The sequence below is a fragment of the Oncorhynchus keta genome, chromosome 11, assembly GCF_023373465.1.
Source record: "Oncorhynchus keta strain PuntledgeMale-10-30-2019 chromosome 11, Oket_V2, whole genome shotgun sequence".
In the NCBI taxonomy this organism is placed as follows: Eukaryota; Metazoa; Chordata; class Actinopteri; order Salmoniformes; family Salmonidae; genus Oncorhynchus; species Oncorhynchus keta.
In genome coordinates this window covers 2,225,944-2,298,032 of record NC_068431.1, presented here as the reverse complement: position 1 = coordinate 2,298,032, position 72,089 = coordinate 2,225,944, and the positions used below count along the sequence as shown (strand labels likewise).

Below are 72,089 nucleotides of genomic sequence, written 5' to 3'. Positions count from 1 at the left end.
GATGGAGGGCTCTGTCCAGGTAGAGAGATGGAGGGCTCTGTCCAGGTAGAGAGATGGAGGGCTCTGCCCAGGTAGAGAGATGGAGGGCTCTGCCCAGGTAGAGAGATGGAGGGCTCTGACCAGGTAGAGAGATGGAGGGCTCTGACCAGGTAGAGAGATGGAGGGCTCTGACCAGGTAGAGAGATGGAGGGCTCTGACCAGGTAGAGAGATGGAGGGCTCTGACCAGGTAGAGATGGAGGGCTCTGACCAGGTAGAGAGATGGAGGGCTCTGTCCAGGTAGAGAGATGGAGGGCTCTGACCAGGTAGAGAGATGGAGGGCTCTGACTAGGTAGAGAGATGGAGGGCTCTGTCCAGGTGGAGAGATGGAGGGCTCTGACCAGGTAGAGAGATGGAGGGCTCTGACCAGGTAGAGAGATGGAGGGCTCTGACCAGGTAGAGAGATGGAGGGCTCTGACCAGGTAGAGAGACGGAGGGCTCTGACCAGGTAGAGAGATGGAGGGCTCTGTCCAGGTAGAGAGATGGAGGGCTCTGACCAGGTAGAGAGATGGAGGCCTCTGTCCAGGTGGAGAGATGGAGGGCTCTGACCAGGTAGAGAGATGGAGGGCTCTGTCCAGGTAGAGAGATGGAGGGCTCTGACCAGGTAGAGAGATGGAGGGCTCTGTCCAGGTAGAGAGATGGAGGGCTCTGTCCAGGTAGAGAGATGGAGGGCTCTGACCAGGGAGAGATGGAGGGCTCTGTCAAGGTGGAGAGATGGAGGGCTCTGACCAGGTAGAGAGATGGAGGGCTCTGACCAGGTAGAGAGATGGAGGGCTCTGTCCAGGTGGAGAGATGGAGGGCTCTGACCAGGTAGAGAGATGGAGGGCTCTGTCCAGGTGACCAGGAGAGATGGAGGGCTCTGACCAGGTAGAGAGATGGAGGGCTCTGTCCAGGTAGAGAGATGGAGGGCTCTGTCCAGGTAGAGAGATGGAGGGCTCTGACCAGGTAGAGAGATGGAGGGCTCTGACCAGGTGGAGAGATGGAGGCCTCTGACCAGGTAGAGAGATGGAGGGCTCTGTCCAGGTGGAGAGATGGAGGCCTCTGACGAGGTAGAGATGGAGGGCTCTGACCAGGTAGAGAGATGGAGGGCTCTGACCAGGTAGAGAGATGGAGGGCTCTGTCCAGGTAGAGAGATGGAGGGCTCTGACCAGGTAGAGAGATGGAGTGGATGGGAAGAGATGGAGGCCTCTGACCAGGTAGAGAGATGGAGGCCTCTGACCAGGTAGAGAGATGGAGGCCTCTGACCAGGTAGAGAGGTGGAGGGCTCTGACCAGGTAGAGAGATGGAGGGCTCTGACCAGGTAGAGAGATGGAGGGCTCTGTCCAGGTAGAGAGATGGAGGGCTCTGTCCAGGTGGAGAGATGGAGGGCTCTGTCCAGGTAGAGAGATGGAGTGGATGGGAAGAGATGGAGGCCTCTGACCAGGTAGAGAGATGGAGGCCTCTGACCAGGTAGAGATGGAGGCCTCTGACCAGGTAGAGGTGGAGGGCTCTGACCAGGTAGAGAGATGGAGGGCTCTGACCAGGTAGAGATGGAGGGCTCTGTCCAGGTAGAGAGATGGAGGGCTCTGTCCAGGTGGAGAGATGGAGGGCTCTGTCCAGGTAGAGAGATGGAGGGCTCTGTCCAGGTAGAGAGATGGAGGGCTCTGTCCAGGTGGAGAGATGGAGGGCTCTGACCAGGTAGAGAGATGGAGGGCTCTGTCCAGGTGGAGAGATGGAGGGCTCTGACCAGGTAGAGAGATGGAGGGCTCTGACCAGGTAGAGAGATGGAGGTCTCTGACCAGGTGGAGAGATGGAGGGCTCTGACCAGGGAGAGATGGAGGTCTCTGACCAGGTAGAGAGATGGAGGGCTCTGACCAGGTAGAGAGATGGAGGGCTCTGACCAGGTAGAGAGATGGAGGGCTCTGACCAGGTAGAGAGATGGAGGGCTCTGACCAGGTAGAGAGATGGAGGGCTCTGACCAGGTAGAGAGATGGAGGGCTCTGACCAGGTAGAGAGATGGAGGGCTCTGACCAGGTAGAGAGATGGAGGGCTCTGCCCAGGTAGAGATGGAGGGCTCTGTCCAGGTGGAGAGATGGAGGGCTCTGTCCAGGTAGAGAGATGGAGGGCTCTGTCCAGGTAGAGAGATGGAGGGCTCTGACCAGGTAGAGATGGAGGGCTCTGACCAGGTGGAGAGATGGAGGGCTCTGACCAGGTAGAGAGATGGAGGGCTCTGACCAGGTAGAGAGATGGAGGGCTCTGACCAGGTGGAGAGATGGAGGGCTCTGACCAGGTAGAGAGATGGAGGGCTCTGTCCAGGTAGAGAGATGGAGGGCTCTGACCAGGTGGAGAGATGGAGGGCTCTGACCAGGTAGAGAGATGGAGGGCTCTGACCAGGTAGAGAGATGGAGGCTCTGACCAGGTAGAGAGAGATGGAGGGCTCTGACCAGGATGGAGAGAGATGGAGGTCTCTGACCAGGTAGAGAGATGGAGGGCTCTGACCAGGTAGAGAGATGGAGGGCTCTGACCAGGGAGAGAGATGGAGGATGGAGGGCTCTCTGACCAGGTAGAGAGATGGAGGGCTCTGACCAGGTAGAGAGATGGAGGGCTCTGACCAGGTAGAGAGATGGAGGGCTCTGACCAGGTAGAGAGATGGAGGGCTCTGACCAGGTAGAGATGGAGGGCTCTGCCCAGGTAGAGAGATGGAGGGCTCTGTCCAGGTGGAGAGATGGAGGGCTCTGTCCAGGTAGAGAGATGGAGGGCTCTGTCCAGGTAGAGAGATGGAGGGCTCTGACCAGGTAGAGAGATGGAGGGCTCTGTCCAGGTGGAGAGATGGAGGGCTCTGACCAGGTAGAGAGATGGAGGGCTCTGACCAGGTAGAGAGATGGAGGGCTCTGTCCAGGTGGAGAGATGGAGGGCTCTGACCAGGTAGAGAGATGGAGGGCTCTGTCCAGGTAGAGAGATGGAGGGCTCTGACCAGGTAGAGAGATGGAGGGCTCTGTCCAGGTAGAGAGATGGAGGGCTCTGTCCAGGTAGAGAGATGGAGGGCTCTGACCAGGTAGAGAGATGGAGGGCTCTGACCAGGTAGAGAGATGGAGGCCTCTGACCAGGTAGAGAGATGGAGGGCTCTGTCCAGGTGGAGAGATGGAGGCCTCTGACCAGGTAGAGAGATGGAGGGCTCTGACCAGGTAGAGAGATGGAGGGCTCTGACCAGGTAGAGAGATGGAGGGCTCTGTCCAGGTAGAGAGATGGAGGGCTCTGACCAGGTAGAGAGATGGAGTGGATGGGAAGAGATGGAGGCCTCTGACCAGGTAGAGAGATGGAGGCCTCTGACCAGGTAGAGAGATGGAGGCCTCTGACCAGGTAGAGAGGTGGAGGGCTCTGACCAGGTAGAGAGATGGAGGGCTCTGACCAGGTAGAGAGATGGAGGGCTCTGTCCAGGTAGAGAGATGGAGGGCTCTGTCCAGGTGGAGAGATGGAGGGCTCTGTCCAGGTAGAGAGATGGAGGGCTCTGACCAGGTAGAGAGATGGAGGGCTCTGACCAGGTAGAGAGATGGAGGTCTCTGACCAGGTAGAGAGATGGAGGGCTCTGACCAGGGAGAGAGATGGAGGTCTCTGACCAGGTAGAGAGATGGAGGGCTCTGACCAGGTAGAGAGATGGAGGGCTCTGACCAGGTAGAGAGATGGAGGTCTCTGACCAGGTAGAGAGATGGAGGGCTCTGACCAGGTAGAGAGATGGAGGGCTCTGACCAGGTAGAGAGATGGAGGGCTCTGACCAGGTAGAGAGATGGAGGGCTCTGACCAGGTAGAGAGATGGAGGGCTCTGCCCAGGTAGAGAGATGGAGGGCTCTGTCCAGGTGGAGAGATGGAGGGCTCTGTCCAGGTAGAGAGATGGAGGGCTCTGTCCAGGTAGAGATGGAGGGCTCTGTCCAGGTAGAGAGATGGAGGGCTCTGTCCAGGTAGAGAGATGGAGGGCTCTGACCAGGTAGAGAGATGGAGGGCTCTGTCCAGGTGGAGAGATGGAGGGCTCTGACCAGGTAGAGAGATGGAGGGCTCTGTCCAGGTGGAGAGATGGAGGGCTCTGACCAGGTGGAGAGATGGAGGGCTCTGACCAGGTAGAGAGATGGAGGGCTCTGACCAGGTAGAGAGATGGAGGTCTCTGACCAGGTAGAGAGATGGAGGGCTCTGACCAGGAGAGAGATGGAGGTCTCTGACCAGGTAGAGAGATGGAGGGCTCTGACCAGGTAGAGAGATGGAGGGCTCTGACCAGGGAGAGAGATGGAGGTCTCTGACCAGGTAGAGAGATGGAGGGCTCTGACCAGGTAGAGATGGAGGGCTCTGACCAGGTAGAGAGATGGATGGAGGGCTCTGTCCAGGTGGAGAGATGGAGGGCTCTGACCACCAGGAGAGAGATGGAGGTCTCTGACCAGGTAGAGAGATGGAGGGCTCTGACCAGGTAGAGAGATGGAGGGCTCTGACCAGGAGAGAGATGAAGGGCTCTGACCAGGGAGAGATGGAGGTCTCTGACCAGGTAGAGAGATGGAGGGCTCTGACCAGGTAGAGAGATGGAGGGCTCTGACCAGGTAGAGAGATGGAGGGCTCTGACCAGGGAGAGAGATGGAGGTCTCTGACCAGGTAGAGAGATGGAGGGCTCTGACCAGGTAGAGAGATGGAGGGCTCTGACCAGGTAGAGATGGAGGGCTCTGACCAGGAGAGAGATGGAGGTCTCTGTCCAGGTAGAGATGGAGGGCTCTGACCAGGTAGAGAGATGGAGGGCTCTGACCAGGTAGAGAGATGGAGGCCTCTGACCAGGTAGAGAGATGGAGGGCTCTGACCAGGTAGAGAGATGGAGGGCTCTGACCAGGTAGAGAGATGGAGGGCTCTGACCAGGTAGAGAGATGGAGGGCTCTGACCAGGTAGAGAGATGGAGGGCTCTGTCCAGGTGGAGGGCTCTGACCAGAGATGGAGGGCTCTGACCAGGTAGAGAGATGGAGGGCTCTGCCCAGGTAGAGAGATGGAGGGCTCTGTCCAGGTAGAGAGATGGAGGGCTCTGTCCAGGTAGAGAGATGGAGGGCTCTGTCCAGGTAGAGAGATGGAGGGCTCTGACCAGGTAGAGAGATGGAGGGCTCTGTCCAGGTGGAGAGATGGAGGGCTCTGACCAGGTGGAGAGAGAGATGGATGGAGGGCTCTGTCCAGGTGGAGAGATGGAGGGCTCTGACCAGGTGGAGAGATGGAGGGCTCTGACCAGGTAGAGAGATGGAGGGCTCTGACCAGGACCAGGAGAGATGGAGGTCTCTGACCAGGTAGAGAGATGGAGGGCTCTGACCAGGAGAGAGATGGAGGTCTCTGACCAGGTAGAGAGATGGAGGGCTCTGACCAGGTAGAGAGATGGAGGGCTCTGACCAGGGAGAGAGATGGAGGTCTCTGACCAGGTAGAGAGATGGAGGGCTCTGACCAGGTAGAGAGATGGAGGGCTCTGACCAGGTAGAGAGATGGAGGGCTCTGTCCAGGTGGAGAGATGGAGGGCTCTGACCAGGAGAGAGATGGAGGTCTCTGACCAGGTAGAGAGATGGAGGGCTCTGACCAGGTAGAGAGATGGAGGGCTCTGACCAGGTAGAGAGATGGAGGGCTCTGACCAGGTAGAGAGATGGAGGGCTCTGACCAGGAGAGAGATGGAGGTCTCTGACCAGGTAGAGAGATGGAGGGCTCTGACCAGGTAGAGAGATGGAGGGCTCTGACCAGGTAGAGATGGAGGGCTCTGACCAGGGAGAGAGATGGAGGTCTCTGACCAGGTAGAGAGATGGAGGGCTCTGACCAGGTAGAGAGATGGAGGGCTCTGACCAGGTAGAGAGATGGAGGGCTCTGACCAGGGAGAGAGATGGAGGTCTCTGTCCAGGTAGATGGAGATGGAGGGCTCTGACCAGGTAGAGAGATGGAGGGCTCTGACCAGGTAGAGAGATGGAGGCCTCTGACCAGGTAGAGAGATGGAGGGCTCTGACCAGGTAGAGAGATGGAGGGCTCTGACCAGGTAGAGAGATGGAGGGCTCTGACCAGGTGGAGAGATGGAGGGCTCTGACCAGGTAGAGATGGAGGGCTCTGCTCCAGGTAGAGATGGAGGGCTCTGACCAGGTAGAGAGATGGAGGGCTCTGACCAGGTAGAGAGATGGAGGGCTCTGACCAGGTAGAGAGATGGAGGGCTCTGACCAGGTAGAGATGGAGGGCTCTGACCAGGTAGAGAGATGGAGGGCTCTGACCAGGTAGAGATGGAGGGCTCTGACCAGGTAGAGAGATGGAGTGCTCTGACCAGGTAGAGAGATGGAGGGCTCTGACCAGGGAGAGAGATGGAGGCCTCTGACCAGGTAGAGAGATGGAGGGCTCTGCCCAGGTAGAGAGATGGAGGGCTCTGTCCAGGTAGAGAGATGGAGGGCTCTGACCAGGTAGAGAGATGGAGGGCTCTGACCAGGTAGAGAGATGGAGGCCTCTGACCAGGTAGAGAGATGGAGGGCTCTGCCCAGGTAGAGAGATGGAGGGCTCTGTCCAGGTAGAGAGATGGAGGCCTCTGACCAGGTAGAGATGGAGGGCTCTGACCAGGTAGAGAGATGGAGGGCTCTGACCAGGTAGAGATGGAGGGCTCTGTCCAGGTAGAGAGATGGAGGGCTCTGTCCAGGTAGAGAGATGGAGGCCTCTGACCAGGTAGAGAGATGGAGGGCTCTGTCCAGGTAGAGAGATGGAGGGCTCTGACCAGGTAGAGATGGAGGGCTCTGTCCAGGTGGAGAGATGGAGGGCTCTGTCCAGGTGGAGAGATGGAGGGCTCTGTCCAGGTGGAGAGATGGAGGGCTCTGTGGAGGGCTCCAGGTAGAGAGATGGAGGGCTCTGACCAGGTAGAGAGATGGAGTGGATGGGAAGAGATGGAGGCCTCTGACCAGGTAGAGAGATGGAGGCCTCTGACCAGGTAGAGAGATGGAGGGCTCTGACCAGGTAGAGAGATGGAGGGCTCTGACCAGGTAGAGATGGAGGGCTCTGACCAGGTAGAGAGATGGAGGCCTCTGACCAGGTAGAGATGGAGGGCTCTGACCAGGTGGAGCTCTGACCAGGAGAGATGGAGGGCTCTGACCAGGTAGAGAGATGGAGGGCTCTGACCAGGTAGAGAGATGGAGGGCTCTGACCAGGTAGAGAGATGGAGGGCTCTGACCAGGTAGAGATGGAGGGCTCTGACCAGGTGGAGAGATGGAGGGCTCTGACCAGGTAGAGAGATGGAGGGCTCTGACCAGGTAGAGATGGAGGGCTCTGACCAGGTAGAGAGATGGAGGGCTCTGACCAGGTAGAGAGATGGAGGGCTCTGACCAGGTAGAGAGATGGAGGGCTCTGACCAGGTAGAGAGATGGAGGGCTCTGACCAGGTAGAGATGGAGGGCTCTGACCAGGTAGAGAGATGGAGGGCTCTGACCAGGTAGAGAGATGGAGGGCTCTGACCAGGTAGAGATGGAGGGCTCTGACCAGGTAGAGATGGAGGGCTCTGTCCAGGTAGAGAGATGGAGGGCTCTGACCAGGTAGAGAGATGGAGGGCTCTGTCCAGGTAGAGAGATGGAGGGCTCTGACCAGGTAGAGAGATGGAGGGCTCTGACCAGGTAGAGAGATGGAGGGCTCTGTCCAGGTAGAGAGATGGAGGGCTCTGACCAGGTAGAGAGATGGAGGGCTCTGTCCAGGTAGAGATGGAGGGCTCTGACCAGGTAGAGAGATGGAGGGCTCTGACCAGGTAGAGAGATGGAGGGCTCTGACCAGGTAGAGAGATGGAGGGCTCTGTCCAGGTAGAGAGATGGAGGGCTCTGACCAGGTAGAGAGATGGAGGGCTCTGACCAGGTAGAGAGAGATGGAGGGCTCTGTCCAGGTAGAGAGATGGAGGGCTCTGACCAGGTAGAGAGATGGAGGGCTCTGTCCAGGTAGAGAGATGGAGGGCTCTGTCCAGGTAGAGAGATGGAGGGCTCTGACCAGGTAGAGAGATGGAGGGCTCTGACCAGGTAGAGAGATGGAGGGCTCTGTCCAGGTAGAGAGATGGAGGGCTCTGACCAGTTAGAGAGATGGAGGGCTCTGACCAGGTAGAGAGATGGAGGGCTCTGTCCAGGTAGAGAGATGGAGGGCTCTGACCAGGTAGAGAGATGGAGGGCTCTGACCAGGTAGAGATGGAGGCTCTGCTCTGACCAGGTAGAGAGATGGAGGGCTCTGTCCAGGTAGAGAGATGGAGGGCTCTGACCAGGTAGAGAGATGGAGGGCTTTGACCAGGTAGAGAGATGGAGGCCTCTGACCAGGTAGAGAGATGGAGGGCTCTGACCAGGTAGAGATGGAGGCCTCTGACCAGGTAGAGATGGAGGCCTCTGACCAGGTAGAGAGATGGAGGCCTCTGACCAGGTAGAGAGATAGATGGGGCTCTGACCAGGTAGAGAGATGGAGGGCTCTGACCAGGTGGAGAGAGAGATGGAGGCCTCTGACCAGGTAGAGAGATGGAGGGCTCTGACCAGGTAGAGATGGAGGGCTCTGACCAGGTAGAGAGATGGAGCGCTCTGACCAGGTAGAGATGGAGGGCTCTGACCAGGTAGAGAGATGGAGAGGGCTCTGACCAGGTAGAGAGATGGAGGGCTCTGACCAGGTAGAGAGATGGAGGGCTCTGTCCAGGTAGAGATGGAGGGCTCTGACCAGGTAGAGATGGAGGGCTCTGACCAGGTAGAGAGATGGAGGGCTCTGTCCAGGTAGAGATGGAGGGCTCTGACCAGGTGGGGAGATGGAGGGCTCTGACCAGGTAGAGAGATGGAGGGCTCTGTCCAGGTAGAGATGGAGGGCTCTGACCAGGTAGAGATGGAGGGCTCTGACCAGGTAGAGATGGGATGGAGGGCTCTGACCAGGTAGAGATGGAGGCTCTGACCAGGTAGAGATGGAGGGCTCTGACCAGGTAGAGATGGAGGGCTCTGACCAGGTAGAGATGGAGGGCTCTGACCAGGTAGAGAGATGGAGGGCTCTGACCAGGTAGAGATGGAGGGCTCTGACCAGGTAGAGAGATGGAGGGCTCTGACCAGGTAGATGGAGATGGAGGGCTCTGACCAGGTAGAGAGATGGAGGGCTCTGACCAGGTAGAGATGGAAGGCTCTGACCAGGTAGAGATGGAGGGCTCTGACCAGGTAGAGAGATGGAGGGCTCTGACCAGGTAGAGAGATGGAGGGCTCTGACCAGGTAGAGAGATGGAGGGCTCTGACCAGGTAGAGAGATGGAGGGCTCTGACCAGGTAGAGAGATGGAGGGCTCTGACCAGGTAGAGATGGAGGGCTCTGACCAGGTAGGTAGAGATGGAGGGCTCTGACCAGGTAGAGAGATGGAGGGCTCTGACCAGGTAGAGAGATGGAGGGCTCTGACCAGGTAGAGAGATGGAGGGCTCTGACCAGGTAGAGAGATGGAGGGCTCTGACCAGGTGGAGAGATGGAGGGCTCTGACCAGGTAGAGATGGAGGGCTCTGACCAGGTAGAGATGGAGGGCTCTGATCAGGTAGAGAGATGGAGGGCTCTGACCAGGTAGAGATGGAGGGCTCTGACCAGGTAGAGATGGAGGGCTCTGACCAGGTAGAGAGATGGAGGGCTCTGACCAGGTAGAGAGATGGAGGGCTCTGACCAGGTAGAGAGATGGAGGGCTCTGACCAGGTAGAGAGATGGATGGAGGGCTCTGACCAGGTAGAGAGATGGAGGGCTCTGACCAGGTAGAGAGATGGAGGGCTCTGTCCAGGTAGAGATGGAGGGCTCTGTCCAGGTAGAGATGGAGGGCTCTGACCAGGTGGGGAGATGGAGGGCTCTGACCAGGTAGAGATGGAGGGCTCTGTCCAGGTAGAGAGATGGAGGGCTCTGACCAGGTAGAGAGATGGAGGGCTCTGACCAGGTAGAGGATGGAGGGCTCTGACCAGGTAGAGATGGAGAGATGGAAGGCTCTGTGGAGGGCCAGGTAGAGAGATGGAGGGCTCTGACCAGGTAGAGAGATGGAGGGCTCTGACCAGGTAGAGAGATGGAGGGCTCTGACCAGGTAGAGAGATGGAGGGCTCTGACCAGGTAGAGAGATGGAGGGCTCTGACCAGGTAGAGAGATGGAGGGCTCTGACCAGGTAGAGAGATGGAGGGCTCTGACCAGGTAGAGAGATGGAGGGCTCTGACCAGGTAGAGATGGAGGGCTCTGACCAGGTAGAGAGATGGAGGGCTCTGACCAGGTGGAGAGATGGAGGGCTCTGACCAGGTAGAGAGATGGAGGGCTCTGACCAGGTAGAGATGGAGGGCTCTGACCAGGTAGAGAGATGGAGGGCTCTGACCAGGTAGAGAGATGGAGGGCTCTGACCAGGTAGAGAGATGGAGGGCTCTGACCAGGTAGAGATGGAGGGCTCTGACCAGGTGGAGAGATGGAGGGCTCTGACCAGGTAGAGATGGAGGGCTCTGACCAGGTAGAGAGATGGAGGGCTCTGATCAGGTAGAGAGATGGAGGGCTCTGACCAGGTAGAGAGATGGAGGGCTCTGACCAGGTAGAGAGATGGAGGGCTCTGACCAGGTAGAGAGATGGAGGGCTCTGACCAGGTAGAGAGATGGAGGGCTCTGACCAGGTAGAGAGATGGAGGGCTCTGTCCAGGTAGAGAGATGGAGGGCTCTGACCAGGTAGAGATGGAGGGCTCTGACCAGGTAGAGAGATGGAGGGCTCTGACCAGGTAGAGAGATGGAGGGCTCTGACCAGGTGACCAGGTAGAGATGGAGGGCTCTGACCAGGTAGAGAGATGGAGGGCTCTGACCAGGTAGAGAGATGGAGGGCTCTGACCAGGTAGAGAGATGGAGGGCTCTGACCAGGTAGAGAGATGGAGGGCTCTGTCCAGGTAGAGAGATGGAGGGCTCTGACCAGGTAGAGATTTGAGGGCTCTGACCAGGTAGAGATGGAGGGCTCTGACCAGGTAGAGAGATGGAGGGCTCTGACCAGGTAGAGATGGAGGGCTCTGACCAGGTAGAGAGATGGAGGGCTCTGACCAGGTAGAGAGATGGAGGGCTCTGACCAGGTAGAGATGGAGGGCTCTGACCAGGTAGAGAGATGGAGGGCTCTGACCAGGTAGAGAGATGGAGGGCTCTGACCAGGTAGAGATGGAGGGCTCTGACCAGGTAGAGAGATGGAGGGCTCTGACCAGGTGGAGAGATGGAGGGCTCTGACCAGGTAGAGAGATGGAGGGCTCTGACCAGGTAGAGAGATGGAGGGCTCTGACCAGGTAGAGAGATGGAGGGCTCTGACCAGGTAGAGAGATGGAGGGCTCTGACCAGGTAGAGAGATGGAGGGCTCTGACCAGGTAGAGAGACGGAGGGCTCTGACCAGGTAGAGAGACGGAGGGCTCTGACCAGGTAGAGAGATGGAGGGCTCTGACCAGGTAGAGAGATGGATGGGGCTCTGACCAGGTAGAGAGATGGAGGGCTCTGACCAGGTAGAGAGATGGAGGGCTCTGACCAGGTAGAGATGGAGGGCTCTGACCAGGTAGAGAGATGGAGGGCTCTGACCAGGTAGAGAGATGGAGGGCTCTGACCAGGTAGAGAGATGGAGGCCTCTGACCAGGTAGAGAGATGGAGGGCTCTGACCAGGTAGAGAGATGGAGGGCTCTGACCAGGTAGAGATGGAGGGCTCTGACCAGGTAGAGATGGAGGGCTCTGACCAGGTAGAGAGATGGAGGGCTCTGACCAGGTAGAGATGGAGGGCTCTGACCAGGTAGAGAGATGGAGGGCTCTGACCAGGTAGAGAGATGGAGGGCTCTGACCAGGTAGAGAGATGGAGGGCTCTGACCAGGTGGAGAGATGGAGGGCTCTGACCAGGTAGAGAGATGGATGGGCTCTGACCAGGTAGAGAGATGGAGGGCTCTGACCAGGTAGAGAGATGGAGGGCTCTGACCAGGTAGAGAGATGGAGGGCTCTGACCAGGTAGAGAGATGGAGGGCTCTGACCAGGTAGAGAGATGGAGGGCTCTGACCAGGTAGAGAGATGGAGGGCTCTGACCAGGACCAGGTAGAGAGATGGAGGGCTCTGACCAGGTAGAGAGATGGAGGGCTCTGACCAGGTAGAGATGGAGGGCTCTGACCAGGTAGAGATGGAGGGCTCTGACCAGGTAGAGAGATGGAGGCCTCTGACCAGGTACCAGGTAGAGAGAGAGATGGAGGGCTCTGACCAGGTAGAGAGATGGAGGGCTCTGACCAGGTAGAGAGATAGAGGGCTCTGTCCAGGTAGAGAGATGGAGGGCTCTGACCAGGTAGAGATGGAGGACTCTGACCAGGTAGAGATGGAGGGCTCTGTCCAGGTAGAGAGATGGAGGGCTCTGACCAGGTAGAGCGATGGAGGGCTCTGACCAGGTAGAGCGATGGAGGGCTCTGACCAGGTAGAGAGATGGAGGGCTCTGACCAGGTAGAGAGATGGAGGCCAATCACCATGTCCTTTGTTTTTATGTATTTCATAATTAGAAGGGATTGACTCACATCAGACGACAGTAAAATCATTCAGATCTCCTTTGAGAAGACTGACCAACCGTCAACATATTTAATCATCTGTCCCTCTCTCTGACCGGTATGCAAATTGGAAGGTGACTGGTCAAGAAGGTGACTGGTGGGGTTTTTGATGATGTATGCCTTGATGATCTTTTCAAGAGATTTAATCAAGACAAGAGATCAGAGCGACAGGTCTGTGATCATTTGATGCAGATGAGAGGTTTTGGGGACAGGTACAACAATAGTTTTTTTCCATAATGATGGAATTTCCAGTGTATCTAGAGACCTCTGAAAGAGAGAGCAGAAGACACCTCTCAGCTGAGTGGAATGTATCCAGAGACCTCTGAAAGAGAGAGCAGAAGACACCTCTCAGCTGAGTGGAATGTATCCAGAGACCTCTGAAAGAGAGAGCAGAAGACACCTCTCAGCTGAGTGGAATGTATCTAGAGACCTCTGAAAGAGAGAGCAGAAGACACCTCTCAGCTGAGTGGAATGTATCTAGAGACCTCTGAAAGAGAGAGCAGAAGACACCTCTCAGCTGAGTGGAATGTATCTAGAGACCTCTGAAAGAGAGAGCAGAAGACACCTCTCAGCTGAGTGGAATATATCCAGACACCTCTGAAAGAGAGAGCAGAAGACACCTCTCAGCTGAGTGGAATGTATCTAGAGACCTCTGAAAGAGAGAGCAGAAGACACCTCTCAGCTGAGTGGAATGTATCTAGAGACCTCTGAAAGAGAGAGCAGAAGACACCTCTCAGCTGAGTGGAATGTATCTAGAGACCACTGAAAGAGAGAGCAGAAGACACCTCTCAGCTGAGTGGAATGTATCTAGAGACCTCTGAAAGAGAGAGCAGAAGACACCTCTCAGCTGAGTTGAATGTATCTAGAGACCTCTGAAAGAGAGAGCAGAAGACACCTCTCAGCTGAGTGGAATGTATCTAGAGACCTCTGAAAGAGAGAGCAGAAGACACCTCTCAGCTGAGTGGAATGTATCCAGAGACCTCTGAAAGAGAGAGCAGAAGACACCTCTCAGCTGAGTGGAATGTATCCAGAGACCTCTGAAAGAGACAGCAGAAGACACCTCTCAGCTGAGTGGAATGTATCCAGAGACCTCTGAAAGAGACAGCAGAAGACACCTCTCAGCTGAGTGGAATGTATCCAGAGACCACTGAAAGAGAGAGCAGAAGACACCTCTCAGCTGAGTGGAATGTATCTAGAGACCTCTGAAAGAGAGAGAGCAGAAGACACCTCTCAGCTGAGTGGAATGTATCCAGAGACCACTGAAAGAGAGAGCAGAAGACACCTCTCAGCTGAGTGGAATGTATCCAGAGACCTCTGAAAGAGAGAGCAGAAGACACCTCTCAGCTGAGTGGAATGTATCCAGAGACCACTGAAAGAGAGAGCAGAAGACACCTCTCAGCTGAGTGGAATGTATCCAGAGACCACTGAAAGAGAGAGCAGAAGACACCTCTCAGCTGAGTGGAATGTATCCAGAGACCACTGAAAGAGAGAGCAGAAGACACCTCTCAGCTGAGTGGAATGTATCCAGAGACCTCTGAAAGAGAGCAGAAGACACCTCTCAGCTGAGTGGAATGTATCCAGAGACCACTGAAAGAGAGAGCAGAAGACACCTCTCAGCTGAGTGGAATGTATCCAGAGACCACTGAAAGAGAGAGCAGAAGACACCTCTCAGCTGAGTGGAATGTATCCAGACACCTCTGAAAGAGAGAGCAGAAGACACCTCTCAGCTGAGTGGAATGTATCCAGAGACCTCTGAAAGAGAGAGCAGAAGACACCTCTCAGCTGAGTGGAATGTATCCAGAGACCTCTGAAAGAGAGAGCAGAAGACACCTCTCAGCTGAGTGGAATGTATCTAGAGACCTCTGAAAGAGAGAGCAGAAGACACCTCTCAGCTGAGTGGAATGTATCCAGAGACCACTGAAAGAGAGAGCAGAAGACACCTCTCAGCTGAGTGGAATGTATCCAGAGACCACTGAAAGAGAGAGCAGAAGACACCTCTCAGCTGAGTGGAATGTATCCAGAGACCTCTGAAAGAGAGAGCAGAAGACACCTCTCAGCTGAGTGGAATGTATCCAGAGACCTCTGAAAGAGAGAGCAGAAGACACCTCTCAGCTGAGTGGAATGTATCCAGAGACCTCTGAAAGAGAGAGCAGAAGACACCTCTCAGCTGAGTGGAATGTATCCAGACACCTCTGAAAGAGAGAGCAGAAGACACCTCTCAGCTGAGTGGAATGTATCCAGAGACCACTGAAAGAGAGAGCAGAAGACACCTCTCAGCTGAGTGGAATGTATCCAGAGACCACTGAAAGAGAGAGCAGAAGACACCTCTCAGCTGAGTGGAATGTATCTAGAGACCACTGAAAGAGAGAGCAGAAGACACCTCTCAGCTGAGTGGAATATATCCAGAGACCACTGAAAGAGAGAGCAGAAGACACCTCTCAGCCCCTTTGAACAACGTCCAAATCGATGACCAGCACGCTCTTGGTTGCCATGACACCCTCCTCCAGACAGGCCAGGGGACCGGGGGCCGACCCCTGTTTTCAAAGCGGTGTGAAAAACTCATTTACTTCTTTGGTTGTAGAGAGGCCATCACCCTCTCGTCCAGGCAGGGATCGATAAGGGGGCGTTTGGCATATTCTTAATGCCCAACCAGGCAGACCGAGAGTCTCCCTGTGACATTATCTGTTGCACCTTATCCTTGTACTGACATCTCACCTCTTTCTGTACCTCTTTTCTTTTGAGTGGATTCTTGGAGGCTTGTTTCTTCTTATTGAGCACCACTTTCAATTCTTTGGTCACCCATGCTGTGGTTAAGAAATAACTTAACTTTGTTTGTTTGTTTTGGAGGGGGGAGGGAGATGTGGGGGGTCACCAAATCAATACAGCCAGATATTACGTTAGACAACTAGTTCAGGTCAGCTGATGATTCTTCAAATACATTCCAGGAGATACAATAAAATCATCCCTGCAATTTATCAATATTATATTTATCAATATTATATTTATCAATACTGTCATTGTTCCACACCTGTATTTGTTTTTCCACCACCTTTATTACACCCTGATCTGTTTCACCTGTCTTTGTGATTGTCTCCACCCCCTCCAGGTGTCCAGGTGTCACCCATCTTCCCCATTATCCCCTGTGTATTTATACCTGTATTCTCTGTTTGTCTATTGCCAGTTAGTTTTGGTCCTCAAACCTACCAGCGTTTTTCCCCTTTCTCCTATCTATATTCCTGTTTTCTAGTTTTCTCGGTTGTGTCCTTCCTGCCTGCCCTGACCCTGAGCTTGCCTGCCGCCCAGCACCTTTGCCTGCCTGTGTTCGAATTAATAAACTTTTGTTACTTCAACAGTGTCTGTACCTGGGTCTTACCTTCAAACATGATAGTACGAACTGGCAATGACTGACCCAGCACACTTGGACCAGCTGCGCAACGCCATCGCCTCGCAAGGAGCTGTCATTGGAAGGCACGAGGAGTTGATTTGTGGTTTGATGGAAGGGTTTCATGACGTGGCCAAATGTCCAAGCATTGGACACATTGCAGGAGCAAGTCCGTGGGTTGTCTACTAGGCAGCCTACTATGACGGTAGCTTCCCAACCCCTCAGTAACCCGGCTGGTAGCACCACCGTCACCCCGGTTTCCCGGGAACCCCGCTTACCTCTCCCAGAGCACTTCCTGTCGGGCGTTTCTCGCTCAGTTTTCCCTCATCATGGAGCTGCAGCCTTCCCACTATCTCTCGGACCACTCTAAGATAGCCGGGAAGGCCCTTGCTTGGGCTACGGCTGTTTTGGAACAATTCGGCCATATGCTTCAATCTGGAGGGATTCGTGGAGGATGTGACATTTATTTCCCGAGGCTCTGTTGTCCTGGAGAGAGGCTGCCCGGAAGTTACTCCAGCTTCAGGCAGTACTCCCTCAGTGTGGCAGACTATCGGGTGGAGGTCCTCACGCTAGCAGCGGAGGGTACCTGCAACTCGGAAACGCTGTTCGCCACGTTCCTGCACAGATTATCGGAGGAGGTAAAGGATGAGCTTGCAGCCCGAGAACTACCAATGGATCATCGCTTTAACCATCCAGATGGATGGTCGGCTACAGGAACTTAGGAGTCCGATTGCGGTCCCATTCGCTCACTTAAGGATCCCACCTTGCATCTGTCCCGGCGTCCCTGGCCCCGAGAGGATCCGAGCTTACCCGAGTCCCCCCAAGAGCCTCCGGAGACAGCCGATTCACTTCTTCCTCAGCCGAACACGTACACTAACTTGAGACCCAGAGTTGTCTGTATTGTGGTACCGGTCATTATGTGTCTACCTGTCCCTTCGAGAGATCGAGCTCATTCCTTGGAGTGATTACTCTGGTGAGTCTTAAAGAAAACATTTTGTCTCCCCTTTCTTGCCCCTCTCTCCGTGCCATCCTGCGGAGGGGCAACCAGTCCAAGTCTCTCCAAGTACTCATCGACTCGGGGGCCGACGTGAGTCTCATGGACGTTACCCTGGTGTCCGAGCTGGGTATCCACACTCAACCCCTCTCCATTCCCATGGGTGTTAGAGCGCTGGACGGGCGCTCTATAGGCCGGGTGACCCAGCAGACCACCCCCATCAACCTACGAGTGTCGGGGAACCACAGCGAGACGATCCAATTCCTGCTAGTTGAGTCTCCGCAGGTTCCCCCGGTATTAGAATTCTCTTGGCTCCAGCGACAAAATCCCTCTATTGACTGGGCTACTGGTGCCATCTTGGGATAGAACCTGTCCTGCCACACTCATTGCCTGAAGTCAGCTCTGCCTGCCCCGGGATGTCTTCCCGGGGGCTTGGAATTGGCCCCGGACCTCTCGGAGTACCGGGCCACTTCGCTTCCACAGCACCGGGCCACTTCGCTTCCACAGCACCGGGCCACTTCGCTTCCACAGCACCGGGCCACTTCGCTTCCACAGCACCGGGCCACTTCGCTTCCACAGCACCAACCTAGCCCCTCGGCTACACCCCCGGAAGTCAAAACTTTTCCCCGCTGCTCTAAGATCATTAGCCCCTCTGCTGTTTGTCCTCTGTTACCCTCCGTAAACTTCCTACCTTTCCTGTGTCTAGAATTAAACTCATGTCTCACAGTCTTTTGTCTCAGGTTCTTGAGTGAAGTTAAAAACGAGGGTCAGTTGCAAAGATGTCCCTGTTTGCTCTGTGATGGATAAACAACTGTCACAAAATGCTTGAGGAATTAACTGGGCAGGTAGAAGGAGCGTAGTAACCCTGACAGTAGCTCTATATCAGGAGTGCATATTTTTATTCCTGACAATCGTAGTCTTTACACCATCTATCATTTATCAGAACACAGACTCTGCCTTCGTGCTCCTTACCAGTAGCTTCACTGTCTCTGTCCATACGAGAGATAGTGAAGCTGTCAGGGGTGACTTCAGAGTCGGGTGTTGGAAGCTACATCCAACACATCCACAATACATCTTACCATGCACAGGGATGCTGGCCCATGTTGACTCCAATGCTTCCCACAGTTGTGTCAAGTTGTCTGGATGTCCTTTGGGTGGTGGACCATTCCTCAGGGATACTGGCCCATGTTGACTTCAATGCTTCATACAGTTGTGTCAAGTTGACTGGATGTTCTTTGGGTGGTGGACCATTCTTGAAACTCACAGGAAACTGTTGAGCATGACAAACCCCAGCAGATTACCCCTATAATGGTTATGTAGGCATTAGGTATTCATGTTTTAGAAAAGCTTCTTAGAGTAGGAGTTCCTTCTGATTGGCTCCAGGAGTTCGTTACCACCCAGAGTTCCTCCCTGTCAGGTCAGGGGTCGTTAGACCGCACAGTCCTCTTCATACTCACTGAAGAGTGAATTAAAGCACCGCCCTCGGTTTCATTGATGGCACCTTAGGCCTGTGTGAGAGAGAGAGAGAGAGAGAGAGACAGAGAGAGAGACAGAGAGAGAGATACTCAAGTAGAGCCAGATTCACAGTATTCAAAGCACAGTCGGGTCGTATCACCCCCCATTCAAGGCCGTTTTACTGCAAGGCAGCCTGGGTAGTGCCCAGTGGTTAAACCACACAGGGTCACACAACCCACCGTGAGAATATTGATTCGATAAAAACGTATTGATTACTTTACCTCAGGGGAAGAGAGAGATATAGGGGGGCGGAGGGAGAGAGACAGAGAAAGAAAGAGAGATGGGATGAATGACAACTTGCAAGTAGACAGATACTTGAGGGCACCGGAAAGTCTGTTAAAAAGTTGCAATTGTCTAAATAGAGATGACTAGAAGGATAATGGGTAATATTAGATTGTGTAGAAATGCAGGAAATTATCTTTAGATGCCCCCAGACCACCCCCAAGTCACCACCCCCAGACCACCTCCAGACCACCACCCCCAGACCACCTCCAGACCACCTCCAGACCACCTCCAGACCACCTACAGACCACCCCCAGACCACCCCCAGACCACCACCTCCAGACCACCCCCAGACCACCACCTCCAGACCACCCCTAGACCACCACCCCCAGACTACCACCTCCAGACCACCACCTCCAGACCACCTCCAGACCACCTCCAGACCACCTCCAGACCACCCCCAGACCACCTCCAGACCACCACCTCCAGACCACCTCCAGACCACCTCCAGACCACCCCCAGACCACCACCACCAGACCACCCCCAGACCACCTCCAGACCACCCCCAGACCACCACCTCCAGACCACCCCCAGACCACCTCCAGACCACCTCCAGACCACCCCCAGACCACCACCTCCAGACCACCACCTCCAGACCACCTCCAGACCACCACCTCCAGACCACCACCTCCAGACCACCTCCAGACCACCACCCCGAGACCACCTCCAGACCACCTCCAGACCACCTCCAGACCACCCCCAGACCACCTCCAGACCACCACCTCCAGACCACCCCCAGACCACCTCCAGACACCACCCCCAGACCACCTCCAGACCACCTCCAGACCACCCCCAGACCACCTCCAGACCACCACCTCCAGACCACCACCTCCAGACCACCTCCAGACCACCCCCAGACCACCTCCAGACCACCTCCAGACCACCTCCAGACCACCACCTCCAGACCACCACCTCCAGACCACCCCCAGACCACCTCCAGACCACCCCCAGACCACCTCCAGACCACCACCTCCAGACCACCACCTCCAGACCACCTCCAGACCACCACCAGACCACCTCCAGACCACCTCCAGACCACCCCCAGACCACCAACTCCAGACCACCACCTCCAGACCACCTCCAGACCACCCCCAGACCACCACCCCAGACCACCACCTCCAGACCACCCCTAGACCACCCCCAGACCACCACCCCCAGACTACCACCTCCAGACCACCCCCAGACTACCACCTCCAGACCACCACCTCCAGACCACCTCCAGACCACCACCTCCAGACAACCTCCAGACCACCTCCAGACCACCCCCAAGTCACCACCCCAGACCACCTCCAGACCACCTCCAGACCACCCCCAGACCACCTCCAGACCACCTCCAGACCACCTCCAGACCACCACCCCCAGACCACCTCCAGACCACCTCCAGACCACCACCTCCAGACCACCTCCAGACCACCTCCAGACCACCTCCAGACCACCCCCAGACCACCACCTCCAGACCACCACCTCCAGACCACCTCTAGACCACCCCCAGACCACCACCTCCAGACCACCTCCAGACCACCTCCAGACCACCTCCAGACCACCCCCAGGCCACCACCTCCAGACCACCACCTCCAGACCACCTCTAGACCACCCCCAGACCACCACCCCCAGACCACCCCCAGACCATCTCCAGACCACCTCCAGACCACCCCCAGACCACCACCTCCAGACCACCACCTCCAGACCACCTCCAGACCACCACCTCCAGACCACCACCTCCAGACCACCTCCAGACCACCACCCCCAGACCACCTCCAGACCACCTCCAGACCACCTCCAGACCACCACCCCCAGACCACCCCCAGACCACCACCTCCAGACCACCTCCAGACCACCCCCAGACCACCTCCAGACCACCACCCCCCAGACCACCTCCAGACCACCTCCAGACCACCCCCAGACCACCACCTCCAGACCACCTCCAGACCACCACCCCCAGACCACCACCCCAGACCACCTCTAGACCACCCCAGACCACCACCTCCAGACCACCACCTCCAGACCACCACCCCCAGACCACCCCAGACCACCTCTAGACCACCCCCAGACCACCTCCAGACCACCTCCAGACCACCTCTAGACCACCACCTCCAGACCACCACCTCCAGACCACCCCCAGACCACCCCCAGACCACCACCTCCAGACCACCACCTCCAGACCACCACCCCCAGACCACCACCCAGACCACCACCTCCAGACCACCACCCCAGACCACCACCAGACCACCACCCCAGACCACCACCTCCAGACCACCACCCCCAGACCACCACCTCCAGACCACCACCCCCAGACCACCCCAGACCACCACCCCCAGACCACCACCCCCAGACCACCACCTCCAGACCACCTCCAGACCACCCCCAGACCACCCCCAGACCACCACCTCCAGACCACCACCCCCAGACCACCCCCAGACCACCACCTCCAGACCACCTCCAGACCACCCCCAGACCATCACCTCAGAGACCACCACCTCCAGATCACCTCCAGACCACCACCTCCAGACCACCACCCCCAGACCACCCCCAGACCACCACCTCCAGACCACCTCCAGACCACCTCCAGACCACCCCCAGACTACCACCCCAGACCACCTCCAGACCACCTCCAGACCACCACCTCCAGACCACCACCTCCAGACCACCCCTCCAGACCACCTCCAGACCACCCCAGACCACCACCTCCAGACCACCACCCCAGACCACCCCTAGACCACCACCCCCAGACCACCACCTCCAGACCACCCCTAGACCACCACCCCCAGACCACCACCCCCAGACCACCACCTCCAGACCACCCCCAGACCATCACCTCCAGACCACCACCTCCAGATCACCTCCAGACCACCTCCAGACCACCACCTCCAGACCACCACCCCCAGACCACCCCTAGACCACCACCCCCAGACCACCACCTCCAGACCACCCCTAGACCACCACCCCCAGACCACCACCCCCAGACCACCACCTCCAGACCACCACCCCAGACCACCACCTCCAGACCACCTCCAGACCACCACCTCCAGACCACCTCCAGACCACCACCTCCAGACCACAACCTCCAGACCACCTCCAGACCACCTCCAGACCACCACCTCCAGACCACCTCCAGACCACCCCAGACCACCACCTCCAGACCACCCCCACACCACCCCCAGACCACCACCTCCAGACCACCACCTCCAGACCACCTCCAGACCACCCCCAGACCACCCCCAGACCACCTCCAGACCACCTCCAGACCACCCCAGACCACCTCCAGACCACCACCTCCAGACCACCACCCCCAGACCACCACCTCCAGACCACCTCCAGACTACCACCTCCAGACCACCCCCAGACCACCACCTCCAGATCACCCCTAGACCACCACCCCCAGACTACCACCCCCAGACCACCACCCCCAGACCACCTCCAGATCACCTCCAGACCACCACCTCCAGATCACCTCCAGACCACCACCTCCAGACCACCTCCAGACCACCTCCAGACCACCTCCAGACCACCTCCAGATCACCTCCAGACCATGTGGACATGATTGAGGGCAGAAGAGAATGGGGTGAGGACGCGAAAAGGTGTGTGGAGATGCATATAGAGTTGAATTCTGAAGTTTACATACACTCAGGTTGGAGTCATTAAAACTAGTTTACATACATTCAGGTTGGAGTCATTAAAACTAGTTTACATATACTCAGGTTGGAGTCATTAAAACAGTTTACATCCACTCAGGTTGGAGTCATTAAAACTAGTTTACATACATCAGTCATTAAAAGTAGTTTACATACACTCAGGTTCATTAAAACAGACCACATTAAAACTAGTTTACATATACCAGGAGTCATTAAAACTAGTTTTACATTCAGGTTCCAGTCATAAAACACCTCCAGTCATTAAAACTAGTTTACATGGACACTCAGGTTGGAGTCATTAAAACTAGTTTACATACACTCAGGTTGAGTTTACATACATTCAGGTTGGAGTCATTAAAACTAGTTTACATATACTCAGGTTGAGTCATTAAAACTAGTTTACATACACTCAGGTTGGAGTCATTAAAACTAGTTTACATACACTCAGGTTGGAGTCATTAAAACTAGTTTACATACACTCAGGTTGGAGTCAGTTTAAAACTAAAAGTTTACATACACTCAGGTTGGAGTCATTAAAACTAGTTTTACTCAGGTTGGAGTCATTAAAACTAGTTTACATACATAGTCATTAAAACATTCAGGTTGGAGTCATTAAAACTAGTTTACATACACTCAGGTTGGAGTAAAACTAGTTTACAACACAGGTTGGAGTCATTACAGTTTACACACTCAGGTTGGAGTCATTAAAACTAGTTTACATACACTCAGGTTGAGTCATTAAAACTAGTTTACAGTTTATACTCAGGTTGGAGTCATTAAAACTAGTTTACATACACTCAGGTTGGAGTCATTAAAACTAGTTTACATACACTCAGGTTGGAGTCATTAAAACTAGTTTACATACACTCAGGTTGGAGTCATTAAAACTAGTTTACATACATTCAGGTTGGAGTCATTAAAACTAGTTTACATACACTCAGGTTGGAGTCATTAAAACTAGTTTACATACACTCAGGTTGGAGTCATTAAAACTAGTTTACATACACTCAGGTTGGAGTCATTAAAACTTGTTTTTCAACCACTCCACACATTTCTTGTTAACAAACTATAGTTTTGGCAAGTCGGTTAGGACATCTACTTTGTGCATGACACAAGTCATTTTCCAACAATTGTTTACAGACAGATTATTTCACTTATAATTCACTGTGTCACAATTCCAGTGGGTCAGAAGTTTACATACAATAAGTTGACTGTGCAAACAACTTGGAAAATGACAGAAAATTATGTCATGGCTTTAGAAGCTTCTGATAGGCTAATTGACATCATTTGAGTCAATTGGAGGTGTACCTGTGGATGTATTTCAAGGCCTACCTTCAAACTCAGTACCTCTTTGCTTGACATCATGGGAAAATCAAAAGAAATCAGCCAAGACCTCAGGAAAACAATTGTAGACCTCCACAAGTCTGGTTAATCCTTGGGAGGAATTTCCAAACGCCTGAAGATACCACGTTCATCTGTACACACAATAGTATGCAAGTATAAACACCATGGGACCACGCAGCCGTCATACTGCTCAGGAAAGAGACGCGTTCTGTCTCCTAGAGATGAACATACTTTGGTGAGAAAAGTGCAAATCAATCCCAGAACAACAGCAAAGAACCTTGTGAAGATACTGGAGGAAACAGGTACAAAATATCTATATCCACAGTAAAACAAGTCCTACATCGACATAACCTGAAAGGCCACTCAGCAAGGAAGAAGCCACTGCTCCAAAACCACCGTAAAAAAGCCAGACTACGATTTGCAACTGCACATGGGGACAAAGATAGTACTTTTTGGAGAAATGTCCTCTGGTCTGAAGAAACTAAAATAGAACTGTTTGGCCATAATGACCATCGTTATGTTTGGAGAAAAAAGGGGGAGGCTTGCAAGCCGAAGAACACCATCCCAACCGTGAAGCACGGGGATGGCAGCATCATGTTGTGGGGGTGCTTTGCTGCAGGAGGGACTGGTGCCCTTCACCAAATAGATAGCATCATCAAACTATGTGTATATATTGAAGCAACATCTCAAGACATCAGTCAGGAAGTTAAAGCTTGATCACAAATGGTTCTTCCAAATGGAGAAACGACCCCAAGCATACTACCAAAGTTGTGGCTAAATGGCTTAAGGACAACAAAGTCAAGGTATTGGAGTGGCCATCACAAAGCCCTGACCTCAATCCTATAGAACATTTGTGGGCAGAACTGAAAAAGCGTGTGCGAGCAAAGAGGCCTACAAGCCTGACTCAGTTACACCAGCTCTGTCAGGAGGAATGGGCCAAAATTCACCCAACTTATTGTGAGAAGCTTGTGTAAGGCTACCCAAAATGTTTGATTCCAAGTTAAACAATTTAAAGGCAATGCTACCAAATACTAATTGAGTCTATGTAAACTTATGACCCACTGGGAATGTGATGAAAGAAATAAAAGCTGAAATAAATCATTCTCTCTACTATTATTCTGACATTTTACATTCTTAAAATAAAGTGGTTATCCTAACTGACCTAAGACAGGGGATTTTTATTAGGATTAAATGTCAGGAATTGTGAAAAACTGACTTTAAATGTATTTAACTAAGGTGCATGTAAACTTCCGAATTCAACTGTGTATATATATATATATATACATATCGTTTTTATTTGTTTTTAAGAATATATACAGATGGTTGAAAAGATCTAGTCAGTGGTAGGGTGGGGGCAGTGGTGTATATCCCAGATTTCAATGTTAGAGTACGCAAGCGGTTAACCTATTATGTATGCGGCCGAGTTGATTATAGAGAGGTGGAGGAGGTGAAACCACTCAGAGCGTGAATCTGTTCCGATTCGGCTGCAGTGTTGAGTAGTGTGAAGACTGGCAGGTCGGATAGGGGAGACTTGTTTGTGAAGAAGATGGCGCTACTAATGGGATGGGAGAGGATGGGAGAGGATGGGAGAGGTGGTAAGCTTTGGCTGGGTTCCCGTACACGTGGGTGTGGTGGGTAATGAGGAGGCCGATGTGGTGAGTGAGAAGAGAGGGGGGTAGATTTGCAGGTCCCACTGGGCCGCGGGGAAGAAGGATGATGTGGTGGGTAAGAGTGCAGTGAGAAGAGAGGGGTAGATATTACATTTTACATTAGATTTAAGTCATTTAGCAGACGCTCTTATCCAGAGCGACTTACAAATTGGTGCATACACCTTATGACATCCAGTGGAACAGCCACTTGCATCTAAATCTTTTTTTTTTGGGGGGGTGAGAAGGATTACTTACCCTTACTTACCCTATCCTAGGTATTCCTTGAAGAGGTGGGGTTTCAGGTGTCTCCGGAAGGTGGTGATTGACTCCGCTGTCCTGGCGTCGTGAGGGAGTTTGTTCCACCATTGGGGGGCCAGAGCAGCGAACAGTTTTGACTGGGCTGAGCGGGAACTGTACTTCCTCAGTGGTAGGGAGGCGAGTAGGCCAGAGGTGGATGAACGCAGTGCCCTTGTTTGGGTGTAGGGCCTGATCAGAGCCTGGAGGTACTGAGGTGCCGTTCCCCTCACAGCTCCGTAGGCAAGCACCATGGTCTTGTAGCGGATGCGAGCTTCAACTGGAAGCCAGTGGAGAGAGCGGAGGAGCGGGGTGACGTGAGAGAACTTGGGAAGGTTGAACACCAGACGGGCTGCGGCGTTCTGGATGAGTTGTAGGGGTTTAATGGCACAGGCAGGGAGCCCAGCCAACAGCGAGTTGCAGTAATCAAGACGGGAGATGACAAGTGCCTGGATTAGGACCTGCGCCGCTTCCTGTGTGAGGCAGGGTCGTACTTTGCGGATGTTGTAGAGCATGAACCTACAGGAACGGGACACCGCCTTGATGTTAGTTGAGAACGTCAGGGTGTTGTCCAGGATCACGCCAAGGTTCTTAGCGCTCTGGGAGGAGGACACAATGGAGTTGTCAACCGTGATGGCGAGATCATGGAACGGGCAGTCCTTCCCCGGGAGGAAGAGGAGCTCCGTCTTGCTGAGGTTCAGCTTGAGGTGGTGATCCGTCATCCACACTGATATGTCTGCCAGACATGCAGAGATGCGATTCGCCACCTGGTCATCAGAAGGGGAAAGGAGAAGATTAATTGTGTGTCGTCTGCATAGCAATGATAGGAGAGACCATGTGAGGTTATGACAGAGCCAAGTGACTTGGTGTATAGCGAGAATAAGAGAGGGCCTAGAACAGAGCCCTGGGGACACCAGTGGTGAGAGCGCGTGGTGAGGAGACAGATTCTCGCCACGCCACCTGGTAGGAGCGACCTGTCAGGTAGGACGCAATCCAGCGTGGGCCGCGCCGGAGATGCCCAACTCGGAGAGGGTGGAGAGGAGGATCTGATGGTTCACAGTGTCGAAGGCAGCCGATAGGTCTAGAAGGATGAGAGCAGAGGAGAGAGAGTTAGCTTTAGCAGTGCGGAGCGCCTCCGTGATACAGAGAAGAGCAGTCTCAGTTGAATGACTAGTCTTGAAACCTGACTGATTTGGATCAAGAAGGTCATTCTGAGAGAGATAGCGGTAGAGCTGGCCAAGGACGGCACGCTCAAGAGTTTTGGAGAGAAAAGAGAGAAGGGATACTGGTCTGTAGTTGTTGACATCGGAGGGATCGAGTGTAGGTTTTTTCAGAAGGGGTGCAACTCTCGCTCTCTTGAAGACGGGAGGGACGTAGCCAGCGGTCAGGGATGAGTTGATGAGCGAGGTGAGGTAAGGGAGAAGGTCTCCGGAAATGGTCTGGAGAAGAGAGGAGGGGATAGGGTCAAGCGGGCAGGTTGTTGGGCGGCCGGCCGTCACAAGACGCGAGATTTCATCTGGAGAGAGAGGGGAGAAAGAGGTCAGAGCATAGGGTAGGGCAGTGTGAGCAGAACCAGCGGTGTCGTTTGACTTAGCAAACGAGGATCGGATGTCGTCGACCTTCTTTTCAAAATGGTTGACGAAGTCATCTGCAGAGAGGGAGGAGGGGGGAGGATTCAGGAGGGAGGAGAAGGTGGCAAAGAGCTTCCTAGGGTTAGAGGCAGATGCTTGGAGTTTAGAATGGTAGAAAGTGGCTTTAGCAGCAGAGACAGAGGAGGAAAATGTAGAGAGGAGGGAGTGAAAGGATGCCAGGTCCGCAGGGAGGCGAGTTTTCCTCCATTTCCGCTCGGCTGCCCGGAGCCCTGTTCTGTGAGCTCGCAAGGAGTCGTCGAGCCACGGAGCGGGAGGGGAGGACCGAGCCGGCCTGGAGGATAGGGGACATAGGGAGTCAAAGGATGCAGTAAGGGAGGAGAGGAGGGTTGAGGAGGCAGAATCAGGAGATAGGTTGGAGAAAGTTTGAGCAGAGGGAAGAGATGATAGGATGGAAGAGGAGAGAGTAGCGGGGGAGAGAGAGCGAAGGTTGGGACGGCGCGATACCATCCGAGTAGGGGCAGTGTGGGAAGTGTTGGATGAGAGCGAGAGGGAAAAGGATACAAGGTAGTGGTCGGAGACTTGGAGGAGTTGCAATGAGGTTAGTGGAAGAACAGCATCTAGTAAAGATGAGGTCAAGCGTATTGCCTGCCTTGTGAGTAGGGGGAAGGTGAGAGGGTGAGGTCAAAAAGAGGAGAGGAGTGGAAAGAAGGAGGCAGAGAGGAATGAGTCAAAGGTAGACGTGGGGAGGTTAAAGTCGCCCAGAACTGTGAGAGGTGAGCCGTCCTCAGGAAAGGAGCTTATCAAGGCATCAAGCTCATTGATGAACTCTCCGAGGAACCTGGAGGGCGATAAATGATAAGGATGTTAAGCTTGAAAGGGCTGGTAACTGTGACAGCATGGAATTCAAAGGAGGCGATAGACAGATGGGTAAGGGGAAAAAGAGAAAGACCACTTGGGAGAGATGAGGATCCCGGTGCCACCACCCCGCTGACCAGAAGCTCTCGGGGTGTGCGAGAACACGTGGGCGGACGAGGAGAGAGCAGTAGGAGTAGCAGTGTTATCTGTGGTGATCCATGTTTCCGTCAGTGCCAAGAAGTCAAGGGACTGGAGGGAGGCATAGGCTGAGATGAACTCTGCCTTGTTGGCCGCAGATCGGCAGTTCCAGAGGCTACCGGAGACCTGGAACTCCACGTGGGTCGTACGCGCTGGGACCACCAGATTAGGGTGGTCGCGGCCACGCGGTGTGGAGCGTTTGTATGGTCTGTGCAGAGAGGAGAGAACAGGGATAGACAGACACATAGTTGACAGGCTACAGAAAAGGCTACGCTAATGCAAGGAGATTGGAATGACAAGTGGACTACACGTCACGAATGTTCAGAAAGTTAAGCTTACGTAGCAAGAATCTTATTGACTAAAATGATTAAAATGATACAGTACTGCTAAAGTAGGCTAGCTGGCAGTGGCTGCGTTGTTGACACTACACTAATCAAGTCGTTCCGTTGAGTGTAATAGTTTCTACAGTGCTACTATACGGGGGCTAGCTGGCTAGCTAGCAGTGTTGTTTACGTTACGTTGCGTTAAAAGAACGACAATAGCTGGCTAGCTAACCTAGGAAATTGCTCTAGACTACACAATTATCTTTGAAACAAAGACGGCTATGTAGCTAGCTACGATCAAACAAATCAAACCGTTGTACTGTAATGAAATGAAATGAAAATGTGACACTACCTGACCGGTGATTGAATTCGAAACAGTAGACGTTGGCTAGCTGTTAGCTGTTAGCTGTTGGCTAGCTAGCAGAGTCTCCTACGTTAAGGACGACAAATAGCTGGCTAGCGAACCTCAGTGAATTAAGATAATCACTCCAAGGCTACACACACTAAACTACACAATTATCTTGGAAACAAAGACAGCTATGTAGCTAGCTAACACTAGACTAATCAAGTCGTTCAGTTGAGTGAATAGCACTACAGTGATGCTAATCTGTGTGCGTTAGCTAGCGCTTGCTAGCTCCTGGGCGAATAGCAGTGAAGGCTACGTTAGGGCGTTAGGGCGACGAAATACGATAATTATGCAATTATCTCTGATACAAGGACAGCTATGTAGCTAGCTAAGAAGAATTGCTAAGATTAGACAAATCAACCGTTGTACTATAATGAAATGTAATGAAAAAGTTATACAACCTGCAGAGCGAAGTGCGAATGCGACCGCTCGCTTCAACCCGGAACCGGAAACCATATTCAGGTCCCGTTGGGCCGCATGACAGTCAAGTCATTGTACCAGGCAAAAGGTCTCGATCTTTGGCAAAGGTAGTGGAATGCTAGTAGTATTTTAAATGGTAGTGGAATGCTAGTAGTATTTTAAAAGGTAGTGGAATGCTAGTAGTATTTTAAAATGTAGTGGAATGCTAGTAGTATTTTAAAAGGTAGTGGAATGCTAGTAGTATTTTAAAATGTAGTGGAATGCTAGTAGTATTTTAAAAGGTAGTGGAATGCTAGTAGTATTTTAAAATGTAGTGGAATGCTAGTAGTATTTTAAAATGTAGTGGAATGCTTAGTAGTATTTTAAAATATAGTGGAATGCTAGTAGTATTATTATCGTGTGCTCTGGTCAGTAAAGGAAGAGGTGGGGAGTATGGAACGTAGAACACAGGAAGTTGTCCCTACTCTCTAACCACTAGTCTACCTGCCGCCCCTACACTCTAACCACTAGGCTACCTACCGCCCCTACACTCTAACCACTAGGCTACCTACCGCCCCTACACTCTAACCACTAGACTACCTGCCCCCTACACTCTAACCACTAGGCTACCTGCCCCCTACACTCTAACCACTAGGCTACCTACCGTCCCTACACTCTAACCACTAGGCTACCTGCCGTCCCTACACTCTAACCACTAGGCTACCTGCCACCCCTACACTCTAACCACTAGACTACCTAACCCCCTACACTCTAACCACTAGGCTACCTGCCGCCCCTACACTCTAACCACTAGGCTACCCTGCCGCCCCTACACTCTAACCACTAGACTACCTAACCCCCTACACTCTAACCACTAGGCTACCTGCCCCCTACACTCTAACCACTAGGCTACCTGCCGTCCCTACACTCTAACCACTAGGCTAACCTGCCGCCCCTACACTCTAACCACTAGGCTACCTAACCCCCTACACTCTAACCACTAGGCTACCTGCCCCCTACACTCTAACCACTAGGCTACCCTGCCATCCCTACACTCTAACCACTAGGCTACCCTGCTGCCCCTACACTCTAACCACTAGGCTACCTGCCGCCCCTACACTCTAACCACTAGACTACCTGCCGCCCCTACACTCTAACCACTAGGCTACCTGCCCCCTACACTCTAACCACTAGGCTACCTGCCCCCTACACTCTAACCACTAGGCTACCTGCCGCCCTACACTCTAACCACTAGGCTACCTGCCGCCCCTACACTCTAACCACTAGACTACCTGCCGCCCCTACACTCTAACCACTAGGCTACCTGCCCCCTACACTCTAACCACTAGGCTACCTGCCCCCTACACTCTAACCACTAGGCTACCCTGCCATCCCTACACTCTAACCACTAGGCTACCTGCCCCCTACACTCTAACCACTAGGCTACCTGCCGCCCCTGCACTCTAACCACTAGACTACCTGCCGCCCCTACACTCTAACCACTAGGCTACCTGCCCCCCTACACTCTAACCACTAGGCTACCTGCCCCCCTACACTCTAACCACTAGGCTACCCTGCCATCCCTACACTCTAACCACTAGGCTACCTGCCCCCTACACTCTAACCACTAGGCTACCTGCCGCCCCTACACTCTAACCACTAGACTACCTGCCGCCCCTACACTCTAACCACTAGGCTACCTGCCCCCTACACTCTAACCACTAGGCTACCTGCCCCCTACACTCTAACCACTAGGCTACCCTGCCATCCCTACACTCTAACCACTAGGCTACCTGCCCCCTACACTCTAACCACTAGGCTACCTGCCGCCCCTACACTCTAACCACTAGACTACCTGCCGCCCCTACACTCTAACCACTAGGCTACCTGCCCCCTACACTCTAACCACTAGGCTACCTGCCCCCTACACTCTAACCACTAGGCTACCCTGCCATCCCTACACTCTAACCACTAGGCTACCTGCCCCCTACACTCTAACCACTAGGCTACCTGCCGCCCCTACACTCTAACCACTAGACTACCTGCCGCCCCTACACTCTAACCACTAGGCTACCTGCCCCCTACACTCTAACCACTAGGCTACCTGCCCCCTACACTCTAACCACTAGGCTACCCTGCCATCCCTACACTCTAACCACTAGGCTACCTGCCCCCTACACTCTAACCACTAGGCTACCTGCCGCCCCTACACTCTAACCACTAGACTACCTGCCCCTACACTCTTTTTTTTTTTTTTTTCACCTTTATTTAACCAGGTAGGCTAGTTGAGAACAAGTTCTCATTTGCAACTGCGACCTGGCCAAGATAAAGCATAGCAGTGTGAACAGACAACACAGAGTTACACATGGAGTAAACAATTAGCAAGTCAATAACACAGTAGAAAAAAATGGGCAGTCTATATACAATGTGTGCAAAAGGCATGAGGAGGTAGGCGAATAATACAATTTTGCAGATTAACACTGGAGTGATAAATGATCAGATGGGCATGTACAGGTAGAGATATTGGTGTGCAAAAGAGCAGAAAAGTAAATAAATAAAAACAGTATAAAAACAGTATGGGAATGAGGTAGGTGAAAAGGGTGAGCTATTTACCTATAGACTATGTACAGCTGCAGCGATCGGTTAGCTGCTCGGATAGCTGATGTTTGAAGTTGGAGAGGGAGATAAAAGTCTCCAACTTCAGCGATTTTTGCAATTCGTTCCAGTCACAGGCAGCAGAGTACTGGAACGAAAGGCGGCCAAATGAGGTGTTGGCTTACTCTAACCACTAGGCTACCCTGCCGTCCCTACACTCTAACCACTAGGCTACCTGCCGCCCCTACACTCTAACCACTAGGCTACCCTGCCATCCCTACACTCTAACCACTAGGCTACCTGCCGCCCCTACACTCTAACCACTAGACTACCTGCCGCCCCTACACTCTAACCACTAGGCTACCTACCCCCTACACTCTAACCACTAGGCTACCTACCGCCCCTACACTCTAACCACTAGGCTACCTTCCACCCCTACACTCTAACCACTAGGCTACCTACCGCCCATACACTCTAACCACTAGGCTACCTGCCGTCCCTACACTCTAACCACTGGACTAGCTGCAGAATAGACCTAATATTATTGTCAGTTCTTCAAACAATACTATATTTTTTAGATAACACATTTATTTAGTTTCTTGCATGTTAAAAAACATTCTGTTTTTAAACTAGTGTTTCTGAGTACAGGGACTGGAACAGAATAATTCTTATTGAGCCTACTTTGCTTTACCTTGTGTTTATGGATTTTAGTTGAGAATCACATTAGATTGCACTTCACTGCCCTCAAGTGCTTATAGGTCCTACATTCCTATGTTTGAAAAAAATACCTCAGAATATGACAATTGCATGTTTTTTTCCACACAGAAATAAAATATATAATTTATATTTAACAAAGTTAATTCATTTATTTCCACAAACGAAACACAGTGTAGGTCTCGTGAGCAGTAGGTAGGTGGAGGCCTTCTACGCGGAACAGAAATGATGCTCGTCCTAAGTAGGCCGTGCACATTTAAATGTAACCCTTTCCTGTCCGTTCTTTAAATACGTCCCCCATGTTATGAAATCCACGGGGTTAATGTGAATGTATTCAACTCCAGGAAAAACATTCCAGGTACTGCTTTCAAGAGACACAACTATTATGATATGTCTGAATGTTTAACTGCAGGCTAATATTGGCTGTTGCTTGTGATCTTTGCGTTAGCTTTCCGATTTTGTTTAGTGATTTGCTTCAATATACTTTCGTTACTCACCGAAGTATAGATGTGACTCGTGATGACGGAACTTTTCTCCGTTTGTGTAAACTGTCGTCGTTTCTCCGAAATACGAAAGACACGACTTTTGAGTATTTTAACTACGAAATGCGTATCCAACCGAGGGGAATATAGACCAAACACAGACTTCTTTATCTTCTGGCCGGGGTTTAGAAACATATCAGTGAGAAATAATTACAAATCAATTACTACACACCTTTACAGGCACAGGGTTAGTGTTCCCCTACACACCATGTTACAGCGCTTGTTTACCAGTGAAGCTGGGGGGAAATTGATTGTTAATTATCGTGATATTGTTTTTGATTTATATATTGTTTTAGTAATATTGAAGTATTTTCTTTTGCGCAAGATCTGTCATGATGTGCTTGTGTGTTTTCATTACTGTGCAACGGAAACGGGTGTCTATTGCCCAAATTCAGTTAGGTCCACCTCCTGTTTGTTCCGTCTGCTAAACACGTGTATGTGACAAATACAATGACTTTGGTTCCTAGTAAATACACCCCTGATCTCTCAAGACAGCCTCTGTCTCTAATCCCATTAACCCCTCTATGCTCTATCCCCTACACCCTCCCAGACAGAGCTGCCTTAGGTAATGACCTCCCCTTCACCCCACGACCGGAGTCGTCGCCCCGGCGACCAGGACCAGGATGAGGAGGACCCAGTGGACCAGATGATCAGCAGGACAGGATGTGGGGAGCTGCACTACGCCGTACAGGAGTGCATGGCCGAGCACCAGGACTGGAGGAAGTGTCAGACTCAGGTCCAGACCTTTAAAGACTGTATGATGACCTTCCAGAAGGCCCGGAAGGAACAGCTGATGAAGCAGAGGTCGTCTACAGAGTCGGCCTAGAAGAGCATCGGGTGGTTTGGGCGTTTTCATATCTGGACTGATAACTGAGACATCCACGTTTTAGTTCTGCCGCTGACATTATAATTGGTTAACGTGTCTAAAACAGTCCTTCCCAAATGGTGGATCGCAACTGAGATTTTTTGGGCCGCAGCCCAAGACTGGGTCCGTGCTGACTGGGTCCGTGCTGACTGGGGGTCCGTGCTGACTCTGGGGGTCCGTGCTGACTGGTGGTTCACAAGATTACACATAAAGCACATAAAGACCACGTTAAATCACCGTCACACTGCTTAGAGCACAGACTGTTTGTCACAGTATTTGTTATGACCGCAGAACCTCTCAGACTGTTTGTCACAGTATTTGTTATGACCGCAGAACCTCTCAGACTGTTTGTCACAGTATTTGTTATGATTAATAACTGACGATTCTCTTCTCTAAATCAATCATGTGGTTTAGGGCTGTGTGTGTTGAAAAGCTACAACATTCACAGCTTATAATTGGTTAAAGGGTGGATGGGTGTGTGCTTGCCCTAGAGAGAGAGAGAGAGAGAGAGAGAGATTCAGTTTCTGTAGTGGCAGAGTTAAGAGGCAAATTGTAATGTGCTTCTAATCATTTTGACATTAAAAAAAGTACATGTCCCCATCGTTGGTTTTCTTCATCTTATTTTTATTTATTTGTACTTTCTTTTTTTTTCTTTTTTACTTCCATCACATTCAACCTCGTGTCGTTCAACACCGGGCCTTTTGTTTACAGTACCACATGTTACAGACTTTAGCCACCAGGTGGCAGTATAACCCCCAATGTTCTAAATTGAAGGACACTCATCAATCGAAGCCACAGTAAAATGAGACTAGGATTGAAAGGAGGGGGGGGGTGTAAATTAAATTAGATATATTTTCAGACTAGAAACTATTTACACACTTAAGTCATTTATTAATTTGTATTTTTTTTATTGTGACAGGTCAACTTCTTATTGTGTTCTGTTTCCCAGTGCTCCGTTTGTATAGTTTTCTGATGGCGTCCATGACCTCCTCTGTCCTCAGTGAGTATATGATGGGGTTCAACATAGAAGGCAAGGTCTGGGTCAATGAGTTGTTGATAATCCTGGCATTAGGATGTATGTAGCTGACTACTGCAGCTATGTTATTACCCACCATGGGCAGATAGAAGATGGCCACCAGAATTAGGTGAGAGGTGCATGTTCTCATGGCTTTACCCCTCTCCTCCCCTGTGGCGATCCTGATCAACGCGATGGCAATGCAGAAATACGTGAGGACTATCAGTACGATGGGGACACACATTACCACCAGGAAACACACCCAAGCCATGATGTTGTTGAGAGAGTTGTTGTTGCAGGACAGTGCATAGGTTGGGCCGTGGTCGCAGAAGAAGCTCTTTATCGCCAGAGAGCCACAGAAGGAGAGGCGAGTTATGAGGCTAACAGTGAAGGATATCAAAGCCAGTGTGAACAGCCACAGTATTACTAGGATCACCACCATGGCCGTTCTGGTCACAATAACATGGTACCTGAGAGAAGAAAAATTAAATAATATATGTCATTTGGCAGAAGCTTGTATCCGAAGCAACTTACAACAGTGATGGGTGGCCCCAGCGGGAATCGAGCTCACAACCCTGTCATTGCTAGCGCCAATGATGATAAAAATACGAATTTAAAAAATGAAGAAAGCTCTGTCTTTTGAACATTTATGCTTACCTGAGAGGAAAGACGATGGCAACGAACCTGTCGTAGGCCAGGGTGAGGAGAGAGAGAGACTGCATAGTCATGAAGACATAGACAAAGAACATGCTGCTGAGACAGGCCTCATAGGAGATGTACTGCTTCTCAAACAGAAAAGTCTCTATGAGCTTAGGGATGAGAGCCGTGCTCCCACACAGGTCTGTCACAGCCAGGTTGAAGACTACGACGTACCTAGGTTAAAGATGGGAGGGGTTAGGAAAATGTCCTATTCATGTGCGATGCTCAGGCTTTCGGAAGTAAACAGATTGATGAGACCAACGCTGTTGCTAAGATAGAATCACTGGTCCCTTTGTTTAGAAAATCAAATGCAAAGATGTATGTGATATTAGAATACTCTTGACCAAACCTTGTGTTGGAGCTAACAACATACTTGGCCGTGTGGAGGTTCCTGGCCAGGTAGATAACTGTCATGATGAAGGAGTTAGCCAGGACTGTCACGGCGTAGACCAGACCCAGGAACACATAGTAGTATTTGATGTGAGGGATGTTCTCAAAACCATTAATGTAGAAATATGACGGACGGACGAATGTGGCATTGGAAGAGACAAGGACTGACTGCTCGTGAGCCATGCTGCAGGAATCAGGATGGATGAACGGTTAAGATACACTCCTGGTCTGCTGTCTTAACTTGGTCTGTTTGCAGGAACGTGCAGAGAGAACAATGAAAGGTCTGTTTACAGGAACGTGCAGAGAGAACAATGAAAGGTCTGTTTGCAGGAACGTGCAGAGAGAACAATGAAAGGTCTGTTTACAGGAACGTGCAGAGAGAACAATGAAAGGTCTGTTTACAGGAACGTGCAGAGAGAACAATGAAAGGTCTGTTTACAGGAACGTGCAGAGAGAACAATGAAAGGTCTGTTTGCAGGAACGTGCAGAGAGAACAATGAAAGGTCTGTTTACAGGAACGTGCAGAGAGAACAATGAAAGGTCTGTTTACAGGAACGTGCAGAGAGAACAATGAAAGGTCTGTTTACAGGAACGTGCAGAGAGAACAATGAAAGGTCTGTTTACAGGAACGTGCAGAGAGAACAATGAAAGGTCTGTTTACAGGAACGTGCAGAGAGAACAATGAAAGGTCTGTTTACAGGAACGTGCAGAGAGAACAATGAAAGGTCTGTTTGCAGGAACGTGCAGAGAGAACAATGAAAGAATGTGCAAATGGTATTTTAAGGCATTTTTTCTTTTACATAATGTAGCATAAAACTTCTGTTAGAGTAAGCTTCAGCCAGCAACATCTTGAATCAACAAGCCAACAAAGTCCTCTTCATACTGTGATGCTGCTGACACAACTGACAACACCGAGGAAGACAGTAGCAATCATCATCGTCAACCAGTTACTTGTCATTATTCAAATAGTAAAATAAATTGAACCTAACTAATTATTCATTTTCAAGATAAAGAAGTGGGAGATGAGTAAAACACATTAAATTCATTTGATATATTTATATATTTATATATTTATTACTAGAAGAAATTCTCCCCAACATCAGACATCAAACTAAATACCAGAAAGTCAACATCTCCATCAACTACTAAAGCCACTGTTTATCATGTAAATGTAAAGTTGAACCCACCTCCTCAGGTGATAAGGTGGACCTGACAGCCCAGGTCTAGTGTGAGGACCTGGGCAGAGACAACAGGCTTATATACTGTATCACCTTTACCTGTTGGTCATTAGTACAACACATAGAGTTACATCACTGGTTCCCAATCCTGGTCCTGGGATCCCAAAGGGATTCACGTTTTAGTTACTGTACCAACACACCTGATTCAGCTAATCAACTCATCATCAAGCCTTTGATTAGATGAATCAGGACAACAACCTAAATGTTGTTGACCATTTGGGAAACACTGAAACACTGAATGACACAAATTATAATGTATAACTATAGAATCTAATACTAGGATCTCCATGGTGATCATGGAGGTGCGGGTTAACATTCAGCTGTCCATGTCCAGATTTAGGATCTTCATTTGATCACCCTGGAGAACTTTCCTGCAACTCAGGAAATGTAAAACTTGTAGTGTTTTTGAGGTTAAAAAAAGGCTTCTGAAGTTTGATATTTTGACATTCATATTTCGTACTTCCCTGAAGAAAAATGTATCAACTGCATCCCCCAAAAAATCCATTAGTTATATTATAATCCACAAAATGATTTTCCTGCTGTAGGGGACTAGCTCAAATTATAATCCTACATCTGTAGTAGCATTCCCCAGGCGCTCTCTTTTGATAACTTCTGTAACCGTAATAGCCTTGGTTTCATGCATGTTAACATTAGAAGCCTCCTCCCTAAGTTTGTTCTATTCAATGCTTTAGCACACTCTGCTAACCCGGATGTTCTAGCTGTGTCTGAATCCTGGTTTAGGAAGACCACCAAAAATTCTGAAATTTTAATTCCAAACTACAACATTTTCAGACACGATAGAACTGCCAAAGGGGGCGGTGTTGCAATCTACTGCAAAGATAGCCTGCAGAGTTCTGTCCTACTATCCAGGTCTGTATCCAAACAATTTGAACTTCTACTTTTAAAAATCCACCTCTCTAAAAACAAGTCTCTCACCGTTACCGCCTGCTATAGACCACCCTCTGCCCCCAGCTGTGCTCTGGACACCATATGTGAACTGATTGCCCCCATCTATCTTCAGAGCTCGTGCTGCTAAGTGACCTAAACTGGAACATGCTGCACACCCCAGCCATCTTACAATCTAAGCTTGATGCCCTCAATCTCACACAAATTATCAATGAACCTACCAGGTACCCCCCCAAAGCCTTAAACACGGGCACCCTCATAGATATCATCCTAACCAACTTGCCCTCTAAATACACCTCTGCTGTTTTCAACCAAGATCTCAGCGATCACTGCCTCATTGCCTGCATCCGTAATGGGTCTGCGGTCAAACGACTACCCCTCACCACTGTCAAACGCTCCCTGAAACACTTCAGCAAGCAGGCCTTTCTAATCGACCTGGCCGGGGTATCCTGGAAGGATATTGATCTCATCCCGTCAGTAGAGGATGCCTGGTTATTTTTTTTAAATGCCTTCCTAACCATCTTAAAATAAGCATGCCCCATTCTTTAAGAGTAACTGAAATGTAGAACCAGGAACAGATATAGCCCTTGGTTCTCCCCAGGCCTGACTGCCCTTAACCAACACAAAAACATCCTATGGCGTTCTGCATTAGCATCGAACAGCCCCCGTGATATGCAGCTGTTCAGGGAAGCTAGAAACCGTTATACACAGGCAGTTAGAAAAGCCAAGGCTAGCTTTTTCAAGCAGAAATTTGCTTCCTGCAACACTAACTCCAAAAAGTTCTGGGACACTGTAAAGTCCATGGAGAATAAGAACACCTCCTTCCAGCTGCCCACTGCACTGTTCAACCTCTGTTTACGTATGGGTGGTCTGAGATTACCCCAAAGATGCTGGAAACTGAGCTACAGAAGGTGCACTTTTCAACCCCTCTTCAAAGGGGGACACTCTTCAAGGGGGGACACCCAAACTGCTACAGACCTATATCTATCCTACCCTGCCTTTCTAAGGTCTTCGAAAGCCAAGTCAACAAACAGATTACCGACCATTTCGAATCTCACCATACCCTCTCTGCTATGCAATCTGGTTTCAGAGCTGGTCATGGGTGCACCTCAGCCACGCTCAAGGTCCTAAACAATATCTTAACCGCCATTGATAAGAAACATTACTGTGCAGCCGTATTCATTGATCTGGCCAAGGCTTTCGACTCTGTCAATCACCACATCCTCATCGGCAGAATCGACAACCTATCACAGGGTTCAGTTCTTGGACCGAGGGTCTGCTGTCCGGACCTCTGGCAGTCTCTATGGGGGCGCCACAGGGTTCAATTCTTGGACCGACTCTCTTCTCTGTTTACATCAATGATGTCACTCTTGCTGCTGGTGAGTCTCTGATCCACCTCTACGCAGACGACACCATTCTGTATACTTCCGGCCCTTCTTTGGACACTGTGTTAACAACCCTCCAGACGAGCTTCAATGCCATACAACTCTCCTTCCGTGGCCTCCAATTGCTCTTAAATACAAGTAAAACTAAATGCATGCTCTTCAACCGATCGCTGCCTGCGCCTGCCCACCTGTCCAACATCACTACTCTGGACGGCTCTGAATACGTGGACAACTACAAATACCTAGGTGTCTGGTTAGACTGTAAACTCTCCTTCCAGACCCACATCAAACATCTCCAATCCAAAGTTAAATCTAGAATTGGCTTCCTATTTCGCAACAAAGCATCCTTCACTCATGCTGCCAAACATTCCCTTGTAAAACTGACCATCCCACCAATCCTCGACTTCGGCGATGTCATTTACAAAATAGCCTCCAACACTCTACAGGTAATGAGTGGAGAACAGGAGGGCTTCTTAAAGAAAAACTAACAGGTCTGTGAGAGCCAGAATTCTTACTGGTTGGTAGGTGATCAAATACTTATGTCATGCAATAAAATGCAAATTAATTACTCAAAAATCATACAATGTGATTTTCTGGATTTTAGTTTTAGATTCTGTCTCTCACAGTTGAAGTGTACCTATGATAAAATGACAGACCTCCACATGCATTGTAAGTAGGAAAACCTGAAAAATCAGCAATGTATCAAATACATGTTCTCCTCATTGTATTTTATTTAACTAGGCAAGTCAGTTAAGAACAAATTCTTATTTACAATGACGGCCTACCGGGGAACAGTGGGTTAAACCACCTTGTTTAGAGGCAGAACGACAGATGTTTACCTTGTCAGCTCAGGGATTTGATCCGGCAACCTTTCAGATACTGGCCCAATGCTCTAACCACTAGGCTACCTGCCAACCCCAATTGCTAATAGAGTCGTTTATTAGTAGCATATGGCTGTACAGAATATGTTTAATGTTATTGTAGTATGATAAACACCCAAACAACAACCCTGGGCCTCCATGCTGAGCCTGGTATCTCTATAGGGAGTTGTTACAGTGTTCATGTTTCTGCTCTTTGGGGTTGCTGGAAAAGTCGTTTTTTTGACAAATGCTGATTATAAATAAATCTATCAGGGTTTTATGAAGGCTTTTTAACTATGACATTTAAAAGCTTAAAAAGGGAAAGTGACCCACCCCCCCCCCCCAAAAAAATATATATAATTCCAGTGCCAAAATTGACTAAAAACACTTTTAAGTAGGATAATTTTTTATTGAAATTGCCAGTATATTCCAAAACAGAGATTTTAAAGATTTGTTTAACTGAGGTTGTGGTGATTTACATGACGGTTGGGTTTAGATTACAATCATGCCCACGGGATTATAATGCCTCGGGAGAATTGTCATGCTCGGAGAAACAGCTGCGCTGATTGAGCTCTATCCAATCATAGCAGGGAACCCTCAGACAGACAGACATATACATTAAATACATTAAACTGTGATATCACACTGATATATGTTATTTATTGAATGGCTATAAAGGCTTATAGACATAATATACTGAGCCTTCAGAATGTATTCACACCTCTTGAATTACCACACATGTTGTTGTGTTACAGCCTGAATTTAAAATGGATTCCATTCAGAGGTTTGGGTCACTGGCCTCCGCACAATACCCCATAATGTCAATGTTTCTAGAAATGTTTGCAAATGAATTCAAAATCAAAAGCTGAAATGTCTTGAGTTAAATAAGTATTCAACTCCTTTATAATGGCAAGTCCAAATAATAATGTTTAAAATTATTTTTGAATGCCTACTTAACCTTTGTATCTTACACATACAATTATCTGAAAGGTTCCTCAGTTGAGCAGTGATTTTCAATCACAGATTCAATCACGAAGACCACGGAGGTCTTCCAATGCCTCGCAAAGAAGACCACCTATTTGTTGATCGGTAGGGAAAATGTTAAATCTTAAGGTACAGGGTACAGCATTTTCACTTTTGGATAAATAGCGTGCCCAATTTGAACTTTCAACGTGGAGATACAGTAATACCAAATCTCTCTACCGACACGGTAAGGTTCGTCAGTCGAGCAGTGCATTTCAAACACAGATTTAACCACTAAGACCAGGGAGGTTTTCAAAGATACAGCTGTTCTTCCTAACTCAGTTGTCGGGGAGGAAGGAAACTGCTCAGGGATTTCACCATGAGGCCAACGGTGACTTTAAAACAGTTAAGAGTTTAATAGCTGTGATAGGAGACAACTGAGGATGGATAAAAACCTGTGTAGTTACACCACAATACAACCTAAATGACAGAGAGAAAAGAAGGAAGTACAGAATTCAAATATACCCAAACATGCATCCTGTTTTCAATAAGGCACTAAAGTAAAACTGCTAAAAAAGTGGCAAAGAAATTAACTTTATGTCCTTTATGTCCTGAATACAAAGCATTATGGTTGAGGCAAATCCAACACACCACTCTTCCTATTTCCAACATGGTGGTGGCTGCAACATGTTATGGGTATGCTTGTCATCGCCAAGGACTAGAGAGTTTTTAGGATAAAGAAGAAACGGAATAGAACTAAGCACAAGCAAAATACTAGAGGGAATCCTGCTTCAGTCTGACTTCCAACAGACACTGGGAGACAAATTCACCTTTCAGCTGGACAATATCCATAAAACACAATATCAAATATACACTGGTGTTGCTTATCAAGATGACATTGAATGTTCCTGAGTGGCTTAGTTACAGTTTAAACTTAAATTGGCTTGAAAATCTATGCCAAGACTTGAAAATGGCTGTTAGGTGTGAATACTTTCAGAACGCACTGTAAATATATTATTTTTAAGAGAAAAAATTCAAGAACTTCACGTTGGTTTGACCTGCGTCACAGCTCTTTGGGCCCCTCTTCTGAGCATCTTCTTGGCTGATACCTTAAACTCCTCCGTCTTCAGAACGTATACGATGGGATTGAGCATTGGTGGCAGTATGGAGGTCAGGGAGAGGTTGATGATCCGGGCGTTGGTTGGTATGAGGGATTGGAGGAGGTATGTTAAAATAACAGGCAGGTAGAATATGGCCACCAGTATTAGGTGTGAGGTACATGTCTTAATGGCTCTGAGTCTGAGAGAGAGAGAGAGAGAGAGAGAGAGAGAGAGAGAGAGAGAGAGAGAGAGAGAGAGAGAGAGAGAGAGAGAGAGAGAGAGAGAGAGAGAGAGAGAGAGAGAGAGAGAGAGAGAGAGAGAGAGAGAGAGAGAGAGAGAGAGAGAGAGAGAGAGACAGAGACAGAGAGAGAGAGAGACAGACAGACAGACAGAGAGAGAGAGACAGAGAGAGATCAGAGACATAGAGACAGAGAGAGAGACCTGTCCTGGGGCAGAGAGAAAGAGAGAGAGAGAGAGAGAGAGAGAGAGAGAGAGAGAGAGAGAGAGGGAGAGAGAATTTAGAATTTAGAATTTATCCAGTTGAATTGCATTCTCAATATTTCCCAGCATTTATCATTCCTGTAACAAGTCCATAACTAAAAACATATTTCTGAGGCCTCACACCAATCAGCATATGGGCCGTTCTGGCTCGGACAAGTCTACTTACTGACTTGACTTACTTATTCCAATCAGTATTACTTCTCACCTGTCCTGGGGCAGTGTGATGGTGAACAGGGCGTGCGTTATACAGATGTATGATGATATGATGAAGACCATGGGGAGATAGAGAACTATACAGGGGTTGAGATACGCCATCATCTGATTGGGGACCACATTAGAACAGGGGACCGCCAGACGGAACAGAGGACCGTGGTCACAGAAGTAGCTGTTGATCACCAGAGACCTACAATACAATACAATACATTATATACCATGTTATTACCCAGATTTCTTCTGCTAATCCAGGGTTTTTAGAAACCTTTTAAGAGTGACGCTATACCTCCTTATCTGTTGGAGTTAGTTAGTTAGTTAGTTAGTTAGTTAGTTAGTTAGTTAGTCAGTAAGTTAGAATTAGTTATTGTTGAATTAGCATTCAAGAGGAACTGAGTTCATGACAACATTGAGCCGTCAACTTATACAAGAACCTGACAGGTGACAACGACAACGTAACATTCTGTTTGTTTATCTCCTTTGTGTTATTGGTTTACTGTAAAGTAAAATTTGAAATGCCCTCAATGAATGAATTAAACCAATAGTTTGACGTGATTTAATTAACAGATAAATCTATACTTCACAGAAGCTATGCTTTTGCGGTGGAGTCGGTGCACTACAACACGATACATACTAACCTACAGAAAGAGAGCCGGGTGATGAGACACACAGAGATCAACACCATCAACACAGCAAGCGCCCAGGCGGCCCCCGTCAGCTGGAGCATGGACCTGTGAGTGATCATCATGTGGTACCTGGAAAGAACATTACAATGGAACTTTGAGAGTTGATGACACAGCACCTCTGGTCATTTAATAGCATCTCTGTAGGGGAAAAGATGATATCCTTCTACATGATTTTTAAAGCAGTGAATATTTTTTATATGTAATACATTTAATAAATACATTTGAATAAATTGTCAAATCAAATTATTCAATTCTAAAAAAAAAAAAAATTATCCCAGAAGGGTCAAATGAAATAGTGTTTCTGAATGTTATTTTAATTGAGTTAATAATATGATATATTATCTGAGACCTGAGCGGGTAGCAGATGGCCACCAGTCTGTCATAGGAGAGGATGGTGAGGTTGAAGGACTGCATGGTGATGAAGATGAAGACGAAGAAGAGGCTCGTGAGACACTGGTCGTAGGAGATGAGCTGTCTGCTGAACAGAAACATGTCCAACAGCTTGGGAACCAGGGCCGTGCTTTCACACACGTCTGTGAAGGCCAGGTTGAACACAGCGATGTACTTGGGGCTGCAAGGTCAGAACATAGATATCTTTTAATATTAATGTAAATATCACGTAACAGAGATCGGGGAGCAGGGCAGGCTCTCAGACACATGTCTGTGAGGTCCAGGGGAACGGGGAGCAGGGCAGGCTCCCAGGCACATGTCTGTGAGGTCCAGGGGAACGGGGAGCAGGGCAGGCTCCCAGACACATGTCTGTGAGGTCCAGGGGAACGGGGAGCAGGGCAGGCTCCCAGGCACATGTCTGTGAGGTCCAGGGGAACGGGGAGCAAGGCAGGCTCCACACACATGTCTGTGAGGTCCAGGGAACGGGAGCAGGGCAGGCTCCCACACACATATCTGTGAGGTCCAGGGGAACGTCTGTGAGGTCCAGGGGAACGGGCAGGGAGGCTCCCACACACATGTCTGGAGGTCCAGGGGAACGGGGGCAGGGCAGGCCACACACATGTCTGTGAGGTCCAGGGGAACGGGGAGCAGGGCAGGCTCCACACACATGTCTGTGAGGTCCAGGGGAACGGGGAGCAGGGCAGGCTCCCACACACATGTCTGTGAGGTCCAGGGGAACGGGGAGCAGGGCAGGCTCCCACACACATGTCTGTGAGGTCCAGGGGAACGGGGAGCAGGGCAGGCTCCCACACACATGTCTGTGAGGTCCAGGGGAACGGGGAGCAGGGCAGGCTCCCACACACATGTCTGTGAGGTCCAGGGGAACGGGGAGCAGGGCAGGCTCCCACACACATGTCTGTGAGGTCCAGGGGAACGGGGAGCAGGGCAGGCTCCCACACACATGTCTGTGAGGTCCAGGGGAACTGGGACTTCAATAAGATAGACTGTCCAATAAAGGCTGTTTGTTATACACTGTATTGTGTTAATGAGATTAAAGAGGTCTGATTACCTGTGGAGACTGCGGTCCACGTAGATGCCAGTCATGACGAAGGTATTGCCCACCTAGACCCAACACACACACACACACACACACACACACACACACACACACACACACACACACACACACACACACACACACACACACACACACACACACACACACACACACACACACACACACACACACACACACACAGACACACACACACACACAGACACAGACACAGACACACACACACACAGACACACACACAGCGGAAATGACCCAAAATGGAAATGTATATTATATTACATTTCCTTAAGTTTGCTTTCCTGAGGAAAGTGAACAACTAGCTAGTTAGTAACACCCTGGACCAGAGCTAGGTAGTAACACCCTGGACCAGAGCTAGTTAGTAACACCCTGGACCAGAGCTGGTTAGTAACACCCTGGACCAGAGCTGATTAGTAATACCCTGGACCAGAGCTAGTTAGTAACACCCTGGACCAGAGCTAGGTAGTAACACCCTGGACCAGAGCTAGTTAGTAACACCCTGGACCAGAGCTGGTTAGTAACACCCTGGACCAGAGCTGATTAGTAATACCCTGGACCAGAGCTAGTTAGTAACACCGTGGACCAGAGCTAGTTAGTAACACCATGGACCAGAGCTAGTTAGTAACACCCTGGACCAGAGCTAGTTAGTAACACCATGGACCAGAGCTAGTTAGTAACACCATGGACCAGAGCTAGTTAGTAACACCGTGGACCAGAGCTAGTAAGTAACACCATGGACCAGAGCTAGTTAGTAACACCCTGGACCAGAGCTAGTTAGTAACACCATGGACCAGAGCTAGTTAGTAACACCATGGACCAGAGCTAGTTAGTAACACCATGGACCAGAGCTAGTTAGTAACACCATGGACCAGAGCTAGTTAGTAACACCCTGGACCAGAGCTAGTTAGTAACACCATGGACCAGAGCTAGTTAGTAACACCATGGACCAGAGCTAGTTAGTAACACCGTGGACCAGAGCTAGTTAGTAACACCATGGACCAGAGCTAGTTAGTAACACCCTGGACCAGAGCTACAGCCTTACCAGAGAGATGATGTAAACAAAACAGAGGAAGATGTAGTAGTATTTCATGTGGGGGATGGCTCTGAAACCACTGATGAAGAAGTAAGGGGGTAACACCATGATGGTGTTGACCAGTCTGTCTGGTTAGGGTCAGAGGTCAGGGAACACCTGACTGGAGGTGTTAACGTAACACCCCTCTGGCTGGTGATAATCTGTGGAAATACATTATCCATGGTACATTATTACAAATAAAGATATATTCAAAACTGTACATTAATTCACCTGTTGACAAAAACATAATTGAAGCATCGTTAGTGGAAAGGAAATTATCCAAGTTCATCAAAATTGTAAATTGCAAATAATTTATAATAATAAATAAATAAATATTATATTTAAATTGTATTTATTTATGTATTCCATGTTACTGCATTTGATACCAGTTGATAAAAAATAGCTAATTAAACCACTCACTTCAGACATCAAACTAAATACCAGAAAGTCAAAACAGAGGAAGATGTAGTAGTATTTCATGTGGGGATCTCCATAAGGGGGTCGGATGACTACTAAAGCCACTGTTTATCATGTAAATGTAAAGTTGAACCCACCTCCTCAGGTGATAAGGTGGACCTGACAGTCCAGGTCTAGTGTGAGGACCTGGGCAGAGACAACAGGCTTATATACTGTATCACCTTTACCTGTTGGTCATTAGTACAACACATAGAGTTACATCACTGGTTCCCAATTGGTCCTGGGATCCCAAAGGGATTTATAATTAAATTAATAAAACCAACACACCTGATTCAGCTAATCAACTCATCATCAAGCCTTTGATAAGATGAATCAGGATAACATAGGACATAGATAATATAGGACACATATAATATAGGACACAGATAATGTAGGACACATATAATATAGGACAGATATAATATAGGACAGAGATAATGTAGGACACAGTTAATATCGGACACATATAATATAGGACACAGATAATATAGGACAGAGATAACATAGGACACAGTTAATATTGGACACATATAATATAGGACAGAGATAATGTAGGACACAGTTAATATCGGACACATATAATATAGGACACAGATAATATAGAGTAAAATACCAACACACCTGATTCAGCTAATCAACTCATCATCAAGCCTTTGATAAGATGAATCAGGATAACATAGGACATAGATAATATAGGACACATATAATATAGGACACAGATAATATAGGACACATATAATATAGGACAGATATAATATAGGACAGAGATAACATAGGACACAGTTAATATTGGACACATATAATATAGGACAGAGATAATATAGGACAGAGATAACATAGGACACAGTTAATATTGGACAGATATAATATAGGACAGAGATAACATAGGACACATATAATATAGGACAGATATAATATAGGACAGAGATAACATAGGACACAGAGAACATAGGACACAGTTAATATTGGACACATATAATATAGGACACAGATAATATAGAACAGAGATAACATAGGACACAGTTAATATTGGACACATATAATATAGGACACAGATAATATAGGACACAGATAATATCGGACACATATAATATAGGACACAGATAATATAGGACAGAGATAACATAGGACACAGTTAATATTGGACACAAATAATATAGGACAGAGATAACATAGGACACAGTTAATATTGGACAGATATAATATAGGACAGAGATAACATAGGACACATATAATATAGGACAGATATAATATAGGACAGAGATAACATAGGACACAGAGAACATAGGACACAGTTAATATTGGACACATATAATATAGGACACAGATAATATAGGACAGAGATAACATAGGACACAGTTAATATTGGACACATATAATATAGGACACAGATAATATAGGACAGAGATAATATAGGACACAGATAATATAGGACAGATATAATATAGGACACAGATAATATTGGACACAAATAATATAGGACACAGATAATATAGGACAGAGATAACATAGGACACAGATAATATAGGCCACAGATAACATAGGACACAGATAATATAGGACACAGTTAATATAGGACAGAGATAACATAGGACAGAGATAACATAGGACACAGTTAATATTGGACACAGATAATATAGGACAGAGATAATATAGGACAGAGATAACATAGGACACAGTTAATATTGGACAGATATAATATAGGACAGAGATAACATAGGACACATATAATATAGGACATATATAATATAGGACAGAGATAACATAGGACACAGATAACATAGGACACATATAACATAGGACACAGAGAACATAGGACACAGAGAACATAGGACACAGTTAATATTGGACAGATATAATATAGGACACAGATAACATAGGACAAAGATAACATAGGACACAGTTAATATAGTACACAGATAATATAGAACACAGATGATATAGGACAGAGATAATATAGAACAAAGAGAACATAGGACACAGAGAACAAACAAAGCTATATAAAGGCGTCGTCAGATCAGGAGGACTTGAGTGCTGATTTTAAAAAAAGGTCCTTTTCTGAACCGTACAGTCTTGAGCCGGGCCTTATAGACATTCTCTTTGGCAACAAGTATTTACACCTCCCACTTTGAGATGGATATGTCAATGTGTAGTTGATTAATGCTAATCTACTGTATGAGCAGAAATACTGTTTAACTTTAATTAGACAAGAAATCCCTAGTTTGAAAGCCACTGTTTTTCTGTTCTCTACTCCAGAGAACATTACAACTCCAGCTGCTCTCTCTTCATCTGACGACAGCTGTCACTGTCACTTGTCCACTCAAGCTTCACATTATCGTCATCTGTTGCCAACCAGGTCACCTTACATAGTTCCCCAATGAGCTTGACACCTTAATAAACTAATTTCCTGACACCTTGACACCTTAATAAACTAATTTCCTAATTTCTCAACCCAGTGGACTCCCTCCAGGTCTCTGTTCTCCTACTAATCTCACTGTAACCCCCTCCAGGTCTCTGTTCTCCTACTAATCTCACTGTAACCCCCTCCAGGTCTCTGTTCTCCTACTAATCTCACTGTAACCCCCTCCAGGTCTCTGTTCTCCTACTAATCTCACTGTAACCCCCTCCAGGTCTCTGTTCTCCTACTAATCTCACTGTAACTCCCTCCAGGTCTCTGTTCTCCTACTAATCTCACTGTAACCCCCTCCAGGTCTCTGTTCTCCTACTAATCTCACTGTAACCCCCCCTCCAGGTCTCTGTTCTCCTACTAATCTCACTGTAACCCCCTCCAGGTCTCTGTTCTCCTACTAATCTCACTGTAACCCCTCCAGGTCTCTGTTCTCCTACTAATCTCACTGTAACCCCCTCCAGGTCTCTGTTCTCCTACTAATCTCACTGTAACCCCTCCAGGTCTCTGTTCTCCTACTAATCTCACTGTAACCCCCTCCAGGTCTCTGTTCTCCTACTAATCTCACTGTAACCTCCAGGTCTCTGTTCTCCTACTAATCTCACTGTAACCCCTCCAGGTCTCTGTTCTCCTACTAATCTCACTGTAACCCCTCCAGGTCTCTGTTCTCCTACTAATCTCACTGTAACCCCTCCAGGTCTCTGTTCTCCTACTAATCTCACTGTAACCCCCCTCCAGGTCTCTGTTCTCCTACTAATCTCACTGTAACCCCTCCAGGTCTCTGTTCTCCTACTAATCTCACTGTAACTCCCTCCAGGTCTCTGTTCTCCTACTAATCTCACTGTAACCCCTCCAGGTCTCTGTTCTCCTACTAATCTCACTGTAACCCCTCCAGGTCTCTGTTCTCCTACTAATCTCACTGTAACCCCTCCAGGTCTCTGTTCTCCTACTAATCTCACTGTAACTCCCCCAGGTCTCTGTTCTCCTACTAATCTCACTGTAACCCCTCCAGGTCTCTGTTCTCCTACTAATCTCACTGTAACCCTCCTCCAGGTCTCTGTTCTCCTACTAATCTCACTGTAACCCCCTCCAGGTCTCTGTTCTCCTACTAATCTCACTGTAAACCCTCTCCAGGTCTCTGTTCTCCTACTAATCTCACTGTAAACCCCCTCCAGGTCTCTGTTCTCCTACTAATCTCACTGTAACCTCCTCCAGGTCTCTGTTCTCCTACTAATCTCACTGTAACCCTCCTCCAGGTCTCTGTTCTCCTACTAATCTCACTGTAACCCTCCTCCAGGTCTCTGTTCTCCTACTAATCTCACTGTAACCCCCTCCAGGTCTCTGTTCTCCTACTAATCTCACTGTAAACCCTCTCCAGGTCTCTGTTCTCCTACTAATCTCACTGTAACCCCTCCAGGTCTCTGTTCTCCTACTAATCTCACTGTAACCCCCTCCAGGTATCTGTTCTCCTACTAATCTCACTGTAACCCCTCCAGGTCTCTGTTCTCCTACTAATCTCACTGTAACTCCCCTCCAGGTCTCTGTTCTCCTACTAATCTCACTGTAACCCCCTCCAGGCCTCTGTTCTCCTACTAATCTCACTGTAACCCCTCCAGGCCTCTGTTCTCCTACTAATCTCACTGTAACCCCTCTCCAGGTCTCTGTTCTCTTATTAATCTCACTGTGACCCCCCTCCAGGTCTCTGTTCTCCTACTAATCTCACTGTAACCCCCCTCCAGGTCTCTGTTCTCTTATTAATCTCCCTGTAACCCCCCTCCAGGTCTCTGTTCTCCTACTAATCTCACTGTAAACCCCTCCCGGTCTCTGTTCTCCTACTAATCTCACTGTAACCTCCTCCAGGTCTCTGTTCTCCTACTAATCTCCCTGTACCCTCCTCCAGGTCTCTGTTCTCCTACTAATCTCACTGTAACCCCCCTCCAGGTCTCTGTTCTCCTACTAATCTCACTGTAACCCCCTCCTGGTCTCTGTTCTCCTACTAATCTCACTGTAACCCCTCCAGGTCTCTGTTCTCCTACTAATCTCACTGCAACCCCTCCAGGTCTCTGTTCTCCTACTAATCTCACTGTAACCCCCTCCAGGTCTCTGTTCTCCTACTAATCTCACTGTAACCCCTCCAGGCCTCTGTTCTCCTACTAATCTCACTGTAACCCCTCCAGGCCTCTGTTCTCCTACTAATCTCACTGTAACCCCCTCCAGGTCTCTGTTCTCCTACTAATCTCACTGTAACCCCCTCCAGGTCTCTGTTCTCCTACTAATCTCACTGTAAACCCTCTCCAGGTCTCTGTTCTCCTACTAATCTCACTGTAACCCTCCTCCAGGTCTCTGTTCTCCTACTAATCTCACTGTAACCCTCCTCCAGGTCTCTGTTCTCCTACTAATCTCACTGTAACCCCCTCCAGGTCTCTGTTCTCCTACTAATCTCACTGTAAACCCTCTCCAGGTCTCTGTTCTCCTACTAATCTCACTGTAACCCACCTCCAGGTCTCTGTTCTCCTACTAATCTCACTGTAACCCCTCCAGGTCTCTGTTCTCCTACTAATCTCACTGTAACCCCTCCAGGTCTCTGTTCTCCTACTAATCTCACTGTAACACCCCCTCCAGGTCTCTGTTCTCCTACTAATCTCACTGTAACCTCCTCCAGGTCTCTGTTCTCCTACTAATCTCACTGTAACCCTCCAGGTCTCTGTTCTCCTACTAATCTCACTGTAACCCTCCTCCAGGTCTCTGTTCTCCTACTAATCTCACTGTAACCTCCTCCAGGTCTCTGTTCTCCTACTAATCTCACTGTAACCCCTCCAGGTCTCTGTTCTCCTACTAATCTCACTGTAACCCCCCTCCAGGTCTCTGTTCTCCTACTAATCTCACTGTAACCCTCCAGGTATCTGTTCTCCTACTAATCTCACTGTAACACCCTCCAGGTCTCTGTTCTCCTACTAATCTCACTGTAACTCCCTCCAGGTCTCTGTTCTCCTACTAATCTCACTGTAACCCCCTCCAGGCCTCTGTTCTCCTACTAATCTCACTGTAACCCCCTCCAGGCCTCTGTTCTCCTACTAATCTCACTGTAACCCCTCTCCAGGTCTCTGTTCTCTTATTAATCTCACTGTGACCCCCCTCCAGGTCTCTGTTCTCCTACTAATCTCACTGTAACCCCCCTCCAGGTCTCTGTTCTCTTATTAATCTCCCTGTAACCCCCCTCCAGGTCTCTGTTCTCCTACTAATCTCACTGTAAACCCCTCCAGGTCTCTGTTCTCCTACTAATCTCACTGTAACCTCCTCCAGGTCTCTGTTCTCCTACTAATCTCACTGTAACCTCCTCCAGGTCTCTGTTCTCCTACTAATCTCACTGTAACCCCCTCCAGGTCTCTGTTCTCCTACTAATCTCACTGTAACCCCCTCCAGGTCTCTGTTCTCCTACTAATCTCACTGTAACCCCCTCCATGTCTCTGTTCTCCTACTAATCTCACTGTAACCCCCTCCAGGTCTCTGTTCTCCTACTAATCTCACTGTAACACCCCCTCCAGGTCTCTGTTCTCCTACTAATCTCACTGTAACCTCCTCCAGGTCTCTGTTCTCCTACTAATCTCACTGTAACTCCCTCCAGGTCTCTGTTCTCCTACTAATCTCACTGTAACCCTCCTCCAGGTCTCTGTTCTCCTACTAATCTCACTGTAACCTCCTCCAGGTCTCTGTTCTCCTACTAATCTCACTGTAACCCCTCCAGGTCTCTGTTCTCCTACTAATCTCACTGTAACCCCCTCCAGGTCTCTGTTCTCCTACTAATCTCACTGTAACCCCCTCCAGGTATCTGTTCTCCTACTAATCTCACTGTAACACCCTCCAGGTCTCTGTTCTCCTACTAATCTCACTGTAACCCCCTCCAGGTCTCTGTTCTCCTACTAATCTCACTGTAACCCCTCCAGGCCTCTGTTCTCCTACTAATCTCACTGTAACCCCCTCCAGGCCTCTGTTCTCCTACTAATCTCACTGTAACCCCCTCCAGGTCTCTGTTCTCCTGACCCCCTCCAGGTCTCTGTTCTCCTACTAATCTCACTGTAACCCCCTCCAGGTCTCTGTTCTCTTATTAATCTCCCTGTAACCCCCCTCCAGGTCTCTGTTCTCCTACTAATCTCACTGTAAACCCCTCCAGGTCTCTGTTCTCCTACTAATCTCACTGTAACCTCCTCCAGGTCTCTGTTCTCCTACTAATCTCACTGTAACCTCCTCCAGGTCTCTGTTCTCCTACTAATCTCACTGTAACCCCCCTCCAGGTCTCTGTTCTCCTACTAATCTCACTGTAACCCCCCTCCTGGTCTCTGTTCTCCTACTAATCTCACTGTAACCCCCTCCAGGTCTCTGTTCTCCTACTAATCTCACTGCAACCCCCTCCAGGTCTCTGTTCTCCTACTAATCTCACTGTAACCCCCTCCAGGTCTCTGTTCTCCTACTAATCTCACTGTAACCCCCTCCAGGCCTCTGTTCTCCTACTAATCTCACTGTAACCCCCTCCAGGCCTCTGTTCTCCTACTAATCTCACTGTAACCCCCTCCAGGTCTCTGTTCTCCTACTAATCTCACTGTAACCCCCCTCCAGGTCTCTGTTCTCCTACTAATCTCACTGTAAACCCCTCCAGGTCTCTGTTCTCCTACTAATCTCACTTTAACCTCCTCCAGGTCTCTGTTCTCCTACTAATCTCACTGTAACCTCCTCCAGGTCTCTGTTCTCCTACTAATCTCACTGTAACCCCCTCCAGGTCTCTGTTCTCCTACTAATCTCACTGTAACCCCCTCCTGGTCTCTGTTCTCCTACTAATCTCACTGTAACCCCTCCAGGTCTCTGTTCTCCTACTAATCTCACAGGTCTCTGTTCTCCTACTAATCTCACTGTAACCCCCCTCCAGGTCTCTGTTCTCCTACTAATCTCACGGTAACCCCCTCCAGGCCTCTGTTCTCCTACTAATCTCACTGTAACCCCTCCAGGCCTCTGTTCTCCTACTAATCTCACTGTGACCCCCTCCAGGTCTCTGTTCTCCTACTAATCTCACTGTAACCCCCCTCCAGGTCTCTGTTCTCTTATTAATCTCACTGTAACCCCCCTCCATGTCTCTGTTCTCTTATTAATCTCCCTGTAACCCCCCTCCAGGTCTCTGTTCTCCTACTAATCTCACTGTAACCCCCTCCAGGTCTCTGTTCTCCTACTAATCTCACTGTAACCTCCTCCAGGTCTCTGTTCTCCTACTAATCTCACTGTAACCTCCTCCAGGTCTCTGTTCTCCTACTAATCTCACTGTAACCCCCTCCAGGTCTCTGTTCTCCTACTAATCTCACTGTAACCCCCTCCTGGTCTCTGTTCTCCTACTAATCTCACTGTAACCCCCTCCAGGTCTCTGTTCTCCTACTAATCTCACTGTAACCCCCTCCAGGTCTCTGTTCTCCTACTAATCTCACTGTAACCCCCTCCAGGTCTCTGTTCTCCTACTAATCTCACTGTAACCCCCTCCAGGCCTCTGTTCTCCTACTAATCTCACTGTAACCCCCTCCAGGCCTCTGTTCTCCTACTAATCTCACTGTAACCCCCTCCAGGTCTCTGTTCTCCTACTAATCTCACTATAACCCCCCTCCAGGTCTCTGTTCTCCTACTAATCTCACTGTAACCCCCTCCAGGCCTCTGTTCTCCTACTAATCTCACTGTAACCCCCTCCAGGCCTCTGTTCTCCTACTAATCTCACTGTAACCCCTCTCCAGGTCTCTGTTCTCTTATTAATCTCACTGTGACCCCCCCTCCAGGTCTCTGTTCTCATACTAATCTCACTGTAACCCCCCTCCAGGTCTCTGTTCTCTTATTAATCTCACTGTAACCCCCCTCCAGGTCTCTGTTCTTTTATTAATCTCCCTGTAACCCCCTCCAGGTCTCTGTTCTCCTACTAATCTCACTGTAACCCCCCTCCTGGTCTCTGTTCTCCTACTCATCTCACTGTAACCCCCTCCAGGTCTCTGTTCTCATACTGATCTCACTGTAACCCCCCTCCAGGTCTCTGTTCTCTTATTAATCTCACTGTAACCCCCTCCAGGTCTCTGTTCTCATACTAATCTCACTGTAACCCCCCTCCAGGTCTCTGTTCTCCTACTAATCTCACTGTAACCCTCCTCCAGGTCTCTGTTCTCCTACTAATCTCACTGTAACCCCCTCCAGGTCTCTGTTCTCCTACTAATCTCACTGTAACCCCCTCCAGGTCTCTGTTCTCCTACTAATCTGACTGTAACCCCCTCCAGGTCTCTGTTCTCCTACTAATCTCACTGTAACCCCCTCCAGGTCTCTGTTCTCCTACTAATCTCACTGTAACCCCCTCCAGGTCTCTGTTCTCTTATTAATCTCACTGTAACCCCCCTCCAGGTCTCTGTTCTCCTACTAATCTCCCTGTAACCCCCTCCAGGTCTCTGTTCTCTTATTAATCTCACTGTAACCCCCCTCCAGGTCTCTGTTCTCCTACTAATCTCACTGTAAACCCCTCCAGGTCTCTGTTCTCCTACTAATCTCACTGTAACCTCCTCCAGGTCTCTGTTCTCCTACTAATCTCACTGTAACCTCCTCCAGGTCTCTGTTCCCCTACTAATCTCACTGTAACCCCCTCCAGGTCTCTGTTCTCCTACTAATCTCACTGTAACCCCCCTCCTGGTCTCTGTTCTCCTACTAATCTCACTGTAACCCCCTCCAGGTCTCTGTTCTCCTACTAATCTCACTGTAACCCCCTCCAGGTCTCTGTTCTCCTACTAATCTCACTGTAACCCCCTCCTGGTCTCTGTTCTCCTACTAATCTCACTGTAACCCCCTCCAGGCCTCTGTTCTCCTACTAATCTCACTGTAACCCCCTCCAGGTCTCTGTTCTCCTACTAATCTCACTGTAACCCCCTCCAGGTCTCTGTTCTCCTACTAATCTCACTGTAACCCCTCCAGGTCTCTGTTCTCCTACTAATCTCACTGTAACCCCCTCCAGGTCTCTGTTCTCCTACTAATCTCACTGTAACACCCTCCAGGTCTCTGTTCTCCTACTAATCTCACTGTAACCCCCCTCCAGGTCTCTGTTCTCCTACTAATCTCACTGTAACCCCCCTCCAGGTCTCTGTTCTCCTACTAATCTCACTGTAACCCCCCTCCTGGTCTCTGTTCTCCTACTAATCTCACTGTAACCCCCTCCAGGTCTCTGTTCTCCTACTAATCTCACTGTAACCCCCTCCAGGTTATCTCCAAATCTCCATTGCTAAAGCCACTTTCTATCACTCTAAATTTCAAGCTCCTTTCTCTAACACTAGGAAACTATTTTCCACCTCCTCTCTCCTTCATCCTCCAACCCCTGCCCCCTCCCTCTCTAAGGACAACTTTTTCAACCACTTTGAAAAGAAGGTTATTGGAATCCGCTCCTCATTCACTCAGCCTATTGAGTCAACTGGTCCCAGTCCTTCACTCAGCCTATTGAGTCAACTGGTCCCAGTCCTTCACTCAGCCTATTGAGTCAACTGGTCCCACTCCTTCACTCAGCCTATTGAGTCCACTGGTCCCAGTCCTTCACTCAGCCTATTGAGTCAACTGGTCCCAGTCCTTCACTCAGCCTATTGAGTCAACTGGTCCCACTCCTTCACTCAGCCTATTGAGTCAACTGGTCCCAGTCCTTCACTCAGCCTATTGAGTCAACTGGTCCCAGTCCTTCACTCAGCCTATTGAGTCCACTGGTCCCAGTCCTTCACTCAGCCTATTGAGTCAACTGGTCCCAGTCCTTCACTCAGCCTATTGAGTCAACTGGTCCCACTCCTTCACTCAGCCTATTGAGTCAACTGGTCCCAGTCCTTCACTCAGCCTATTGAGTCAACTGGTCCCACTCCTTCACTCAGCCTATTGAGTCAACTGGTCCCAGTCCTTCACTCAGCCTATTGAGTCCACTGGTCCCAGTCCTTCACTCAGCCTATTGAGTCAACTGGTCCCAGTCCTTCACTCAGCCTATTGAGTCAACTGGTCCCACTCCTTCACTCAGCCTATTGAGTCAACTGGTCCCAGTCCTTCACTCAGCATATTGAGTCCACTGGTCCCAGTCCTTCACTCAGCATATTGAGTCCACTGGTCCCACTCCTTCACTCAGCATATTGAGTCCACTGGTCCCAGTCCTTCACTCAGCATAATGAGTCCACTGGTCCCAGTCCTTCACTCAGCATATTGAGTCCACTGGTCCCAGTCCTTCACTCAGCATAATGAGTCCACTGGTCCCAGTCCTTCACTCAGCATAATGAGTCCACTGGAGAACAGCTACCCAAGAGTGGTAAAGCGGCCTTTAATGGTTCCAACAGCAGACCTATAAGCTTGCTGCCAGCTCTTAGAAAACTTTTGGATAAAAATGTGTTTGACCAAATACAATGGTTTTTCTCTGTAAACAAATTAACAAGACTTTCTGCATGCTTACAGAGAAGGGAACTCAACATGTACTGCACTGACACAAATGACTGATGATTGGTTTAAATTAATATACAATAAGAAGATTGTGGGAGCTGTACTGTTAGATTTCAGTGCAGCCTTTGATATTATTGACCATAACCTGTTGTGAAAAAACTCAAGTGTTATGACTTTTCAGCCTCTGACATATCGTGGATTCAGAGCTGTCTATCTAATATAACTCAAAGGGAATTCTTTAATGGAAGTGTCTCTAATGTCAAACATGTAAAGTGTGGTGTACCGCAGGGCAGCTCTCTAGGCCCTCTACTCTTTTATATTTTTACCAATGACCTGCCACTGGCATTAAACAAAGCATATGTGTCCATGTATGCTGATGATTCAACCATATACTCATCAGCAACCACAGCTAATGAAGTCACTGATACCCTTAACAAAGGGTTTCTGGGATGGAATGGGTGGCCAGTAATAAACTGGTCCTGAACATCTCTAAAACTAAGAGCATTGTATTTGATACAAATCGTTCCTTAAGTGCTAGACCTCAGCTGAATCTGGCAATGAATGGTGTGGCTGTTGAACAAGTTGAGGAGACTAAATTACTTGGTGTTACCTTAGATTGTAAACTGTCACGGTCAAAGCATATAGATTCAATGGTTGCAAAGATGGGGAGAGATCTGTCCGTAATAAAGAGATGCTCTGCCTTTTTAACACCACACTCCAAAAAGAAAGTTCTGCAGGCTCTAGTTTAGTCTGATCTTGATTATTGTCCAGTCATGGGGTCCAGTGATGCAAGGAAAGACCGAGTTAAGCTGCAGCTGGCCCAGAACAGAGCGGCACATGTTGCTCTTAATTGTGATCAGAGGGCTGATATTAATACTATGCAGTCAGTCTCTCTTGGCTCTGAGAGAGACTGACTGCATCACTTCTTATTTTTATGAGAAACAGTAATGTGTGGAAAATCCCTAATTGTTTGCATAGTCAACTTACACACGGCTCCGACACACACACACTTATCCCACCAGGCATGCCACCAGGGATCTTTTTATAGTCCCAAAATCCAGAACAAATTAAAGAAAACGTACAGTATTATATATAGTGTAAATATTTTACTTTTTTTCATACCACCACTTCATTGAGTGAAGCAACAATACAATCATTCACTGTCCCAGATAGACTGTAGTTGCACATAGCTTTCTTCCAATAGAAAAATGAAATATATATAAGTTGCAACCGAGATAGCGGCAGGGTAGCCTCGTGGTCAGAGCATTGGACTAGTAACCGGAAGGTTACAAGTTCAAATCCCCGAGCTGACAAGGTACAAATCTGTCGTTCTGCCCCTGAACAGGCAGTTAACCCGCTGTTCCTAGGCCGTCATTGAAAATATAGAATTTGTTTTTAACTGACTTGCCTTGTAAAATAAAGCTATAAATAAAAAAAATAAAAAATAGCAAAAGAGAGATATAAATGCATTTGAGACTTCAAGTACTTCTAAATATAACTATATCTAAATATACATTAAATACATTAAACCGTGATATCACACTGATATATGTTATTTATTGAATGGCTATAAAGGCTTATAGACATAATATACTGAGCCTTCAGAATGTATTCACACCTCTTGAATTACCACACATGTTGTTGTGTTACAGCCTGAATTTAAAATGGATTCCATTCAGAGGTTTGGGTCACTGGCCTCCGCACAATACCCCATAATGTCAACGTGGAATTATGTTTTTAGAAATGTTTACAAATGAATTCAAAATTAAAAGCTGAAATGTCTTGAGTTAAATAAGTATTCAACTCCTTTATAATGGCAAGTCCAAATAATAATGTTTAAAATGATTTTTGAATGCCTACTTAACCTTTGTACCCCACACATACAATTATCTGAAAGGTCCCTCAGTTGAGCAGTGATTTTCAATCACAGATTCAATCACGAAGTCCAGGGAGGTCTTCCAATGCCTAGCAAAGAAGACCACCTATTTGTTGATCGCTAAAAATCAACAATAACAAAAAATAAGACATTGAATATCCCTTTGAGGATGAAGTTATTCATTACACTTTGGATGGTGTATCAATACACCCAGTCACTACCAAGATACAGGCGTCCTTCCTGACTCAGTGTATCAACACCCCCAGTCACTACAAAGATACAGGCTTACTTACATGCTGCCATGCCCTGATCTGTTTCACCTGCTCCTTGTGATTGTCTCCACCCCCTCCAGGTGTCACTGATTTTCCCCAGTGTATTTATCCCTGTGTTTCCTATCTCTCTGTGCCAGTGTATTTATCTCTGTGTTTCCTGTCTATCTGTGCCAGTGTATTTATAGTCTTGTATGTTTTTCCAAGTCAACCAGCGTTTTCCCCGTTCTCCTGCTTTTTGCTATTCTCCTTTTTCTAGTCCTCCCAGTTTTGACCGTTGCCTGTTTCTGGACTCTGTACCCGCCTGCCTGACCATTCTGCCTGCCTGACCATTCTGCCTGTCCTGACCCCGTGTCTGCCTGACCATTCTGCCTGCCTTGACCATGAGCCTGTCCTGACCCCGAGTCTGCCTGACCATTCTGCCTGCCTTGACCACGAGCCTGTCTGCCACTCTGTACCTCGTGGACTCTGATCTGGTTTTGACCTTTGGCCTGTCCACGACCTCTTGCCTCCTCCTTTTGGATTAATAAACATTGTAAGACTCCAACCAGCTGCCTCCTGTGTCTGCATCTGGGTTTCGCCTTGTGTCATGATACATGCGTTCTTCCTAACTCAGTTGCAGGAGAGGAAGGAAACTGCTCAGGTATTTCACCATAAAACAGTTGCAGATTTTAATGGCTGTGATAGGAGAAAACTGAGGATGGATCAACACCTTTGTAGTTACTCCACAATACTAACCTAAATTACAGCCTGAAAAGAAGGAAACCTGTGCAGAATAAAGATTTTCCAAGACAGTCCTGTTTTCAATAAGGCACTAAAGTAAAACTGTAAAAAGAAATGGCTAAGAAATTAACTTTATGTCCTGAATACAAAGTGTTATGGTTGGGCTAAATCCAACTCAACAGATCACTAAGAACCACATATTTCCAAGCATGGTGGTGGCTGCAACATGTTATAGGTATGCTTGTCATCGGCAAGGACTAGAGTTTTTTAGGATAAAAAGAAACTAAGCACCGGCTAAATGCGAGAGGAAAAGCTGGTTCAGTCTGCTTTCCAAAAGACACTGAAAGACAAATTCACCGTTCACCAAGACAATAACCCAAAACACAAGATCAAATATACACTGGCATTGCTTACCATGGTGACAGTGAATGTTCCTGAGTTGCTTAGTTACAGTTTTGACTTAAATCGCCTTGAAAATCTATGCCAAGACTTGAAAATGGCTGTTAGGTGTGAATACTTTCAGAACGCACTGTAAATATATTATTTTTAAGAGAAAAATTCAAGAACTTCATGTTGGTTTGACCTGCGTCACAGCTCTTTGGGCCCTCTTCTGAGCATCTTCTTGGCTGATACCTTAAACTCCTCCGTCTTCAGAACGTATACGATGGGATTGAGCATTGGTGGCAGTATGGAGGTCAGGGAGAGGTTGATGATCCGGGCGTTGGTTGGTATGATGGTGTAGAGAGAGTACGTGAAAATAATGGGCAGGTAGAATATGGCCACCAGTATTAGGTGTGAGGTACATGTCTTAATGGCTCTGAGTCTGGGAAAGAGAGAGAGAGAGAGATAGAGAGAGAGGGAGAGGGAGAGGTGAACAGAGAGAGGTGGACAGAGAGAGAGAGATAAAGAGAGCGTGAGAGAGGGTAAGAAAGAGAGCGAGAGGGAGACAGAAAGAGGTGGACAGAGAAAGGGTGTGAGAAAGAGAGGTAGAGGGAGAGAGACAGAGAGACAGAAAGAAGTGGATTGAGAGAGGGAGAGAGAGAGGTGGAGGGTGAGAGAGGGAGAGAGACAGAGAGACAGAAAGAGGTGGATGGAGAGGGAGAGAGGGAGAGGTGGAGGGTGAGAGATGGAGAGAGAGAGAAAGAGAGAGGTGGAGGGTGAGAGTGGGAGAGAGAGAGAGAAAGAGGTGGACATAGAGAGAGAAAGAAAGAGAGAGCGAGCGAGAGAGAGAGCGAGAGGGAGAGGGAGGGAGAGAACGTGTGTCAGTACACCATGTGATTATCTATACAGTTTAATTGCATTCTCAATATTTCCCAGCATTTATCATTCCTGTAACAAGTCCATAACTAAAAACATATTTCTGAGGCCTCACACCAATCAGCATATGGGCCGTTCTGGCTCGGACAAGTCTACTTACTGACTTGACTTACTTATTCCAATCAGTATTACTTCTCACCTGTCCTGGGGCAGTGTGATGGTGAACAGGGCGTGCGTTATACAGATGTATGATGATATGATGAAGATCATTGGGAGATAGAGAACTATACAGGGGTTGATTTCGCTCATCGCTATGTTAGGGACCACATTAGAACAGGGGGCCGCCAGACGGAACAGAGGACCGTGGTCACAGAAGTAGCTGTTGATCACCAGAGACCTACAATACAATACAATACATTATATACCATGTTATTACCCAGATATTAGAGCAAACAACAGAAATGTGTCCAAAAATTCTCGACCAGCTATTGGTACACCTCCGCCACTGGAATTCCTCTCACATTCAAGATGAAGGAACATAAAGGAACAATTCCAGAACTTTTTGGGAAATCTAACTGCTTCAGAAATGTGTTTTGCTGGTTAGAACAGAAATAGTGGTTCTGCTCAGAACAAAACATTTGGAAAATCATTTTTTTGTTTTAATCCCTGATTGTGTGTAGATGGTTGAGAAATTTAAATTAATATATTTTCAATTCAGGCTGTAACACATCAAAATGTGGAATAAGTTAAGGGGTATGCACTGAATTTACAAAACATTAGCAACACCTTCCTAATATTGAGTTTAACCTCCTTTTGCCCTCAGAACAGCCTCAATTCGTTGGGTCATGGACTCTACAAGGTGTCTAAAGCGTTCCACAGGGATGCTGGCCCATGTTGACTCCAATGTTTCCCACAGTTGTGTCAAGTTGGCTGGATGTCCTTCGGGTGTTGGACCATTCTAGATTCACACTGGAAATTGTTGAGCATGAATTGCAGTTCTTGACACAAACCGGTGCGCCTGGCACCTACTACCATACCCCGTTCAAGGGCACTTAAATACTTTGTTTTTGCCCCTTTCACCCACTGAATGGCACACATACATAATCCATGTCTTGCTTGTCTCAAGGCTTAAAAAACATTTGTAACATGTCTCCTCCCTTTCATCTCCACTGAATTAAGTGGATTTAACAAGTGACTTATCACACCCGCTCTGCCTCACCTGGAGCTCGAGGGCACCAGGATCCCCAGCATTACGCACTCAAGCCGCCATCAGTACCCACACCTGCCTTCCCCCATTTACGTGGATTTAAAACTTCTTAGGGAGGCAAGGGGGCAGTATTTTCAAGTCCGGATGAAAAGTGTGCCCAAAGTAAACTGCCTGTTACTCAGGCCCAGAAGCTAGGATATGCATATTATTAGTAGATTTGGATAGAAAACAGTAACGTTTCTAAAACTGTTAAAATAATGTCTGTGAGTATAACAGAACTGATTTGGCAGGCAAAACCGAGGACAAACCTTCCAGGGGGAAAACAATTGAGGTCATAGTATTTCCCAATACCTTTCTATGGGAAGCCCTTTTTAATAGGAACCTGGTTGCATTTCCCATGGCTTCCACTAGATGGCGACAGTCTTTAGAAATTGTTCAATGTTTTTCTTTTGAGAAATGAAGAAGTACAGCTGTTCTTTGTTTTTTTGTCCAGATGGATTCTACTGTTTGGAGCGAGTTTCACGTTGTTTTTATCCGGTATTGGAAACAGTTTATCCATCTTAAATTTTGTCGATTATTTACGTTTTAGGATACCTGAGGTTGGAACGTTGTTTGAAATGTTTGGACCAAGTTTACACGTAGTTTATTAGATCCTTTGTGGGCATGTTGGGACCGGTGTATTTCTGAATCAAACGTGTCAAATAAACAGGGGATATAAAGAAGGAATTTATCGAACAAAACGACCATTCATTGTGTCACTGAGACATTTGAGAAAAATAAAAGAAGATCTTAATAAGTAAGGCATTTATTATATCGTTATTTCTGACTTTTGTGTCGCCACCTGCCTGGTTGAAAATGACTTTCATGTGTTTGTATGTGGGGCGCTGTCCTCAGATAATCAGCTTTTTGAAATCTGACACTGCGGCTGGACGAACAAGAAGTTAAGCTTTATTTTGATGACACTTATATTTTCAGTTATGTTGAAGTTTCAGTTTGTCACTCTGCAATTTCACTGGATGTTGTCGAATCGATCCCGCTAAAGGGATTGGCGCGCGAAGGGATCAATAAGGGATCATAGGTTAAACCTGGTCAGTCATGGAAAGAGCAGGTGTTGACCCGCACGTCTTGATCAAGTCTGACAATAAAACAGCGGGAGCATTCATCAACGTAAGGATATATTATATTTGACTATATTTATATATTTATATATTTATACTATATTTTATCATGAATAGATTTTTTGCACCAGCAAGTCATTGGACTGGAGGTTCGTACGTCTCAAACCAATAGTTTGATGTGATTTAACAGATAAATCTATACTTCACAGAAGCTAAGCTTTTGCGGTGGAGTCGGTGCACTACAAAACGATACATACTAACCTACAGAAAGAGAGCCGGGTGATGAGACACACAGAGATCAACACCATCAACACAGCAAACGCCCAGGCGGCCCCCGTCAGCTGGAGCATGGACCTGTGAGTGATCATCATGTGGTACCTGGAAAGAACATTACAATGGAACTTTGAGAGTTGATGACACAGCACCTCTGGTCATTTCATAGCATCTCTGTAGGGGAAAAGATGTTCAACTTTATCTTGTTATTATTGCCAATGGTTTATATGATTTGTCTTTATATGTTTTTCATTTTATATAATTATTCAGTCGAGATTCCCACATTTGGAGAACTTGCAGGGGTCAGAGTGCATTGGCCGAACCGAACCCTGTTATTCCTCCTTTGTGATCAAGGTGTTTCCCCTGTCAGGTAACTATATCCTTATATATGATTTTAAAAGCAGTGAATCCATGTTAAATCATATTTTTCATATGTAATACATTTAATAAATACATTTGAATAAATTGTCAAATCAAATTATTCAATTCTAAATTTTAAAAAATTATCTCAGAAGGGTCCAATTAAATAGTGTTTCTGAATGTTATTTTAATTGAGTTAATAATATGATATATTATCTGAGACCTGAGCGGATAGCAGATGGCCACCAGTCTGTCATAGGAGAGGATGGTGAGGTTGAAGGACTGCATGGTGATGAAGAGGAAGACGAAGAAGAGGCTCGTGAGACACTGGTCGTAGGAGATGAGCTGTCTGCTGAACAGAAACATGTCCAGCAGCTTGGGAACCAGGGCCGTGCTTTCACACACGTCTGTGAAGGCCAGGTTGAACACAGCGATGTACTTGGGGCTGTAAGGTCAGAACATAGATATCTTTTAATATTTATGTAAATATCACGTAACAGAGATCGGGGAGCAGGGCAGGCTCCCAGGCACATGTCTGTGAGGTCCAGGTTGAACACAGCAATGTACAGCAATGTACCCTTCACGTGCTGGGCGTCACTACAGGTTAATTAATATAAGTAATATAATAATAATATAAGTATTATGTAATGGAGGGGCCCCACAAGGGTGCGTTCTGAGCCCTCTCCTGTACTCCACGACTGCGTGGCCATGCACGCCTCCAACTCAATCGTCAAGTCTGCAGACGACACAACAGTGGTAGGCTTGAATACCAACAACGACGAGACGGCCTACAGGGAGGAGGTGAGGGCCCTCGGAGTGTTGTGTCAGGAAATCAACCTCACACTCAACGTCAACAAAACTAAGGAGATGATTGTGGACTTCAGGAAACAGCAGAGGGAACACCCCCCTATCCACATTGATGGAACAGTAGTGGAGAGGGTAGTAAGTTTTAAGTTCCTCGGCGTACACATCACAGACAAACTGAATTGGTCCACTCACACAGACAGCATCGTGAAGAAGGCGCAGCAGCGCCTCTTCAACCTCAGGAGGCTGAAGAAATTCGGCTTCTCACCAAAAGCACTCACAAACTTATACAGATGCACAATCGAGAGCATCCTGTCGGGCTGTATCACCGCCTGGTACGGCAACTGCGGGTAGTGAGGTCTGCACAACGCATCACCGGGGTCAAACTACCTGCCCTCCAGGACACCTACACCACCCAATGTCACAGGAAGGCCATAAAGATCATCAAGGACATCAACCACCCGAGCCACTGCCTGTTCATCCCGCTATCATCCAGAAGGCGAGGTCAGTACAGGTGCATCAAAGCTGGGACCGAGAGACTGAAAAACAGATTCTATCTCAAGGCCATCAGACTGTTAAACAGCCACCACTAACATTGAGTGGCTGCTGCCAACACACTGACACTGACACTGACTCAACTCCAGCCACTTTAATAATGGGAATTGATGGGAAATGTCAAATATATCACTAGCCACTTTAAACAATGCTACTTAATATAATGTTTACATACGCTACATTATTCATCTCATATGTATATACTGCACTCTATATCATCTACTGCATCTTTATGTAATACATGTATCACTAGCCACTTTAACTATGCCACTTTGTTTACATACTCATCTCATATGTATATACTGTACTCAATACCATCTACTGTATCTTGTCTATGCCACTCTGTACCATCACTCATTCATATATCTTTATGTACATGTTCTTTATCCCCTTACACTTGTGTCTATAAGGTAGTAGTTCTGGAATTGTTAGTTAGATTACTTGTTGGTTATTACTGCATTGTCGGAACTAGAAGCACAAGCATTTTGCTACACTCTCATTAACATCTGCTAACCATGTGTATGTGACAAATAAAATTTGATATGGAGATCGGGGAGCAGGGCAGGCTCCCACACACATGTCTGTGAGGTCCAGGGGAACTGGGAGCAGGGCAGGCTCCCACACACATGTCTGTGAGGTCCAGGGGAACGGGGAGCAGGGCAGGCTCCCACACACATGTCTGTGAGGTCCAGGGGAACGGGGAGCAGGGCAGGCTCCCACACACATGTCTGTGAGGTCCAGGGGAACTGGGACTTCAATAAGATAGACTGTCCAATAAAGGCTGTTTGTTATACACTGTATTGTGTTAATGAGATTAAAGAGGTCTGATTACCTGTGGAGACTGCGGTCCACGTAGATGCCAGTCATGACGAAGGTATTGCCCACCTAGACCCAACACACACACACACACACACACACACACACACACACACACACACACACACACACACACACACACACACACACACACACACACACACACACACACACACACACACACACACACACAGACAGACACACACACACACACAGACACAGACACAGACACAGACACAGACACAGACACAGACACAGACACACACACAGACACACACACAGCGGAAATGACCCAAAATGGAAATGTATATTATATTACATTTCCTTAAGTTTGCATTCCTGAGGAAAGTGAACAACTAGCTAGTTAGTAACACCCTGGACCAGAGCTAGGTAGTAACACCCTGGACCAGAGCTAGTTAGTAACACCCTGGACCAGAGCTGGTTAGTAACACCCTGGACCAGAGCTGATTAGTAATACCCTGGACCAGAGCTAGTTAGTAACACCCTGGACCAGAGCTAGGTAGTAACACACTGGACCAGAGCTAGTTAGTAACACCCTGGACCAGAGCTGGTTAGTAACACCCTGGACCAGAGCTGATTAGTAATACCCTGGACCAGAGCTAGTTAGTAACACCGTGGACCAGAGCTAGTTAGTAACACCATGGACCAGAGCTAGTTAGTAACACCCTGGACCAGAGCTAGTTAGTAACACCATGGACCAGAGCTAGTTAGTAATACCCTGGACCAGAGCTAGTTAGTAACACCCTGGACCAGAGCTAGGTAGTAACACCCTGGACCAGAGCTAGTTAGTAACACCCTGGACCAGAGCTGGTTAGTAACACCCTGGACCAGAGCTGATTAGTAATACCCTGGACCAGAGCTAGTTAGTAACACCGTGGACCAGAGCTAGTTAGTAACACCATGGACCAGAGCTAGTTAGTAACACCCTGGACCAGAGCTAGTTAGTAACACCCTGGACCAGAGCTAGGTAGTAACACCCTGGACCAGAGCTAGTTAGTAACACCCTGGACCAGAGCTGGTTAGTAACACCCTGGACCAGAGCTGATTAGTAATACCCTGGACCAGAGCTAGTTAGTAACCGTGGACCCTGGACCAGAGCTAGTTAGTAACACCCTGGACCAGAGCTAGTTAGTAACACCATGGACCAGAGCTAGTTAGTAACACCATGGACCAGAGCTAGTTAGTAACACCATGGACCAGAGCTAGTTAGTAACACCATGGACCAGAGCTAGTTAGTAACACCCTGGACCAGAGCTAGTTAGTAACACCATGGACCAGAGCTAGTTAGTAAACCATGGACCAGAGCTAGTTAGTAACACCATGGACCAGAGCTAGTTAGTAACACCCTGGACCAGAGCTAGTTAGTAACACCATGGACCAGAGCTAGTTAGTAACACCCTGGACCAGAGCTAGTTAGTAACACCATGGACCAGAGCTAGTTAGTAACACCATGGACCAGAGCTAGTTAGTAACACCCTGGACCAGAGCTAGTTAGTAACACCATGGACCAGAGAGAGCTAGTTAGTAACACCATGGACCAGAGCTAGTTAGTAACACCCTGGACCAGAGCTAGTTAGTAACACCATGGACCAGAGCTAGTTAGTAACACCATGGACCAGAGCTAGTTAGTAACACCCTGGACCAGAGCTAGTTAGTAACACCATGGACCAGAGCTAGTTAGTAACACCATGGACCAGAGCTAGTTAGTAACACCGTGGACCAGAGCTAGTTAGTAACACCATGGACCAGAGCTAGTTAGTAACACCCTGGACCAGAGCTACAGCCTTACCAGAGAGATGATGTAAACAAAACAGAGGAAGATGTAGTAGTATTTCATGTGGGGGATGGCTCTGAAACCACTGATGAAGAAGTAAGGGGGTCGGATGATGGTGTTGACGTCTGTCTGGTTAGGGTCAGAGGTCAGGGAACTCATCCTGACTGGAGGTGTTAACGTCTCCCTCTGGCTGGTGATAATCTGTGGAAATACATTATCCATGAGTACATTATTACAAATAAAGATATATTCAAAACTGTACATTAATTCACCTGTTGACAAAAACATAATTGAAGCATCGTTAGTGGAAAGGAAATTATCCAAGTTCATCAAAATTGTAAATTGCAAATAATTTATAATAATAAATAAATAAATATTATATTTAAATTGTATTTATTTATGTATTCAATGTTACTGCATTTGATACCAGTTGATAAAAAATAGCTAATTAAACCACTCACTTCAGACATCAAACTAAATACCAGAAAGTCAACATCTCCATCAACTACTAAAGCCACTGTTTATCATGTAAATGTAAAGTTGAACCCACCTCCTCAGGTGATAAGGTGGACCTGACAGTCCAGGTCTAGTGTGAGGACCTGGGCAGAGACAACAGGCTTATATACTGTATCACCTTTACCTGTTGGTCATTAGTACAACACATAGAGTTACATCACTGGTTCCCAATCCTGGTCCTGGGATCCCAAAGGGATTCACGTTTTAGTTACTGTACCAACACACCTGATTCAGCTAATCAACTCATCATCAAGCCTTTGATAAGATGAATCAGGATAACATAGGACATAGATAATATAGGACACATATAATATAGGACACAGATAATGTAGGACACATATAATATAGGACAGATATAATATAGGACAGAGATAATGTAGGACACAGTTAATATCGGACACATATAATATAGGACAGATATAATATAGGACAGAGATAATGTAGGACACAGTTAATATCGGACACATATAATATAGGACACAGATAATATAGGACAGAGATAACATAGGACACAGTTAATATTGGACACATATAATATAGGACAGAGATAATGTAGGACACAGTTAATATCGGACACATATAATATAGGACACAGATAATATAGAGTAAAATACCAACACACCTGATTCAGCTAATCAACTCATCATCAAGCCTTTGATAAGATGAATCAGGATAACATAGGACATAGATAATATAGGACACATATAATATAGGACACAGATAATATAGGACACATATAATATAGGACAGATATAATATAGGACAGAGATAACATAGGACACAGTTAATATTGGACACATATAATATAGGACAGAGATAATATAGGACAGAGATAACATAGGACACAGTTAATATTGGACAGATATAATATAGGACAGAGATAACATAGGACACATATAATATAGGACAGATATAATATAGGACAGAGATAACATAGGACACAGATAATATCGGACACATATAATATAGGACACAGATAATATAGGACAGAGATAACATAGGACACAGTTAATATTGGACACAGATAATATAGGACAGAGATAACATAGGACACAGTTAATATTGGACAGATATAATACATATATGTATATAATACATATTGGACACATATAATATAGGACACAGATAATATAGGACAGAGATAATATAGGACACAGATAATATAGGACAGATATAATATAGGACACAGATAATATAGGACACAGATAATATAGGACAGAGATAACATAGGACACAGATAATATAGGCCACAGATAACATAGGACACAGATAATATAGGACACAGTTAATATAGGACAGAGATAACATAGGAGAGAGATAACATAGGACACAGTTAATATTGGACACAGATAATATAGGACAGAGATAATATAGGACAGAGATAACATAGGACACAGTTAATATTGGACAGATATAATATAGGACAGAGATAACATAGGACACATATAATATAGGACATATATAATATAGGACAGAGATAATATAGGACACAGAGAACATAGGACACAGAGAACATAGGACACAGTTAATATTGGACAGATATAATATAGGACACAGATAACATAGGACAAAGATAACATAGGACACAGTTAATATAGAACACAGATGATATAGGACAGAGATAATATAGGACACAGTTAAAATAGGACACAGTTAATATAGGACACAGTAAATATTGGACACAGATAATATAGGACAGATATAACATAGGACAAAGAGAACATAGGACACAGAGAACAAACAAAGCTATATAAAGGCGTCGTCAGATCAGGAGGACTTGAGTGCTGATTTTAAAAAAAGGTCCTTTTCTGAACCGTACAGTCTTGAGCCGGGCCTTATAGACATTCTCTTTGGCAACAAGTATTTACACCTCCCACTTTGAGATGGATATGTCAATGTGTAGTTGATTAATGCTAATCTACTGTATGAGCAGAAATACTGTTTAACTTTAATTAGACAAGAAATCCCTAGTTTGAAAGCCACTGTTTTTCTGTTCTCTACTCCAGAGAACATTACAACTCCAGCTGCTCTCTCTTCATCTGACGACAGCTGTCACTGTCACTTGTCCACTCAAGCTTCACATTATCGTCATCTGTTGCCAACCAGGTCACCTTACATAGTTCCCCAATGAGCTTGACACCTTAATAAACTAATTTCCTGACACCTTGACACCTTAATAAACTAATTTCCTAATTTCTCAACCCAGTGGACTCCCTCCAGGTCTCTGTTCTCCTACTAATCTCACTGTAACCCCTCCAGGTCTCTGTTCTCCTACTAATCTCACTGTAACCCCTCCAGGTCTCTGTTCTCCTACTAATCTGACTGTAACCCCTCCAGGTCTCTGTTCTCCTACTAATCTCACTGTAACCCACCTCCAGGTCTCTGTTCTCCTACTAATCTCACTGTAACCCCCTCCCCTCCAGGTCTCTGTTCTCCTACTAATCTCACTGTAACCCCTCCAGGTCTCTGTTCTCCAACTAATCTCACTGTAACCCCTCCAGGTCTCTGTTCTCATACTAATCTCACTGTAACCCACCTCCAGGTCTCTGTTCTCCTACTA

General features: G+C 48.1%; 2 protein-coding genes across 6 annotated transcripts; one reads left to right on the top strand and one right to left on the bottom strand.

Annotated features, from left to right (window-relative positions):
- Positions 1-32,928: 32,928 nt before the first annotated feature.
- Positions 32,929-34,734, top strand: LOC118378890 (cytochrome c oxidase assembly factor 4 homolog, mitochondrial). The gene is made up of 2 exons (XM_035765874.2): positions 32,929-33,083; positions 33,818-34,734. The coding sequence occupies exon 2, from the start codon at positions 33,836-33,838 to the stop codon at positions 34,091-34,093; it is 258 nt and encodes an 85-aa protein (XP_035621767.1). The 5' UTR covers positions 32,929-33,083; positions 33,818-33,835; the 3' UTR covers positions 34,094-34,734.
- A 282-nt stretch (positions 34,735-35,016) lies between these two features.
- Positions 35,017-69,592, bottom strand: or42a4 (odorant receptor, family 42, subfamily A, member 4). Of its 5 annotated transcripts, XM_052529094.1 has the most exons (7): positions 69,564-69,586; positions 69,029-69,214; positions 67,235-67,287; positions 65,267-65,488; positions 64,672-64,788; positions 43,395-43,592; positions 41,266-42,887 (listed from the first exon to the last, which is right to left on the bottom strand). In XM_052529094.1, exons 2-7 carry the CDS (start codon positions 69,170-69,172, stop codon positions 42,632-42,634), a joined length of 990 nt encoding a protein of 329 aa, XP_052385054.1. In that variant the 5' UTR covers positions 69,173-69,214; positions 69,564-69,586; the 3' UTR covers positions 41,266-42,631. The 5 variants fall into 5 exon arrangements, with proteins under 5 accessions (XP_052385055.1, XP_052385056.1, XP_035621765.1 ...); XM_052529095.1 differs by lacking the exons at positions 41,266-42,887; positions 43,395-43,592; positions 64,672-64,788; ... (1 more) ...; positions 67,235-67,287; positions 69,029-69,214 and adding exons at positions 35,017-35,617; positions 35,805-36,020; positions 36,220-36,482 and having other exon boundaries at positions 69,564-69,592; XM_052529096.1 differs by lacking the exons at positions 41,266-42,887; positions 43,395-43,592; positions 64,672-64,788; ... (2 more) ...; positions 69,029-69,214; positions 69,564-69,586 and adding exons at positions 35,017-35,617; positions 35,805-36,020; positions 36,220-36,482; positions 47,195-47,223.
- Between the last annotated feature and the right edge of the window lie 2,497 nt (positions 69,593-72,089).

Bases quoted from the DNA above. Each gene is read 5' to 3' on its own strand.
- or42a4 (XM_052529094.1), bottom strand. From the start codon at position 69,172: ATGAGTTCCCTGACCTCTGACCCTAACCAGACAGACGTCAACACCATC. The intron at 67,288-69,028 runs GTAAGGCTGTAG...TGTTGGGTCTAG, and splicing joins TTGTTTACATCATCTCTCTG to GTGGGCAATACCTTCGTCAT. The intron at 42,888-43,394 runs GTGAGAAGTAAT...TCTCTCTCTCAG, and splicing joins ATCACACTGCCCCAGGACAG to ACTCAGAGCCATTAAGACAT.
- LOC118378890 (XM_035765874.2), top strand. From the start codon at position 33,836: ATGACCTCCCCTTCACCCCACGACCGGAGTCGTCGCCCCGGCGACCAG.